The 72089-nt window shown below is 33.0% G+C and overlaps 1 protein-coding gene and 1 pseudogene across 1 annotated transcript; both read right to left on the bottom strand.

Annotated features, from left to right (window-relative positions):
• Window positions 1–28723: 28723 nt before the first annotated feature.
• LOC127083385 (equilibrative nucleotide transporter 3-like) lies at window positions 28724–34879 on the bottom strand (annotated as a pseudogene).
• Window positions 34880–56868: 21989 nt separating this feature from the next.
• Window positions 56869–59988, bottom strand: LOC127086815 (equilibrative nucleotide transporter 3). Its single transcript, XM_051027631.1, has 10 exons — window positions 59796–59988; window positions 59217–59287; window positions 59007–59111; window positions 58696–58851; window positions 58456–58599; window positions 58111–58216; window positions 57806–57978; window positions 57536–57696; window positions 57193–57451; window positions 56869–57117 (listed from the first exon to the last, which is right to left on the bottom strand). The coding sequence occupies exons 2-10, from the start codon at window positions 59247–59249 to the stop codon at window positions 57010–57012; spliced, it is 1245 nt and encodes a 414-aa protein (XP_050883588.1). The 5' UTR covers window positions 59250–59287; window positions 59796–59988; the 3' UTR covers window positions 56869–57009.
• Between the last annotated feature and the right edge of the window lie 12101 nt (window positions 59989–72089).

The raw sequence follows: 72089 nt of genomic DNA, 5'->3' as shown, positions 1-72089 counted from the left end.
CCAACTCCCCAACAATATGTCTTTACTCACAATGGGCGAAGCACACAGAGGAACAGTTGCTAACATCGCAACATATGTAAGTTTTTTCTTTTCTTAACTTTTTATCTTTCATCTACACCAACCCCATTTTATTTTGAACTACCAACTTAGTCAAGTATTATATTATTTCTATTATAGGATGTATCAATTTCCGCCTCCATTCAAGATTTAAGAGGAGTCGCCAATTCAATTGGCGCCTCCTCCTAAAAGTGGGGTAGTTTGGGAATTTTTCTGAAACCTGGGGTATTTTGGGATTTTTTTTGAAAAATTGGGTTATCTCGGTAAAAAACCCAAATAACTCAACATCATTTGTGTCACATCACCCATATTCCTATGTGGCATCTTCTAAAATTCATCTTCACTTTTTAAAATGCAAAATTTCATAGTATTAAAGGTCAAAAGTTCGAATCTTCTATTATAATATATTAAATCTGATGCACACGCTTTTTTGAATCATCATATGTTATATATTTTGATCAATATTATTTTCATAATTATTATAGAACATTAATTCTATTCTTCTTTCCATGATGTTTTGATTATTAAAATTATAGAAAAAAATTGATATATATTTTTAATATAATTTCTCCAAAATAACTAGATTATTTTAATTCTATATTCTTCATATCATATGCCAAAATAATAAATTAAAAAAATAATAATATTCTTGATTTTTCACATCTAAGATATAGAGTTTGCAAATTTTGATATATAGTTTGTCCAAATTTTTATACAGTAATCATAAGGAGTATAATAAAAAATAGAGGTAATCATGCTAAAAATAAAAATTCTCATTTCTCAACTACTATCAACAATAAAATCACTTAAAAATATTTCAATATTATTAATAACAAAATAAGATAATTCCTTTTAGAAAATAATATACAAAACATATTAAATTATTAAATACTTGCAAACTTTGATATATATATATATATATATATATATATATATATATATATATATATATATATATATATATATATATATATATATATATATATATATATATATATATGGGTAATGTTAACTTGTGCCCCAAGGGCACATGTTAAGAAACCCAAAAATAGAAAATTTGTTTTGAAAAAATAAATAAAATTATTAATGATAAGTTTCTAATAAATTCAATACACATTTTTCAAAAATTTGTTTCTATATTCATCTCTTAACTTGTGCCCTTGGGGCACAAGTTAGCATTACCCTATATATATATATAAATATATATATATATATATATATATATATATATATATATATATATATATATATATATATATATATATATGAATTTCATACAATTTATAAAATATCTATTATAATATATTAAATCAAAAGTATGCACTCTTAAAATAAAATAAAAAAGAAAATTTTGATGTATCATTTTAATATAGTGTCTCTAAAATAGTTTAAAATTCTTTCTATTATACATTCTTCATATCATATCAAACAAATAAACTAAGTAGAAATAATATTTTTTTGATTTTTCACAGATAAAGATATAAAGTTTATAGACGGTTTATTTTTATAATAAGAAACATAGCGAGTATAATAAAAAGCAAAGATAGTATTTCCTAAATAATTATTCTCATATTTCAACTAACATCAACAACAATATCACATAAATATTTTTTAATATCATTCATAACAAATTAAAATAATTTTTTTCTTAAAAAAAATAAGTTAGAAAGTCATTAGCAAAAAAAAAACATTGATATTCATCATATAAGTAATATTTGACAATATAGACAAAAGTTTGAGTAGATTTTGAAAATTTTATTTAAAAATAATTGCAAATAAATTCTAAACATTATTTAAGACTAAGAATCAAAACATATCATCAACAACCTAAAATTAAATATCTAAAAGAAAGATAACTACCAACCAAAAAGGCATAAGATTCAAAATTATAAATAAACAACAAAAGATTTCTTATCATTAATAACAAAATAAGATAATTCTTTTTTAGAGAATAACATAAAAACATATTAACATATTAAATACTTGCAAACTTTGATATATATATATATATATATATATATATATATATATATATATATATATATATATATATATATATATATATATATATATATATATATATATATATATATATATATATATATATATATATATATATATATATATATATATATATATATATATATATATATATATATATATATATATATATATATATATATATATATATATATATATATATATATATATATATATATATATATATATATATATATATATATATATATATATTCATATAATTTATAAAATATCTATTATAATATATTAAATCAAAAGTGTGCTTTCTTAAAATGAAAGAAAGGAAATTTTGATGTATTATTTTAATATAGTGTCTCTAAAATAGTTTTTAATTCTTTCTATTCTATATATTAAATCAAAAGTGTGCTTTCTTAAAATGAAAGAAAGGAAATTTTGATTTATTATTTTAATATAGTGTCTCTGAAATAGTTTATAATTATTTCTATTCTACATTTTTTATATCATGTTAAACAAATAAACTAAGTACAAACAACAAATATTTTGATTTTTCACATATAAAGAAAACATTATGACTATAATAAAAAGAAAAGATAGTATTTTATAAATAATTATTCTCATATTTCAACTAATATCAACAACAATATCACATAAATATTTTTTAATATCATTCATAACAAATTAAAATGATTATTTTTCTTGAAACAAATATCTCAGTAAAGTCATTAGCAAATGAAACATTGATATTCATAATATAACTAATATTTGACATAAACTAAGTACAAACATATCTTTTTGAATTATTTAATTTTATAAAATGATATTTTAGATATTATTCAACTTATAAGGATATATTTTTTATTTCAAGTACAATGTAGTTTTTATTTTTAATTAATTGATATCATTTTCTCAATTACAAATTTGATATAAATCATTAAAAATATAAAATTATTGATCATATCTATAAAAATAATTCTTAACATAAATAAAATTCAATAAAAAAATAAATAAAATTAATTTATATCCGCGCATTGCATGGGTCTTAATCTAGTTGATTATTATTTGTCATTTGCAAAGTATCGTAATTGTCCTATGTTCTTTAGGAAAATAGTTGACTCAAGGATGAAACATAGAGTTGCTATATAAGTTTATATTTATGTAACTTAATAATATATTTTATGTAATTTTGTAATCAGTGTGATATATATATATATATATATATATATATATATATATATATATATATATATATATATATATATATATATATATATATATATATATATATATATATATATATATATATATATATATATATATATATATATATATATCGGTGCGTGTGTGCGTGTGCATGTAAAATAAAGAAATAAAGATATGAATGTTATTTTATCAAATATACATATTTTTTCATTTCAATTTCACTCATATCAAATAACTAAACTTCACCACACAAATCACTTTAATTCTTTTTAGAGTTATTTTGCTTTCTTCCTTTTATAATTAGATAATGTAAAAAAAAAATTTGAAACTAAATTGAATGAAATATAAAGCCTTCTTCATATAGATACACTCACAACTTATAAAAACATGCACGTTTATATTTGTTAAATACAAAGTTTATGGTCGTAGTTGTAATTAAAATGTCAAATTTGATATTGCAGAAAATTATGATTGATGAAGCCACAATGGAGGTTGGAGATTACAATATCGGACCTAGATGAATTATTGCTACAAGAAGGATAAGTGTTCCATCATTCAACCTTGAACATGAGGATTTGTAACTCTAAGGCACCACTAATTATAAAATACAATGCTTTGGACTAGAAAATGGCACAATACAACTAACTTAATCTATAGGTTTTATCCAATTACGAGTGTCCACTCAGTTAGCGAATAGGTGCACACACATACTACAATACCTCATTAAAGCAAGGCATCACTTTCATTTCAATCGTTGATTTTCATCCATCAGCATGTCCCGTTATATCCTCATATGACAATTAATACCGTCACCCATGTATCAACATGACTCTGCATCACGCTGAAGTATTATTCAATAAATTTGCAAGTTCTACCTCTCTTATTTTTGGTGACTTGAGTGTTGTAGTGATAACCTTGTAGGTACCCTGCTGTTCGCTCACCAGAGATATCTCCCATAATAACCAAAACCTTTCCACGATGGTCATCATCAAGTTATTACTCATTTATCGTTCCATTATAGTGGCAGAGTTTATAGGAAACATCTTATTCTTACAAACTTCCATAATGTTCTCTTAATATGTTTTGTTGCACAACTGTAATTGCTCTCTATTAGTCATTATAGCATCCATAGTTAGGGGTGGAAAAACGGGTCTAACCCGTCGGACATGCTTGTTTTTCCAACATTTTTCGTGGAGCGAGTCAAGGTTATAAGCTCACATCCTTTAATGTGTACGCCGCCCTGTCCCATTTTTTGCGAACATTTGCCGGAATGGGCTTTTACATATAATTTTGTAAGGCCTAAAAGATTCAATGCCCCCGGGCCCACCCCGTCCCATCATCACTTTTATGCGAGGCAAAGAAAGGTTATAGGCCTGCACCCTTATATATGCATGCCCCACTCCGCCTTGTTTTCTTGGGGGCATTTGTAGGGTGGACCTAAATGGGACGTGCATGTCTGTTTTCCATCCTAGCCGTAATTGTTTATGTTATGTAATAACTCGTATATTATATATCTAGAATAATATCATACAAGTGTTATTATTTGATACTGACACAACATAAGTGCCTAATGGCATCATTATATACACATATCCAACTAAAAACATCAATGGCATATGTTATACAATAGTGCCTAAAATAAAATCTAAGAACTATGTACAATATCTTTATTGTATACAACTTCACAATGGAAGATCATAATAACTGCATCCCTTAAAACATCAGTAGACAGCTTCTCTTGAATTCAACATGCAAGGAATACCTGAAAAATAACAACGATATTGGGGTGAGATAATAATCTCAGTAAGTTCCCCTATCTTATGGGTCCACTCGGCTCTACATGATTTTCTAATTGAATCCTAGCTCAAGTTTTCACTTTATGTTACTTGTGCATCACTCGCACCTTGTAACTAGGAATTGAGAAACTGAAGGATATTCACAATGTATGGAAACATGTCACTTGAGTTCACATAACTCAATAAATCACTATTCGGATTCACGAAACATCAATCCTTGAACGGAATTACGTCTAAGTCAAGCTCGGTCCTTGCATGCTCCTATGATTTGACTTTCACGGTGGATATCGGCTCCTCTATTAGGCTTAATCCTCAGTTCAAGCCACCGTCACCCGTATAGGCCTCTAACCCACTTAGGGTATCTTTCACTGTATGGGTGTCTAACCCACTTAGGTGTCCACCTTTCCCCTATGTCCGCCATGGTTGGGGCTCAAACCCAATTGAGGCACGAATCATTGGTGCCACATTCCCACTTACCACTTTACCTAAGCCTTTAAAGTGGTATGTGCATAATTCATATCCGAATACGTGATTAGGTCTCAACAACAAATAGGACTTTTGGAACAAAGGTTCCTCACCAAAATAAGGATTTTCTGAACAAAGGTTCCTTACCAAAAGAAGGACTTTTGGAACAAAGGTTCCCCGCCAAATAACAACTCAATTCTCATGGTATTCATTAAATACTAGGTATCCGTATCCACCTATTCACATATTATTCCACATATTCCATACAAAGCATATTGATTCGTTATAAGGAGAATACTTGTCTGTGATACACACCTAGGTAGCATTGTGACCAAGCATTACTGTATACCCATTTCCATGACCTAGATTATCTTTCTAAGTTATTAATCAAGTTGTACTCCTAAGGTTTCCTCACTCAACATCATATGTTTTTAATCATTCATGCACACACACACACATAATAACAATACTTAGCATATATCATCATATTAATAAAGTATACACAAAGTAATATAACATGGTACAAGAAACATAGTCAAGCTATTACACTCAATTAATTTATCAATCTATCCTAATCAAGATTTGGGTTAACATTTACTCATTGCACAAGTATTCAACAACAAAATCATTGGCCTAGTGGTAAGGCTTATACCATACCAAGGAGGTCCCGGGTTCAACCCCTGTTGGTGGCATGTTTTCATAGAAAGGTTCATATTCAATAATGGATATTCGTCATGATTCTTACCACTATTCTATGATTATAACAAAACCCTAACTTGTAAACCATAAAGTTTTAACTAGAACTCACCTTAGAAATAGAAATGGAAAGGATTTGGTTTGATGGTTGATGTTTTCCACTTCTTTCTTCAAGTTTTTTTCTTCCTCCAAGTTTCCTCTTCTTTCTTTCTTTCTTTTCTCCCTTCTTATCCTTTTCTCTTCTTTTCTTTCTGATATCTCTCTTTCTCTTCCTTCTTATTCTTATCCCTTACTTTCCTTCTTTCTTTCTATACCACACAAATATATAACATATAATATTAGATAGTAATACAAAATATCTCAATTGATATTTTGTCTTCTAGTACCAATTGACTAACTTTTAATGTTGCCAAAATATCCTCTCTTGTACTTATTAATAATGGTCTTTCTCTTTTATTAATGATTAATCTCTTCAGAGTGCACCGGTTACTCCATTGGTCTCAATTGACAAGATTTATAGCACATAGGAGTTCTAATTGTTCCAACTGACAAGAGATAGAGTACATAGGAACTCAATTGGCCTCAATTGATAACTAATTGAGCATATAAGGGGATATGGGATATTACATTCTCCCCCCCCCTAAATTGAAATTCGCCCCCGGATTTCCTTCACTCAACAAATAAACACTTCTTGCATCAATGTCTTAGACCAACATTTGACTTCTCTTCAATTTCAAACCTCTGACATATTCATTCTTCCAATTTATCTTCCTTGGCAAACTTCTTTCTTGTGTGAACTCTCAATACTTCATGGTCTTAACCATATTCTCATTCCAATATTGGATTAACGTTTAACTTTGCTCCCACTTAATTCATATGATATACCGCTCTAAATCATTTGGTCACTTTCCTTTCGAAAACCCCGACTACCCTTTTTGTACTGAGTCACACAAAACATACCCACGACATCTTATCTTGATTTGGAGAATCAATACTCATTAAATCTTCATAAGAAAACTTATTGATTCCTTGACTACACACAATATTGACTACTCTTCTCTTATTATTCCTTCAACAAATGCGACAAACTTTGGAATCCATCTATTGATAATCTCATCAACTTCACTTGATCTGATAATATATGCTGCAAGCGTTTACTCCTACTGTTTCACTTCTCCCGTACTACTCCAATAAGATAACACCCTTAGCACTAGATTTTATTACTCCCATTCTTATGAGTAACTATCTCTCTGATCCCCGTAATATTGATTGAGCTCTTTCATCCATCACCTTTCACTGCGCTACTCTGATTCCAACAGTGGAACACCTAGGATTCCTAGGCACTACTAGTTAGCTAACATTCTACATATAAGATCACACTTATCCTCTAGAGTGCCTACCACCCAAAATAGTACTAGGACCTCACCGACATCCATTTGTTGACACGCAAAAGTTTAGAATATGACCAACACGCTCCATAAGATAGATATGCAGGAGTCACACGACTACAACCATAAAAGTGTATGACATTAAGATTTATCTGGTGCTCGAAGTAAATAATCCTAATTAGTTTGACAATATACGGTTCTGGTTACTATATTCCATATCAAATCCTCTTATAGGGTTCTGATTCATTCAAGGTTTCTGCTGACACGAGATCTCGACTAATAACAAAATAACACCATTAAGGAACATCAAGTATTAATGAGACACCTCTTCCAAGAAACCTTAAGCAATCTAAAAAGTAACTGTGAGTTTCCATACTACTCACAGAGTCACACAACACTTCACACCTTTGGAAATAATATTGCACTTCCTATCTAGAACCCTTCATCTCAACATCCTGATCCATCTTCAATAATCTTGGCTCATGCTCTTACTAATATACAACCTGAGTTACATGGTTAACTTCAGGCATATATGATCCCCGTTCCTCCTTAGAAGTATCACTCACGAATCCTTCCAATAGGGTAGAGTATCATTGTATACAAAAAAAATACTACTCTCCTAGGGGTCCACATCCGAAGCCATGAATCCAAGAAACTATCGAATGCCATATTATGACTAACCACTTTACACCTTACTAATATGTATGTAAAATACGAAATTAACCTCCTCAAGATCACCACTCGGTAAGTCTCTTCCAGCTTCTCTCCTTATAGTTATTTGTAATAGTGGTACTTCCAAGACTTACTTAAACTAAGCATGGTTGACTAGGTTGGTTCCCCAAACATATGACTTCTATGATATCTTTACAGATGACCAACTATGCACTACACTTTCAAAAATCCCAATTTCCAAACTATCAATCTGACTCATGGTAACTTGTAACTCCATCCTCAAATTTTACATCCACAACGGTAGACCTATGAGATTCAGAATACCCTTAGCACCAACAAGGTATGAATGTTATACTCCATGATCAACCAACCAAACACTACTTAAGAAGATAAATAACAACCAAACTTCCAATAAGCCATTATTACTCTTACAAGTCAAACAAGATGCACTTAAGATTAACCTTAACATTACCACACACTTATGACTGGAATTTTCTTCTAAACCAATACCTGCTACACACTTCATCATATAGGGGTTACTTGTCTAGATGACTTGCTATGGACAATCCTCATTGTCTCCACATAAGCTCTTACAACATAGCTTATTTCACATCCTACACTTAGTCCCCATACTCAAGCTTGGCTTGTCTTTCGTTGTCTATCATAAACTCAACTTCTTAGAAAACAAGACTCATTACTCAACAAAGTGTGTATTACTCCGCATCCATCTCAAGACAAGGAATCTATTACACACACTTGTGACCATAATGCCTCTATCACATACTTCTCTTAATACCAAGGTTTAACTTTTTCCATTATGCTCCTTCCTCTATAAATCTCCACACATGAACAATCATCAACCATACACCTCTATCTTAGCCTCAATAAAATCCTTATGACTCCATAGTCTCCTTATCTAAAGTGCATTCCATTATGATGATTGTAATGCAAGGTTTACACTGCTCCCAAACTCTATGTCTGCTTCTTTTCTACGGTAAGCCCATTAACTCCAATAATAGAACCATTCTACTAGAATTCCTCGAATCCAAATTACTTGATCTTTTCCTCAACAGAAATCTCCTTCAACCAATACTATTAGAGCTTCCGTTGTTATATAATACTTATTCTCTCTTCGACACACATCTCTTTTAACTGATCCTTGGTAACTCAACATTCCATAACAGTTTCTCACTAACACTAAACCTCTGACGAGCTATCCTGAATTTGATATCCCTTCTAAGACCGAATATACTTGATTTATATTCTAACCTTCATTTGGTGCATACCTGTTTCACTTGGAATAGGCAACCATGTCCTTGAGTCTCTCCTTAGACTTCACCATTACCTAAAGCTCCCAATAAAAACTGAACGTCCTTATATCTCAAGCTCCCAACCACTTGAAAGGTACCATTATGAATATACTCCATGAAGTAATATCGTTCTTCCAAAATGTTTTAGTGGCCTTAGAAGGTGAAACACCGATACACTACCTCACTTCCAGACCTTATGACATATGTGCAACATAACCATCCTTCCTCCTTCACTATATGGAATTACTTACAATACTTATTCGATATCAGCGGGCCAATCTTATTCCACTAGTAAATTCACAACTTTATCAAAGCTTTGGCAATTTATCCAATAGAAATCCTCAACTTCTCGACTCCATCTACACTACAGGATTGCTTGAACCATACATTACTCTTCAATTCTACATTACCTGAATCACAACTTCTACTGAAACTTCAACTGAGCTATCCGGTTCTCCTTACTTTCTAACTCTTGGCTTAAGCTTACCCTCAGAGCACAAGTTACACTAACACTTCGGAGTCTTCGTGGTCACTCAATCATGATCCTACCTACCACACACATAGGATTAGGTTGATTAGGCCCAATACTACATACAGTGATATTAAGAATCATGTTGGCTAAACACACATATGAGGCAGGAATAGATTTACTTATGATGTTTCAAGGCTAGGTCGAGAATCAACATGCTCTGATACCAACTGTAATAACCCGTATAATATATATCTAGAATAATATCATACAAGTGTTATTATTTGGTACTGACATAACATAAGTGCCTAATGGCATCATTATATACACATTTCCAACTAAAAACATCAATGGCACATGTTATACAATAGTGCCTAAAAATAAAAATCTAAGAACTATGTACAATATCTTCATTGTACACAACTCCACAGCGGAAGATCACAATAACTGCATCCCTTGAAACACTAGTAGACAACTTCTCTTGAATTCAACCTGCAAGGAATACCTGAAAAATAAGAACGATATTAGGGTGAGATAATAATCTCAGTGAGTTCCCATATCCTATGGATCCACTCGGTTCTAAAAGATTTTCTAATCGAATCCTAAATCAAGTTTTCACCTTTTGTCACTTGTGCATCACTCGCACCTTGTAACTAGGACTTATGAAACTGAAGGATATTCGCAATGTATGGAAACATGTTGAAGGTAGAGAAAAACAAGACAGGGGGTTGAATTTTTTCACTGTAATCAAAAACTTTTGCAACACGACTCACACGAAAGTAAATGCTAATAACACAAGAAATTTATCTTGGTTCTCTTGAAAATCAAAGCTACTCCGGTCCACCCGACCAAGGTGATTTCGCCTTCAATAAGGACTGAATTCAATAATATCAATAGACTGTAAAAACGTCTAAGAGTTTAACAATCTCTTAGTCCTCTCAAGTCTACAGACTTAAACAAGTCACTTGAGGAATATCAACAAATTTATAGAAGTATCGGTGTTTGCCTTAGTGCTTCTAGGTGAGCAGTATAAACACAATTAAGAACACGAAATAATGATCACACTATGAGCAACAACTCTTGTGTGATTACTGAATTTTACAATGAAAGTATATTGAGTATGTCGATCGTATTGTAGATTTCTTGTGTCTTTGAGCAGAAGCTTATAATCTTCGGATATTCTCTTAACTAGTCTTCAGATAGTTGTTTGTTGCATAATCTTCAGATAGATGTTTGTTGAATAGAATTCATATAGATGTTTGTTTAATAGACTTCAGATAAAGTGTCTTCTGATGTTGTCTTGAAGAGTCATCAGATGTAGAGTCTTCAAACATCAGATATCAACTTCGATGTCAGATTATGTATGTGATTCTTTCAGAAGTGTTCTTGTTCAGAGTCAGATATGATTTCTTCATTGCCTGATCAGTTTTTCTGGACTACATTAGATGCCAGATATTGTTTTCCTCAGATTCATTTTTTCCTTAGAAACCTGCACACTTAGAGAAAATTATTAGGGTGCCAAATTGTTTTATTCTTTGTTATCATAAAAACTTAGAGATATATTGCATAACCAAAATCTTGTCCTAACAATCTTCCCCTTTTTGATGATGACAAAAACTTAGACTTTTGATGAAACAATGGTACTTTACAAAGATATAGATTTAAAATGAATCAGAGTCAGATAGATTATGATCCCCTGAGATTTGCAATCTACCCCTAAGTCTGATACTTAGAATTTTTTTAAATATATTTGTATCAGAAAAAGGGTTTCTGGGGTAGAGTTTCTTACCAGGTCTTCTTAGATTGCTTGACTTGTTTTTATTTGTTTCTCAGATACTAATTCAGTCTTCCTTGTTCAGATATATCATGTAAACACTTAGACTTTCCAATTAATTTAGAATGTAAGCAGTGCATTCTGAGAGTTAGATATATTATTTCATCAGAAAGGCTACTACCCATTTCTCCCCCTTTTTGTCAGACTCAAAAAGTTAACAAAAAAACACAAAAGTTTAAACCAGAGAAAGTGAAAACATCATTGATAACTCGGAGAGATACAAAGCAGAAGATTCATAAGAAAGGGGGCCTTAGAGGAAAAATATCTTAGAAAAAATACAAGTAATTAATCATAGAGTGCCTAAGGGTTTGGAGGAGGCATCCGCTGAAGTAGCTGAGCAAGCAGGTTTTGGATGCTGGAGTTTACTTGATGTTACTAGTCAAGTCTCGCTCTCACCAGTTGCTGTTCTTTCTGAAGCTCCTCTAGAGTCTTGAGAACCAGAGGAGCTAAATCATATGTTGATGACTCTCCTCGAGTCAGAGCAACCTCATATGTCTTTGCAACTTCTTCTGTAGCTATGTGAGCAACTTCTTTAGCGTCAACTTTTGCTTTAGCTTCAGCTTCTGCAGCAACAACTTCTTTCTTAGCAGCAGCTTCAACATCATCTCTCTCTTCAGCTTCTTTCCTAGCCCTTTCTTCAGCTTCATGTGCCAGACGTGCCTCCAACCTCTCTTCAACACCTCTGATGTAGTCATTTATGAGTTGTTCAGAAAGTCCCTTGAGCTTGAAAACTTTAGATGTCATCCATCTGAGAAATCCGTTTCAATGAGTCCTTACTTCAGAAGGATTGTTACTTAGCTTGGATTCTTCAGATAATTGTCTGAGTCTCACAGTAGTGTTCTCTGAGAACTTGGCAAAGACCTCATCGACAGTTGGAAATGTGAGGTCAGGTTCAGAGGTTTGAGAGGTGGGTTCAAAGGGGTTATGTGAGGGTTCAAAGGGGTCAGAGATGGGTTCAGAAGAAGGTGGAACGATTTCAAAAGGTTCTGAAAGGGGATACAAAAGGAGGTGGTGTGGCTTGAAGTTGCGCAAGAGTAAGGGAGGTTGGGTTAGGGATGTCTGAATGTTCAGAGTTTGAGGTTAGGTCATAGTGTGGAGGGGAACTGGGGGTAGATGAGAGATGTAATATAGGTTCATTTAGATATATGGCACTAGATACATGGATTGAGGTAGTTGTGAGGTTAAATTTTGGTAATGGAGGTGAGGATGTGTTTGGTTCAGAAGTGTGGGTTTCATAAGGAATGGGAATGGAGATGGTTGGTTCAGAGAGAGAGATGATAAGAGGTGGTTGAGGTAGGGATGAGAGAATTTTCCTAGAACCATAACTTAAGGGAGGTACTGAGATAGGAGACTTACACGGTGCTAAGGAGCTCAGAGGCACAAGTTGCTTCTGGCATGCTGAAGATTATCCCAGCTTCTGAGTCTTCTTATTCTTCTTCTCAAAGGACTATCTCTTCCTCTTCATGAAATTTGGTGGTTTCTCTGGTAACCAGTCCAAGTTGAACCCATAAATGTTTATTCATTGGGCTTCCAAATCTTTGAGATAATGGGCGGTTACCTCTGGGGGGTCAATCTTAGATAAGAGATACATCCCATTGGATATCTTCCTCTGATCCTTCAGAGCTTCCCAGGAGGTGTCCAAAGTGGTTTGACTCTAACCTTGTCTATTAGCCCCATGCTCATCAGATTCTTGGCATTCAGAGGCTTGCCCATGTCCACCGTGACATCTTCCATCATATTGATGGAGATGAGGTGGTCCACCATCCCACTCTCTATCAGAACATCATAAATTAATCTCCCCATATGGATTTAATTTTTGGGATTCATGATGTTTCTGGTATCTCTGAGGGAGTCCCTCAGATACTTGAAGAGTAGGGAGGGAAGGTTCAGCTTCAGCCCTTTATGCAGACAGTACATGATGCACTTCTGGTCCGTATTGATGTAATCAGAGGAGTTGGAAGCTGGATGATGATGGATTGTACCCAGAATGATCTTCAACCAAACTCTCAGATTTTTGTGAAGTTCTTTGTTCTTAGAAGTTCTCCATTCTGGGTTTTGAGAGAAAATGGTAGGGATAACTTCCTGGGACATATACTTTTCCCTAGGGTTGATGTTATAAATCCGTCTTCCCCCTACATTTTCCATGTCCAGAAGCTTGGCTATTGACTTCTCTATGATTACTGTCTTGACTCCTAGAATATAGGTTACGATGCAATGGTCATCGCAATCAGTGAACCTCAAGAATTCTTCAGCAGGAAAGTGTACACTGGACCATAAAGACGTTTGAAGTAGTTTCCCCACCCTTGGTTCTCCAGTTCTTCGGTTAGATTTATGCCATTCCTTTTGAGGTTGTCAAAATCAACCAAAAGTTCACACAAAACTTCCAGTTTTTCAAAAGGGGTGGCAAGATTGATGTGAGGAGGGCGATCAAGAACATGAGGTTCTTGCTATGAAGTTGTTGAAGGCGTAGTATTTTGGGTTGTAACCTATTATGGAGCTTCAAATAGTTGCTCATCAGCACTCATTTGTTGAGAATATTCGAAAACCTATTGTTGTTGAGGATTCATGTTGTAGTTGTTGAAAGAGATGAAGTTACAAGGAGGTTGAGGTTGCAGAGAGAATGAAAGAAAGGGTTTGTGTATGTTGTGAGAGTGAAAAGTGTGAAAGTGAGAATTATGGTAATATATACACAACGTTCAAAACACATGCAAAATGACAGTGTTAGATGAATAAGGGACAAAAGTAATTATGATTGCTGAAAATCTGAGTTGACAAGCGTGGGGAAAATTAAATGCAGTTAATGATGGTTGTCTAATCTCAAAAATATGCACACTGCTTGAGGGGATCTCAACAGTTTGACTCTTGAGTTCTGAGCTAGACAGTTGTCTAGAAGATCCAAAGCCACATGTTTGAGAGACCACATGTTGATGTTTCTGAAGTCAAGAATACCAAAAGGTTTCTAATTCAAAATGTTTCTAATCCATATAACATCTAACTTGTAGAAGTATCAGAACCAGAACGAGATAAACGACACATGTTTAAATTAGAGTCTATTTTAACATTAGATAGGAGAGGCACATGTTCAGATTCATTCTGGGCAATTTGCCATATTTAAATGTTTCAGAATGAAAAGAAATATATCTTCAGCTAAGGGTTTTGTGAAGATGTCACCCCGTTGGTGGTATGTATCTATAAATTTTAAAGTAATCATCCCTTTCTGAACATAGTCTCTGATAAAATGATGTTTAATTTCTATGTGCTTCGCTCTGGAATATAAAATTGGATTCTTACTTAAACATATAGCATCAGTATTGTCACAAAAGATAAGGATGCTACTCTCATAAATCTGAAAGTCCTCAAGCTGAATCTTCACCTAGAGCATCTGAGTGTTGTACAGTGAAGCTAAAATGTATTCTACTTTTGCAGTTGATAGTGCAATGGTTGATTATCTTTTGCCTTCCCATGAGATGAGGTCTCCTCCCAGAAACGGACAGTTCCCATATGTGCTTTTGCATTCCAATCTGTCTTCAGCGTAATCTGCATCACAGTACCCAAAAAGCCTGTACTCTGATGTTTTCTTATACATCAGGCCAAGGTTAGATGTTCCTTTCAAATACCCCAGGATTCTCTTAACAGCAGTTAAGTGAGATTCCCTTGGATATGAATCAAATCTAGCACAAAGACATATGCTGAATAATATATCTGGACACATAGCAGTCAGATAGAGAAGAGAACATATCATACCACGATAGAGTTTCTGACAAACCTTTTGACTCACCTCTTCTTTCTCCAGAATGCATGTAGGATGCATGGAAGTCTATGTTGGTTTGCTTTATGACATGTCAAATTTCTTCAAAATGTATTTTATATATTTGCTTTGATATACATACGTGGCTTCTTATGTTTGGTAGATTTGAATCCCCAGAAAGAAATTTAGTTCTTGCATCAGACTCATTTCAAATTCTGCCTTCATTAACTCAGAAAATTCTTGACAAATAGAGGGGTTAGCAGAAAAAAATATTATGTCATCAACATATATCTGACAAATCATAAGATTGTTTATGAGGTTTTTACAAAAAAGAGTGGAGTCCGCTTTGCCTTTGATAAAGTCATTCTCTAGAAGAAATGAACTAAGTCTTTCATACCAAGCTCTGGGAGCTTGTTTCAGACCATAGAGAGATTTTTTAAGTTTAAAAACATGGTCTAGAAGTTTTGAGTTTTCAAAACAAGGAGGTTGATGGACATACACCTCTTCAGAAATATAACCATTCAGAAACGCGTTTTTGACATCCATCTGATATAATTTAATGGAATAATTTACAGCAAAAGATACAAGAAGATGAATAGATTCTAACCTTGCGACTGGAGCAAAGGTTTCATTGTAGTCAATACCTTCTTGTTGACTATAACCTTGTACCACCAACATGCTTTATTTCTGACCACTTCATCCTTTTCATTTAGTTTGTTTCTGTAAACCCATTTGGTTCCAATCACATGGGTTCCCTTGGGTCTTGGTACAAGATCCCATACATCATTCTTGGCAAACTGATCAAGTTCTTCTTTCATTTCCAGAATCCATTCTTTGTCTTGAAGAGCTTCTTCACAGGATGCTGGCTCTATCAGAGATACTAGTCCAGAAGTGTTTCTTTAGAAACTTTATATGTTGATCTTGTTCTGATAGGTTCATTTTTGTTTCCCAGAACCAGTTCTTCAGAAACATTTTGTCTATTTCTTGATCTTTTCTGATTGATTATGACTTCAGGTGCTTCTGACGTTTCTCTTTCTGCTTTATCAGATTCTTTGGTCTTTTCGTTAGAACCTGCAAGTGTTATCTCCAAATCTACAAAATTCTCAACTAGCTTTGACTTTTTAGAGTCAAGCTTATCATCAAACCTGACATGGATTGATTCTTCCATAATTTGTGTTTCTGTATTATATACTCTATATCCTTTAGAACATTCTGAGTATCCCAACATAATAGACTTTTGTGCCTTATAGTCAAACTTGTTCAAATTATCTTTAGTATTCAGAATAGAACAGGAGCATCCAAAAGGATGAAAATAAGAAATGTTGGGTTTTCTTCCCTTGCACACTTCATAAGGAGTCTTCTCCAGAATAGGTCTGATAGAGATTATATTCTGAATGTAATATGTTGTATTTGTAGCTTCAGCCCAAAAGTGCTTAACCACATTTGTTTTATTGATCATGGTTCTGGCTATTTCTTGGAGAGTCTTATTCTTCCTTTCTACAACTCCATCTTGTTATAGATTTCTAGGACAAGAGAAATCATGGTCTATTCCATTAGAGTCAAAAAGTTCTTCAAAAAGTTTGTTTTCAAATTCGCCACCATGATCATTTCTGACTCTGATGATCTTAGAGCCAAATTCATTTTGCACTTTTAAACAGAAACTAGTGAACATAGAATGTGACTCATTCTTGTGCCTTAAGATTTTTACCCATGTCCAACGACTATAATCATAAAAAATGACAAGTCCATACTTCTTACCATTGACTGACGTTGTCTTAATAGGTCCAAACAGGTTAAAGTGTAAAAGTTCCAAAGGCTTAGAGATTGAAACAACATTTTTGTTTTTGAAAGTTGTTTTAGAAAATTTTCATTTCTGACATGCTTCACAAAGAGCATCTAAAGAAAACTTCAGCTTAGGTAGGCCTTTGACAAACTCAAGTTTATCTAGCTGAGAAATCCTCCTCAAGCTAATATGACTGAAGCGTCTATGCCACACCCATTGCTCTTCATTTACAGACATTAAACATTTTATATTTTGATCTTTTAAATTTGAAATCTTTATTTTGTAAATGTTGTTCTTCCTCTTTCTAGTGAAAAGGATTGTGCCATTTTTCTGATTAACAACTTTGCACGTTTTATATTAAAGATTATATCATAACCGTTATCACTTGATAGACTTATGGATAACAAGTTATGCATTAATCCCTCAACATAAAGGACATCAAAAATAGAGGGAAGAGATCCATTAACAACTATTCCAGATCCTCTGATTCTTCCTTTCTGATTTCATCCAAAGCCTACGAAGCCAACATCTTTAAGTTCCAGATTTTGAAAGATATGCTTTCTTCCCGTCATGTGTCACGAGCATCCAGAGTCCAGGTACCATGATTGGTGTTTTAGCTGTGCTGCACAGGATATCTGCAACATATACTATTTTATCTTTTGGTACCCAGAATTTTTGGGTCCTTTAGGATTAGTTCTTCCAGAGTTTCTGAAAACCTTGGGTTTTCTAGCATTATTAAATTTATGTGTTTGTGCATGTTGTCGCATCCGCGAAAATCAACCGGCGGGCAAAAACCAAAACAAACAGAGCCGCCACCGTGCGTTATTTATCCCAAAGAGGGAAAGGAAACGCTCGAAGTAAACCTGGAAAGGAATGGTCTTACGACCGGAGATTACAGGGTAAGGGAGTCGGTTACGCAAGGGGAAGGTATTAGCACCCCTCACGTCTGTCGTACTCGACGGGATCCACGCTCAAAAGAATAGAAGAAAGGTTGCTAAACACCGCTCAAAAGAATGCACACACAGACTGGAAAGAAACACATGTGGGAGAAGAGGGGAAAGGGCTCGCTAGGATATTGCATCCTATGCCTACGTATCTCATCTGGAATGAGAATCAGAGCTACCGTAATTCGGCTCACGCACGCCGAAACAAAACTCACACAGGAAACCGACTGCCAATTGTTGGGCTTACGTCAGACTCCACACAAACAGGCAAACATGGAAACTGAATGCCAATCGCTGGACTTACATCAGACTCCGAACCAACAAACACACGCAGGAAACCAACTGCCAATCGCTGGACTTACGTCAGACTCCAAGAAAACAAGAGGTTAACCGGACGCTGAGTCGTCAAAAGCAACAAAAAAGTTGAACAAACTAACTAACAGGGAGTCTGGTATTCGAGCCTGCTAGCTGTCAAGCCAACACACTCAAAAAGAAAAAAGGGTGAACACACAGACTAGAAGGGAGTCGGGAACTCGGACCTAATAGCTGTAAAGCAAAACACACGCAAAAAAGGAAAAGGGTGCCCGGAGAGATCTCGTACGATCTCCTGCCTACGTACCTCATCTGGTATGAGGATCAGGGCAACGTAATTCCCCTTAACAGGGGAGAAACTTCTATCCTAACCAGAGACCGGGAAATGACAAACTAGAAGGGAGACTGACTCGAGCCTAATAGTTATCATGTAAATCCACCATGGTCCTAGGTTAAGGTTTCTATCTAACTTGCACAGGCAGCAAGCTATCCTAAACAGCACAGATAGTCAAAAGCACAAAGCAAGCACACACACTATATACAAACAGGGGGCTCACACAAGGCTAGGCTTTAGTCAAGGGGTCATGTCAACCTCAACAAACAAGCCACTATATCGGGGTGATGTTAGCTCTTAACCCTAACATTGAGAGTTAGGGTGAAGCAGATGAAATGGGAAGTGATGGTAAGACCTCACAGCTCTTATCCCCGGCCTGGGAGAGCTTCAGACAAATGAAAATGGGAGTTCAGAAAGTTGGAACTCTTCTCCACATATGACTGACTCAACAAAGATCTTGGGTTAATATCCACAATGCATCAACACAAGGTGTGTGAGCAAAGTGGATGACACACTGAATAGCAGGAGATGGACTACACATCTCTTTTATCTGCCAATTGCCTTATCAAAGGACTTTTCCTGCTTGGCACAAAGATAAACATTCACAAGCATTGCCTCTTAAGGAGGGCTTCAGACAGGTGCCTGCCCAAGTAACAGGACAGGTCTTCCAGACTACATGAAGTCAGAGTGTTATACCTATGTGGTTAAGCAACCAAGCAAAAGCAAGTTCAAAATGAACTTAAGCAACTTATGTACCTGTGGAAACATCACACAAGTCAGTTCAACTGTACAGACAAACAAACAATCATGAATATCACACAGTCAAACCCAATGATCAAAGGCATAAGCCAACAAGTCAAACTCAAATTAGTTAACAACCCTACAAAACACACAATGTTAGTAGTCAAAAGTAAACATCAAAGGCTCAAGTGATAGAGCATCATCACCAATGGAACTTGAATGCTCAACCTGAAATCAAAGCTCAATCATAAGCAACCAACCACTAGGTCAAAGCCTAGGGTTAAAGAGGGAGAAAAAATTTAAAACAGAACATGAAATTCAACATGAATCAACCTCAATCAATTAAGAACATAATCCAAAAAGTCTCATGTCAATATCATTCACCAAATTCATTTCATGAATCAAATATGGCAAGGTATGCACATTGTAACCACATTGCGACATCAGAATGAACAAATGCACAATAATTCAAAAATGATTCAAATAATCTCAACAAAATTCATGGGTAAACAGAACATACAACATGATCATCACACAAAAAATTAGAGTATTTGGACAATATTAGGCATGGTAATCAAATTGCATAAGCCAAGGCAAGAACAATCAAGCACATATGTGACAAAACTTGGCACACCAACTTAGCATAAGCCTAAAACAGAAATGGAACATGGTAAAAACCTCAAACTAAATCCAAAACAACCTTCAACATGTCTAGAATTAGTGTGCAAAATTTCACATTCATTGGATAAAGAACAAGCATTTCATGATCAAATGAAAATCAAGGCAATTCAAAAGTTCACATGTGACCATCCAGAATGAAAAATCTCAATCAAATCAGAAATCAATCCAAAAATTCCACCAAACATCATGAGCAATCACAACATTCATATCAAGCACCATACAAAAAATCAGAACATTTGGAATTCATTTGGCATGGCAAACAAATTAATCAAGTTGGACATCACAAGGTGTGACACAAATTGTCACACCTAACTTAGAAAAATCATAAAACAGAAATGGTGCAAGATAAAAATGCAAACTCAACACCAAAATGTCCAGAAAGATGTCTAGTTTCTACATGTAAAATTTCATGAGCATTGGATGAAAATTGAGCATTTCACAAATGAAGGAGCAAGGCAAGGTCAAGATATGATATGTATACACAAACCCTAGCACAAAAAATAAACCAGCCATGCACAATTTGCAAAATAATATTCATAAAAAACTAGACAAAAAATGTGACACAATTCAAAAAATCCCATATCTTTGGATGATTATTTATTTTGTTATGAATTTTTAAAGATCATGAAAAATTAAAAAAACATGTGAAACAAGTATGGAAAGGCATGGAGAAAAATGAATGAAGCATGTGGAAATGTAGCAAAGCCAGGACTCGAACCCGGTAGGTTTTCAAACAGGAATTGGCGCGCTGCATGGGATTCCCATGCAACCAATCAGAATGCAACCCTAGCGAACCTAAGGCAACGCTTTCCTGTTGCCCAAAACTAAACCAAAACCGTTGCCTAAAACCTGGACTTCATCTTCTTCAACAGAACGCGCGCATGAACAGTGACCTTCATCATCACTCAAGAACATTCGTTCCAGTTTTCAAAATTGAATACACTAATGCCTAGATCTTGCATTGTACATCAACAATCAACCAACATTTCATCAATAAACACACAAACAAACACGAATCGAAGGGAATAAGTTTCATCACCAACACTTTAAACGCATGGATCTCACTCAATTATGCACGAAATCGCTCGATTCAAAGTGCAGAATCATCACCATTAAGAGATCTACAAGAATATATCAACAATTTAGAGAATTAAGGAAGTCGAAAAAGTGACCTCTTGAAGTGCAGCTTTAGAATTTGCTTGATTCAGGCTGTGCAAAGCTCCAATGATGCTCCAGAGTGCTTGTGCAGGTAGTTGGAAGAGAGATTGAGGCTTTATCGCACACGATTCAACCAGAATTTTACATCACCATTAATGAACTCAAGCTTTGAATGTGCTTCAATACTGCACGAATTCTCTTGGATCCAGCTTCAATCTTGCTCCATGATGCTTCCAGATGATAAATTGATCAAGAAAAGTGCAAAATGTTTGAAGAAATTTGAAGAAATTGTGAGAGAAAACTTTGAGAGACTTTTGTGATTCTAGATCTAAGATTGGGAATTGTGAAAAAACAGTTATGATTAAGCTTATATAGGCAATGCTAAACATGATTAATTAAGCTTAAGCCATTTGGTAAATGTAATTAGCAATTATGAGGTGTTTTGGCAAAATTGGGATTTCACCCTATGCATGAAAATGCATGGATGAACAATACGAATTTGGCCTTAATTTTACTCAAAAACTTGTTTTGGAGCCAATGGTGATGGTCACATGTGCAAATGATTTACCAATTTTGAATTTCATTTTTCCCTCCAAAAATTAATTGAATTTTCAAATATTTATGTGAATGTAATGCATGCCATGTAATGCCAAATTTGGAAACTAGAGGTTAAGACAAGAACAATGCAAAAAGAGCCACTTGATTTGGAGTTTTGGTTTGAAAGTTATGCCCATTTGAAGTTCAATGTTCACTTGGCCAAGTTTTGATCATATCTCCTTAACCACACATGAGAAATTGATGATCTTGGACTTTTTGGAAATGGGAGAGAAAGATCTTCAACTTTCATGTTGGACAAAATTTCATTTGAAGCTTTCTTGATGATGTAATCTTGAGTTGAAAACCTTTCCATTTTTGGCAAATTTGAATTACAAGTCACTTTCTATTTTTGGAAAGTTTTGTCCTGACTTTATTTTCTTCAATGTTGATGTTTGAAATGTCAAATGAGACTTGTTTGAACATGAATGAAGTATTTCTACCCACTTCCCACCTCCAAATCCAACAGTTGACTTGTGGTTGACCTTGGCAGTTGATAGATGACTTGGTCATGCACAGATGAATTTGAGCCTCAACCTCTTGATGAAATGGCTCCAAAATGAAACCCTAGCTTATACAAGCTCAATAAAACCATATTATGATCCCCATCTTAACGAATACCTCATCTCCTTAAAAAAACCCTGACTAGCATAATGCAACTGATTAGGGTTGACCAGAGGTCAAAACCCTAATTCCAAGGAATCTGATCAGGAATAATGAACTTCTTGGTGATGATAAGACCATGATGATGGTGATGTACCATTTCAACCAAGATAATACCCAATCTCCTTGAGGAACCAAGAAACCCTAATTGAAGCACAAACCCTCAGATGGCCAGTGATCAATTCATGAGACCCTCAAGCTGGCACCTTTAACCTCTCTTTCTTCTGAGCAAGACTTAGGAGGATGACTTGTTCATTGTTTCCACATGATATGAAAATATGCAATGACTAATGTCCTAAAAATGAAATGCAATATGCTAAGCTAGTCCCAAGAGAGGAGGGCAAATTTTGAGGTGTTACACATGTGTGTAATGATAAGAAAATGGAGATTTAAGTTTGTTTTCTACAGAATGGTTTAGATCATCTTCATCATAGTCATATCCAATTCCTTTTTTCTTATTCTGACTGACACCATACATCATAGAAGCTATTTTGCTTCTTTCAAGTCCGTTGTTCATAAATTTCTGAAAAGCCTTTTCATATTTCTATATGATGGTGACAGAAGTAGGTGGAGCTTTAGAAAGAGTTTCTTCAAGTTTTGAACATTTTTTGGTTGAAAATTCATTTTCTTTTTCAAGGATAAAATTATTTTCTTTAAGTTTCAAAAACTTCTTTCTCAAGCTTATCACACTCTTCAACAGTCTCTTCATGAACCTTTTTCAGGTTCTTGAACTTCTGTCGAAGCTTCTAATACAAGCTCAGAGATTTTGATAAACAGGTTTCCAGATCAGAACTAGAAAAGCCAGAGAATACCTCTTCAGAGTCAGACTCTCTTTTAGATAAACTTCTAGAGGTGATGGCCATGAATGCAACGCTTGCTTGCTTCCCTTCAGATTCAGAGTCGTCCCATGTTTCCATGAGTCCCTTCTTCTTTGCTTTGAAGGAGTTCTTCTTGAATCCTTCCTTTCTGAAGTTGTCCTTCTTGAGATTTGGACATTCATTTTTGTAGTGTCCAGGTTCTTTGCATTCGTAGCAGGTCACTTCCTTGTTGGGTCTGCCTTTGGAGGTTAAATCTGGACGATCTCCCTTCTGACTGGGCCTTCTGAAGTTGTTATTTATTTTTCTCCAGTGTTGTTTGATTCTTTTGGAAAGAAGAGATAACTCCTCTTCATCATTAGAATCTTCATTCTCAGAGTCATCTTCGTCTTCTTCTTCTTCAGCTTGAAAGGCTTTGTTCCTTTCTGGCTTTCTTCTTTCTGATCTGGACTTTAGAGTTACTGATTTACTTTTCTTCTAAGGTTCATCTTCCTCTAGCTTTATCTCATGACTTCTGAGGGAGATGATAAGTTCTTCAAGGCTTATGATGTTTAGATCCTTGGATAACTTTAGAGCAGTAACCATAGGTCTCCACTTCTTGGGAAGACTTCTGATTATCTTTTTGACATGATCTACTGTAGTATATCCTTTGTCCAGAACCTTGAGTCCTGCAACTAAGGTTTGGAACCTTGAGAACAATACTTCAACATCTTCAGCATCTTCCATTCTGAAGGCTTCATACTTCTGGATTAAGGCCAAAGCCTTAGTCTCTTTAACTTAATTATTGCCTTCATGAGTCATCTTGAAGGAATCAAAGATTTCTTTGGTTGTTTCCTTGTTGGGGATCTTCTTGTACTCATTGTAGGAGATTGAGTTCAATAGAATGGTTCTTTCTTTATGGTGATTCTTGAAATCACGCTTCTAATCATCACTTATTTTGCTTCTTGGAATAGAGATACCGATAGCAGAAATTGGTGGTTCGCAACCATTTGTGACAATATCCCATAGATCACTGTCGTAGCCTAGGGAGAAGCTTTCAATTCTGTCCTTCCAATAGTCAAATTTTCTCCATCAAAAATTGGAGGTTTGGTGTTGTAGCTATCTCTTTCATTTGTGTTAGCCATGATGTTTTTCTCACACTAGATCTCTCTACACTGTTAAATGTTTGATTCAAAAATCAATACCATAGCCTAAGCTTTGATACCAATTGAAGGTAGAGAAAAACAAGAAAGGGGGGTTGAATTATTTTTATAGTAATCAAAAACTTTTGCAACACCACTCACACGAAAGTAAATGCTACCAACACAAGAAATTTATCCTGGTTCGCTTGAAAATCAAAGCTACTCTAGTCCACCCGACCAAGGTTATTTCTCCTTCAATAAGGACTTAATCCAATAATCTCAATAGATTACAAAAATGTCTAAGAGTTCAACAATCTCTTAGTCCTCTCTTGTCTACAGACTTAAACAAGTCACTTGAGGAATATCAATAAATTTATAGAAGTACATGTGTTTGCCTTAGTGCTTCTAGGTAAGCAGTATAAACATAATTAAGAACACAGAATAATGATCACACTGTGAGCAACAACTCTTGTGTGATTATTGAATTTTACAATGGAAGTATATTGAGTATGTAGATTGAGATGTATTGTAGAATTCTTGTGTATGCTTTATTTTTCCAGCATGATGATGATGAGGCCTTTATATAGTACTTTGAGATGATACCGTTGGAGGGAAATTAATGGAGATTTCTTGTCAATTATGGGAATTAGTGGTATTAACTTCTTTGTCCTTTCCATAGCGGTCTTGGAACATAATCCATAATTTCCTTATAAAGATTTGTACTATGCTTAGAATACTTCTTGATTAAGTTTATGATTTTGATGAGTCAGATGATTTGTTAAGCATGAATTAGAGTGAGTTGAGTCAAAGTCTTTGAGTAGAAGCTTGTAGTCTTCAGATATTCTCTTAACTAGTCTTCAGATAGTTGTTTGTTGAATAGTCTTTAGATAAATGTTTGTTGAATGGACTTCAGATAGATGTTTGTTGAATAGACTTTAGATAGAGTGTCTTTTGATGTTGTCTTGCAGAGTCATCAGATGTAGAGTCTTCAGACATCAGATATAAACTTCAATGTCAGATTTTGTATGTGATTCTTTCAGAAGCGTTCTTGTTCAGAGTCAGATATGATTTCTTCATTGCCTGATCATCTTTTCTGGACTATGTTAGATGCTAGATATTGTTTTCCTCAGATTCATTTTTCCTTAGAAACCTGCACACTTAGAGAAATTATTAGGGTACCAAATTGTTTCATTCTTTGTTATCATCAAAACTTAGAGATATATTAAAGAACCAAAATCTTGTTCTAACACATGTCACTTGAGTTCACATAACTCAATAAATCATTATTCGGATTCACGAAACATCAATCCTCGAATGGACTTACGTCTAAGCCAGGCTCGGTTCACGTATACTCGTATGATTCGACTTTCACGATGGATATCAGGTCCTCTATGAGGCTTAATCCTCAGTTCAAGCGACCGTCACCCGTATGAGCCTCTAACCTACTTAGGGCATCTTTCACCGTATGGGACTCTAACCCACTTAGGTATCCACCTTTCCCCCATGTCCGCCATGGTTGGGGCTTAAACCCAATTGAGGCACGAATCATTGGTGTCACATCCCCACTTACCACTTTACATAAGCCTTTGAAGTGGTATGTGCACAATTCATATCTGAATACATGATTAGGTCTCAACACCAAATAGGACTTTTGGAACAAAGGTTCCTCACAAAATATCAACTCAATTATCATGGTATTCAATAAATTCTAGGTGTCCATATCCAACTAGTTGGAGTGTCTTCTCTTCAACCTCTATCACTGCAACAACATTTTTCATTTTATCCCTTACAACAACCTCTTCCTCTTCCACCGCTCGAGTATTTTGAAATAGATCTATTGCACAACCTCCAGCAAGTCCAAGCAACACTTGAAATGCATTGTTTGAACACATTTATGACTAGAATCTACAACTTAGAGTACCAATAAAATGTGAACCTACTTAGAGAAAATCTCCTTCACCTAAAAGAGAAAAATCAGAAGATTCTTTCTCAAATTATAACTCAAATAGAAATTCTAAAACACAACCATTCTAGAGCTTCCACGAGGGCCCATCTTGTTGATGCTACATTGCAGCCAATAAGAGCACCTGAGTTTCCAAAAAGACATCACCCTCGACATTATTGTCGTTATTCTCTTTTTCATAATTATGGAGCCATTGGTAGAAGGCACACTCCGCCTGAGAATTGCCTCCATAGGAAGCCACCCTCACATCACTCTAGAAGGGTAAATGGACATGATTCTACTTATCATGCCCCTTCTCATCAAAGAAATAATTCATTCACCGAGAACATTATTGATTGCATGATCCCTAAGTTTGCATGGAAGCCACTGAAGTTGAACAATTACGGAGGAATTATGGTCCTTGATGAGCATATTGAGCATGTATACGCCATGCTTGATCATTACAAGTCCAAGAGTGTTGTGAAGTACAAGTTGTTTGTACTAAATCTCAAGAGAGATTCCATGAAGTGGTACAAGACCGTGAAGGAAGGTTCTATTAACGGATGGAGGAAATTGTGTGATGAGTTAGAATTGTGGCTTACTTCATGCAGACCTAGACCGAAGACGATACAAATCGTTAGTGGAATCTATCACCGGAAGAAGGAGTCCCTTAAAGATTAAATTGATATATTAACGAAGATAGTTGTTGAATTATGAGGAGAAAATGATGGACTAAATTGATGGATCTTTGAAGTTTTGAGGCTAGAAAGTATGTTTTGGAAAAAAACCTTGAATTTTGTGGGAAGCATAAATGACCTCCTCACTCAAACCCATCCAAACATTACAAGGAGAATTCGTTGGCTGAAGATATTAAAAAAGATAAGACCTCATGAAGTGTTAGACTTGAGAAACAAGAGGATAACAAGCATCATAAGTACAGAGATAGAGACAGACACAATGGGATTGCATGCTAGTTTTTATTAATACAACCTATTGAACAATTTAATAGAAATAATTCTAAAAGAATGTAAAAATACAGAGTTCAAGAAGGTAGGATTAAAGTACCCTCATTCTATGAAAGAGTCATCACAAACTAACAATTCTAAATTCTGCATATTCGACAAGAGGCAGAGGCATAACACTAATGAGTGTTTTAATTTGAAGGATGTGATCGAGTTATTGATTAAAAATAACTCCAAAGTAAAGATAATAACAAGAAACGTAAAAAAATCACTCAATAGTCTAGAAAGATGAGCGAGTCACAACAAAGGAAGCGTTATCCCTGATGGGATGAGACACCATCATTAAAAATGATTGATTTTCTTGAAGCCACTAGTAAAGTCAAATACATCAGTGAATAAGAGGAGGGAATTCAAAAAGGGGAAACGAAGATTCATAGCATATTTCACATGTCATGTGTCCAAAGATACCATCAAATGGTACCTTGAAGAGAAAGATCACATAATTGATGGCAGTAGACTAGAAGGCAGACACACAGTCAAATGATAAACTAGAGCGGTCCATTTTGGGGTTCGAGTACAACAAGTATGTGGATGGAATTCCCCATGAAATCTTTCTATTATTGAGTATGACCACCATGGCCAATTTTGATGTGTCAAAAATCCTAATTGATGGAGAAATCTCATGTGACATTACGTATGAAGTTAGGTTTGAAGAAAGAAAATTATCAACTTACACATGATTACTCTACCATTGAGTAATAAACATTTATTTTATTTTTAAATTACCAAGTATCTTTATTTGTTAGAAATATTGCATATACTCCTCCTTGAGGAATTAATCTCTGCAATTGCGCATAGAAGATACTCATTTTATACCAAAAATAAATATTGTACATACCTATCATACCTTTTATGAAAATGATACACGCACATGTCTATTTGTGTTATTTAATCATATCTCTAGAGAGACTAAACTAGTTTTATTTTATTTTTCTTACAAAGATCAAATTGTTTCTTAGTTTGTCCTAACTTAAACTTTACCAACCTTTACCTATCAACCATAACCAATCAAATATCACCCCTGCAAAAATACCACTTGATAGAAACAACACAAACAAGTTCCCCAATGCGTTTTGTTCTGGACCCTACAAAAGTACAACAAATCAAAAAATTAATTTTTAATGTGTCTCATGTTGAATTGAATAATTAATGTGCTTTTACCTTATAACCTTTGGGTGCAGATGTCATAACACAAACTGTGAGGTAACCATTGGATATCCCCAAGAATGATGTAAATGCTATCATCCATCCTTGATCACCATATTTTGCAGTGAAATAAAATGTTGGAACAAGTAAAAAATGACTTAGGGTTGCTACGGTAATCAACTTTCGTGACTCTAATTTCAAGAATTCTAAGAGTGGAATGTATCTTCCTATTAGATCTCCCACATTGTACATTTCAATTAACACGAGTGCATACCTAAAAAATTGAACACATAATTTAGTTGCACGAATAACTACATAGTAACATCTTGAAATAGTGATTTGTCCAACATGGTCTTTTGAGATTCAATTATTATCCGTTCGATTCTTAAAAATAAAAATCAAATTATCAAATTATCAAAAGTTTAGAATCGAAGGAGTAATAAACTTACCAAGATCCTAAACTATGTGCTCCAGTATCTTCAGAAATAAATCCAGGGAAAATAGATAATGTCAGTGCATATATTAGAAACATATCAAGTAAATAATCAATGTTTTCAAATAGCAATTTTTTGTTTTCTTTCCTCTCTTGTGTTTTTGCATAATCCCCATCCTATAAAAAAAGGAAAATTCTAATCACATAAGTTCAATCATAAACAATAAAAAAGTTTGAGACAAATTGGAAACTAGAACCTAATTAGAATATAAGAAAAAAATAGTACTTCTTTAGGTATTGTTTGGATGCCTCCTGCGGCAAGATCAGGTAAAATAGTTTTGCATCCCTCTGATACTGCTTTTGCACGATAGTACTTCACAATTGGCATTTTTGAAAAAACAAACGTATAGAGAAGAACACATAGAAGTTCAAAGAATGTTGATATGACAAAGAATAAAACTGCAATGAATATATATATATATATATATATATATATATATATATATATATATATATATATATATATATATATATATATATATATATATATATATATATATATATATATATATATATATATATATATATATATATATATATATATATATATATATATATATATAAATATAGAGATTTAGGAAAATGATCGTAATTATGTATATTTCAATAACAACAAACAAGAATTAAAACATTGTTAACATAATCTATATATCAAAGGAGAATTTTTTTTTGAACTTACTAGCTCCTTTTTTAAGACCATCTTTAGAATTTTTAAATGTTGCTTTTGTGATTAACCTTAAACCAGATGTTAATGCACCAGATGCTGCCAAACCAGCAACGAAAGACTGTAACAATAAAAATATATTAAATAAATTCATTTTCTAAATGCATATTTAATTATACATGAGAAAATATATTATAATTAAGTGATTGATCACAAGTGGTTAATTAACTTCTGTTAAGAACAGACCGTTCAAGCGAATCTAAATTTAAATTCTACTTGGAATAATATTTAATCTAACTTAATTTATCTTTCTTACAAATGCAACATGTAAGTTGCAGAGAGAACTGTGTAAAACTCTCTCTCTCTAAGTGTCTAGAACACTCTAGGGGTGTATGTAGAACTCTTCTTTGAATCCTATAAATAGGGAGAGCTTATCATTTGTAAATCAGGCTAGTGAAAGCAAGTATCAAGCAACTAGAAGCAAGTTAACAAGCTTGTAAATTATCCTCTCAATAGAAATTATAATTATCGCAAATAGTCTCTCTTTCCAATTCCTCACAAAATCTCAATATGGTATTTTCCTTTTCCACTAAAGTGGCATCAGAGCTTAGGTTTTGATGCTAATTTCCTTTATGGTCATGGAGAACAATGGAACAAAATGAAGGCTCTTCTTAAATCACACAATGTTTGAGATGTTGTTGAAAATGTTTATAAGGAATCACTAGATGATAATTCCTTAACTCAAGTATAAAAAGATGTTTGAAGGATTCAAGAAAGAGAGACAAGAAAGCTCTTTTCTTCATCTATCAGGCATTGGATTAAAATGAGTTTGAGAAAATCTCAAATGCAATGTCTCCTAAGGAGGCATGGGAGAAGCTACAAACATCTTGCAAAGGTAAAGACAATATAAAAACGATGGGTATCCAAACTCTAAGAGGTGAATTTGAATCCTTATATATGAAAGGATCAGAGTCTATTTCTGAATATTTTTCAAGAGTTATCATTATTTCAAATCAATTAAAAATAAATGGTAAAAAGTTAGACAATGTGAAAATTATGGAGAAGATACTCTGCTCATTAGACTTCTAGGATTATTAATAGCTTATGAGGAGAAACACAAAAAGAAGAAAGATATCACGAAAAAATATTCAAGATGAAACTAAAGGAGTTGAAGAAACTCAAAGAAATGAGAGATGCCAACAGAGTTGAGGTGGAAGTCAAGGATGAGGTCGCGGTCGAGGATATCATGGATGAGTTTCAAATTTCAATAATGACATTTATGAGATATGAGAAACCTCAACAAGGTGACATGGAAGAGGATACATAAACACAAGGAGTCATAAATCTCAAAGTCAATGCTAAAATTGTCAGAAGTTTGGCCATTACGCTTCATAATGTATATCTTTCAAGAATAGGTTAGAATAGAATTCCAACTATTTGGAAGGAAAGAATGAGAAGTTTGAAACAGTGTTGCTAGCGTATGTAAATAATGAAGGAAGCTAAGAGAATTCATGGTACCTTGACACTGGTGCAAGCAACCATATGTGTGAAAAAGGGATCATGTTTGTAGAACTTGATGAATCAGTCAATGGAAATGTCTCATTTGGTGATGATTCCAAGGTTCCAATGAAAGGCAAAGGTAATATATTAATTGGTTTATAAGATGGAAGAAATCAATTTATTTCAAATGTTTACTACATTCCAAACATGAAGAACAATATTTTGAGTTTAAGACAACTTCTAGAAAATGGTTATGATATTCACATGAAAGATTTAAGTCTCTCTATGAAAAGATGGAAATAATAATTTGATGAAAAATATTCAAATGTTGAGGAATATGATTTTCTTGTTGAATATCCAAAACAACGTAGCAAAATATCTAAAAGTGTGCTACAATGATGGATCGTGACTTTGAAATCTTTGATTTGGGCACTTAAATTTTGGAGGCTTAAGTTTGATGGTGAGAGATATACCACCAATCAATTGCACAAATCAGTTGTGCCAAAGATGCTTACTGAAAAAACTTTTCAGGAAGATTTTTCCAAAGGAGTCAAGCTCAAGAGCCAAGAAGCCACTTTTGCTTATACACATTAATGTGTGTGGGCCTATCAAGCCAAGTTGGCTAGGAAAAAAATTATTTCCTTCCTTTCATCGATGATTTTTCAAGAAAAGCTTGGGTTTATTTCTTGAAGAAAAATCATAAGTATTTACTAACTTCAAGAAGTTCAAAGTTGTTGTGGAGAAAGAAACTGATTGAGGTATAAAAGCAATGCGAAGAAACTGAGGGGGTGAATTCACTTCAAAGGAGTATCAAGAATTTAGCGAGAAGAATGGAATTATACTTCATCTAATAGTTCCAAGATCCCTTCAACAAAACAATATTATAGAAAGAAAAAATAGAATAATTATTGGCATGGCTCGAAGAATGCTCAAAAGTAAGAAACTTCAAAAAGAACTTCGGGAAGAATTGATGTGTGCAGTATACCTATAAAATCGATATCCAACTAGATGTGCATGGGAAAGGACACTACAAGAAGCATGAAGTGAAAGAAAGCATAGTATATCACGCTTGAGAATGTTTAGAACTGTAGACCATGTTCACATTGTATATGAGAAAAGAACCAAACTTGATGACAAGAGCGATAAATTCATCTTTGTCGGTTATGATCAAAGCTCATAGGGCTACAAGTTGTACAACCCAAACAACACCAAAATTTTAATTAGCCGAGATGTGGTCTTTGATAAGAAGGATAATGGATCTTAGGTACTAAAAAAAGGAATACAATTTCTTTCTAGAATTTGAAGAAGAAACATCTATAGAAGTTCAACAAGAGTCTCGCTCACCAACGCCGTCCAATTTTGAAGACACTACAAGTGAAAAGGGAGTGACACATACACGAAGTCTTCAAGATATTCATGACAACACAACGGTTTTATCACCAAGAAGGGTAGAATATATCCACAAAGAAGTTGGAGGTATGAATAATCCCAAACTATTATGTCTTTTTGCAAATTATGAATCAATAAACTTTAAAGAAACTTTAGAAGATGAGAGATAAAAAAAAATGGACAGAAAATGAAATTCATGAAGAAGAATGATACATGGGAAGTCATTTCGCTTCTGAAAGAGCATAAGAATACGAGCGTGAAGAAAATGTGCTGGTCAATGAAGAATATCAAGGGAAAAGTAAAAAGATATAGGACAAGACTAGCCAAAAATACTATAGTAAAAATATTAACATTGACTATAATAAGGCATTTTACTTCACTCGTTCGTATGAATATCATAAAACTCATAATTTCTCAAACATTTCAACACAAACTAAGAATTCATCTAATAGACAGTGTGCATTTTTGGATGGAGTCCAAAAAGAAGAAAGGTACATAGAGCAACTATTGAGAAACAAGGTAAAATGATACAAAGACAAAATGGTCAAGATAAGAAAGATATTTTATGGGAAAATCAACTTTGGGGGGGGGGGGGGGGGGGGGGGGGGGTGTTGATGTACAAACATTATTTGATCCATTTGACTAATAACGTGTTAGGACCATTTATTAATCTTAGTTGTTTAGTCTAAAGAAAATTCTAGAGAGATATAAAAGTAGATTAATGGAGTTATAATAACAAATGTAAGTAGTATAGAGAAGTCTCCCTCCCTCCCAATAAATAAAGAGAGTTTATCATTTGTAAACCAAACCAATAAAAGCTAGTGAAGGAAAATATCAAGCAACTAGAAGCAACATAACAAACTTGTTTAACTATCTCAAATTGTCTCTCATTCTAATTTCTCACAAAATTTCAATATAATCTTTTCCCTTTCCAACACTATATCTGACCTGAATGAATTCCGGTTGCATGTAGGACAAATCTCCCACCATTCCACCTTGAACATGAGCATCTGCAACTCCAAAAGCACCACTAATTGTACATATACCAATAAAAGCTCCAAATCCTCCTTTACTCGATGTTTCTAAATTCAACTACAACAAATGCATGGAAAAAATTATCAAATCAAAATCATTTTTAAGCATAATTATTCAAAATTAGTTGAACAATATAAATATATAAGACTTACTATTTACACCAACAGTGTGCTTATGAAAAAGAGAGTATATCCAAACAAGTTTCTTAATCTAGTATTAACTCTTGCTTCATTATAAGCAAGTATAGAAAGTGTTCCAACTACAAATGGCTGATATACAAGTGTAAGCACTCTGGAGGGATGATATTTCTGCAAAAAGAAAAGGAAACTAAATTACAACCTACAAAGAGAAACACATAACTGAATGTAAGAAATATTTATAAAAAAAAATATAGAAAATGTTGTTATAATATAGTAACTTAATCATTGTCAATTGGTGTCATTTTTTCATTGGATTCAATTAACAACTTAGTTTTTAATTAGAGTCACCAAGAGGGTCCTTGTAGTGGTCTTTTTAGATTAACCAAAAGTAAATAAATTTACTCTTACTAAAAACATAAATTTGTGCAATTAATCTTTTTGATCTAATAAAAAAAGTACTCTTAATATAGTTTCTCATAATATTTTGTTTTTAAAAAATTAAAATAAATAACACAAATTACCGGAAACAAGTAAATATAGTAATCTTCTATTGTGAGCATACTATTCCAAGGGAAAAGACATCCATTTCCAAGAAGCCAGCAAACCACTATTGCAACATATTTTCCCTATGAATTGTCAATATATAACAAATTAAAAATTAAAATTGAGAAGAGAAAAAACTTAGTTTACATTCTAAATCTAAAGTAATAATAGATCAAAATTAAGCATAAACCTTAAGGCGCGTTTGAGGCTCAATATTGTCCATAGTTTTGTCGTAAACTATTCTTTTCAATCAAACTCTACAAGAAAAGTAGACAACTTCAATTTAAAGTCAGCTTGAATGTATATATATATATATATATATATATGTATATTATATATATATATATATATATATATATATATATTTTGAAAATTGAATATCATTTTTAATGTGAAAATATTACAGTATTATTTTTATAACTGTGTCTCTTAATTGTTACTATTTATATTATTTTCAATATGTTAATAAAATTTATAAATATGAATTATTTTTTAATAGTTTTATTATATTTCTTAATTTATGTATACATTTTTTTAATTAATTCTCATCTCAAAACGGACGAGGATAAATACTTAGACATACACTAGTACACTAGTAGCAATCGGACCAACACCTATGATCTTTTATATATTATTACTACACTATAATAGTGATAACATGCACCTATGATTTTTAATCCTCGTACCATGTGCCGATTAATTAATTCTCACCAATCCCTAAAATAAATGAAATAATGTATTTGTAAAATAATTGAGACCTTAATTAAATTAATATAACTAAAGTGGTTTTTTAAATCTCAAATTCATGTTAAAATTTTATTTTGGATTTTTGAGTAAGATAAAAGGAAATAGAATATAAATCATATTTTTCTATTATATACTACAATTATTCTAAGGTTGTAAACTCGATTAAATACCTAATGTATATATAATATTTTTTTTAAGTTTAATTTTTTAATTTTTATATATATCAAAAAATTAATTACTTTTTAAATAATAATTTTTTATTTATTTATAACATTCTTAATTTATTATATTTATTTTAGTTTTTCTCTATATGTAATTATTATTAAAGGTAATTTTGATAAAAATGTAATTAGTATTACCTTGAATTTTACAAATAATAATTAAAAAGAAATAATATTTTTTCAAAAAAATGACACTTAGGTTTTGTTTGAATCGATGGAATAGGATATAACGAAGAGGAATGAGATGGAGTGAAATAATATTTTATTGTTTGGATTATTTAAAATTCGATGGAGTGGAATAGAATGGAGTAGTATGGATCTATTTCATTCCATCACTTATCATCATATTTTTTCCTCTCTAATTTGGAGGGAATGAACAACTTGTCTTATTCCATCCTAAAATTTCCAAACAATAAAATAGAACATTCATTTCGCTCTGTTTCATTCCGTTTCGTCTCACTCTGCCTCACTCCATTCCGTTTCGTTTATTTTATATGATATCCAAACATAGTCTTAAAAAACAGAACAAGCACTTGACAATACTTAAAAACAATAATGAAAATCAACAAATGAAGTGATTTATAATGGACGGAGTAAGTAGTTCGACTTATATGTATTAATTTAATAAAAATAAATATAATTAATTAATCAAAATCTAATAATTTACAATATTATTTATTTAAATTCATATATTAATATAAACAAATTTTAATATTTTGAAAAGAAACTGTAAGTCAAATAAGGTATTTTTCTCAAGGACAATTATTATGAAACAACTATAAAATTGAGAACATTTAGTTAATAATAATAATAGTTATTATTATTATTATTATTATTATTATTATTATTATTATTATTATTTTATTATTATTATTATTATTATTATTATTATTATTATTATTATTATTATTATTATTATAATTATTATTATTATTATTATTATTATAATTCATATGCATTAATTAAATGACACAGTTAAGTATGCATAGAGTAAAAGCGACAGCTTAATCACTCCACTAGGTCCCCAATCCCATCACTAAGGTCAAAACTAGCTATGTTTATTTTAAAAGTTAAGATGATATTTGTAGTATAATGTATTAGAATTTCTATAAAAAATAATTAATCTGCAATTAGGTCATATTTAAAAATCTAAATAATAAATAAATTCTATTTTTTTTTCAATTTTAAAAAATTGCAAACTTTTGAGTCAGCCTAGTTGATCCGGCCCATTTTTCCGCTCTATACGTGACATTGAACAAGTCGGTTCTAAGGATTTCGGACTTTTTAAAATCACATCGATTTATTTTTTTATAAAAAGAATTCAAAACATATTGTTGGAATATAGTTTTAAGTGATTTATATATTACTCAACCCTAAACGGGTTATCGTTATCTTTATAGAAAAATCTCATAATATTATTATTATAAAGTTATTATTTTAAATAAATGTATCTTTTAATAATATGTTATAGACTAAATTATATTTTGATTTTTCAATTTTAATTAATTAATTCAAACATTTTTGATTTTTTTCTCCCATTTTTTTATAAAAAAAATTGATAAGATATTTGTTTTTTAATTTATATTTTATTATAAAGTTTTACAAGATACATGTTATTTAACAAATAAAAATATAATTATTTTTAAATGTAAAAAATATGTAAAGAGAACCAAAACTATTTATATTTAAAATAAAAAATCAATTCCTTTAATCAAGAACAAAATTATAATCAAACCTATATTATATTTTTAAAATAATTTGACATATTTTAGAAAAGAATACAAGTTTTAAAATTTTCAAAATTATATACAAATATCTAACATAATACAAATTAATAGAATACAAAAAGAGTTGTAAAATATAATATAAAATAATTAAATATTAATTTAATTATATTAATATATAATATTTAATATAAAAAAATGAAATGTAATTTAAAAATAGTTTTAGTAAAATATAAAATTTAATGTGTGATTTTTAAATAACATTATAAAAATTAAAAGCTTAAGAAATAGTCGACTTTTTAGAAAGGAGTTAAAAAAAACTCTTATAAAATTGAAGCTTAAATTTTAGGATCAAACCCTATGTTTTTAGTTATTTGGTTAGTAAGTTAATTTGTTTGTTAAGCTAGTTATTTGGGTTACAAGTAACTTATTATATATAAATACATGTGTAGATAACTCTCAATAACAACAACTCAATACAATATTTTTTTATTCTTTTTCTTTCTCATTCCTTCGTCTCCTAAGTGCATTGGCACTAACAAATTGGAATTTAGAGCTTTTGCTTCGTCTTTCTTGATCGTGTATTCAAGAACTGCATGTTGGTGGTCGTGTTTCCAGGAATCGTGTTTGCTGCAAAGATGAATGGTAGCAATGGTATTCTCAATTCTCTTCCAGTTCTTGATGACACAAATTGGATCCGGTGGAGAAAACAGTTGCAGCCATTATTTGGTTTTCATAAAACCCTAGAATTGGTTACTAATGAGGTTCCTAAACTTTGCTCACAACGTAACCGATACTCAGAGAATCGTTCACAAGGATGTCAATAAGAAATATTGCAAGGCTACGTTATGTAATCAATCTGCAGTGGATGTAGTGAATTTTGATTGAATTTCTCATGTTGAATGGCGAAAAAGGAATGGAATATTCTTGTCAAGTATTATGAAGGGAGTGAGAAGGTTAAAGTAGTCAAGCTACAGGCACTACGAAGGCAATATGAGTTACTACAGATGGGAAAAGATGAAAATATTCCAGGCTATGTCTCGAAGGTGCATGATCTTGTTCATCTCATGAAAGACTGTGATAAAGTCATAATAGATCAAATGATAGTTGAGAAGGTAATGCATATGTTGACCTCTCAGTTTGATCACGTTATCGTAACCGTTTAAGAATCCAACAATCTTGAAATGTTGAAATTGGAATATTTTGTTGGTTTGTTGGACGCACATGACTTAAGGATTGTCTAGAGGAAATGGATTCAATATTCAATACAAGCATTGCAGGCCCAAACATGGAAGAAGCATGGTGGTTCTAGTAAATTCAAAGACAAATGAGAAAATACTCAGAGCAAGAAGTCTTGGATGAACCCTCAAAAGAATATGGTCGATGAAAGGAGAAGAAATCTCATATCAGAAAGATAAGCAGGAGAATAAACGTATGCAATGTTATAACTGTGAAAAGTGGGGTCACTTGGTCAAGAGTTGTTGTACAAGAAACACAAGGGAGTGACAAAAGGCAAGGATGATGAAGGAGAAAATCTTGCACGTCAAGATTCAGATGGTATGGTGCTTATGTTGCAGTTGTAGATGAGCATGTCGACTTCAAGACCCGGTTCCTCGATATAGATTGCTAGAATCACATGATTGGTCGAAGAGTGTGGTTAGAAGATTTCGATGATTAAAAAAAGAGCAAGGTTAGTCTTGCAGATAATAGTGTCGCATCTCGAAAAGTGTGATCCTTCCCGAAGTCGTGGAAAAAATGATTCTAACAGAGTCGCCAATAAGCTTTATTTATTTCGATGAAAGAAAGGGAAGATATCAATAAAACCCTTAAAAAAGAAAATGGTCGTCGCAACCAAATTCGGGTTCGGTAGACAATTTCGTAAGAGGAAGGTATTGACCACCCCCCCCCCCCCCCCCCCCCCCCCCCCCCCCCCCCCCACGTCCGTTGTACTCAACGTGAACCTTTTAGTTAAATTTGCAATTAAGTGTTAGCTTATGTTAATTGTTCTTTGAGTGATAAATGTACAAAAGTCAAAACAAAAGAGGTCGCAATTTTATTATTATTATGGTGTTTGATGAGATTGTGGGTCTCGCTCCTACGTATCCTTGGGGTACAATTAGGAACTCAATGTCAAGTTTCTTTTCTCAAGCAAATAAAACATGACTAACCATTAACTTGTTGGTGTAAGCCCTAAAGACCAATACTTTTCGTACTTGTATCGAATTATTTATTAATAATAAAAGGCTTTTTATTTATTATGTATATTTAATAAAGTTCCTAGAATAGATAGTCTGTTTAATGTATCAAGTGTGACTTAATCATGAGATCCCATTAAACATAAGGATATTATTCTTAAAGTATCCGTAGTCGAGCTTTGTTATGAAGTGGGATAACATTAAAACATTAAGTCTATTATGTATATAGACTGATGATCACATCTCATGGATCATGGATAAGGAGTTATCAAGTCTGAAACATAGGTATGAATATTAGGAGTAATATTTATACTGGATTGACCCGCTATGAGAATACTATATAGAATATTATGCAAAGTGTCATAAGTTATTCTCATGGTGATAATGGTGTATACCACCCTTCGACCTGAAATAACTATAGACCCTAGATGTAGAGTCGAGTGCCTTATTGCTGATCAAACGTTGTCCGTAACTGGATGATCATAAAGACAGTTGATGGGTACTACACGAAGCATGCTGAGGAACATGAGTGACCTAGATGGAATTTGCTCATCTTGTGTAACAGGATAAATGTCTACGGGCTCAATATTGAACTGGACAAGGATGACACAATCTATGCCTTATGTTCAATATAGACAAAAGGGCAAAAGGGTAATTTTACACATAAGTATTATCACAAAAGGATTTGTCAGATCACATGACATTTTTGTGTCTTGGATAGCAGTGATGTGTTGTTAGATACCGCTCACGGTTTATTATGTTAAATACGTGATTTAATATAATTACCAATGCCGCGAAAACCTACAAGGTCACACACAAAAGGACAGATTGATGAGAGATAGAGTAAATAAGGAACACCGTAAGGTACGCTGCAGTTAAGTGAATTGTAGGAAATCGTAAGGTACGGTGCACTTAAGTAGAATACGAAATATGGTAAGGTACCACGCGCTTAAGTGATTTTGGTATATAATAAGTTATGGGCCACATACACTTAAGTGGATTTTTTAGCTTACAACCCACACAAGTGGTTCTATAAATAGAACCCTTGTGCAAAAGCATTTGTGCAGATGAAAATTTTGCTTCTCTCTCTTTCACTCAAAGCCTTCATTCATAGCAGCTAGCACTGATACTGAAGGAATCTGTTTGTGTGGACTGAGTAGGGGCGTTGTCACCATTCAATATTCGTGATCACTCCTTCGATCTGCATCAAGGGTTTCAATCGCCACAAGAGGTAACGATTCTATCACCGATCATGCCCATTCGTAAGGATCACTAAAGGATTTTTTTTTAATTTTCACTGCGTTTTGGATCGCTATTCTCCTTAATTAACAACTTAGACTTTTTTTCATAACAAAATGGAAGGAAAAAACTACCTGGGTGTAAAATTCAGTCATAGTCTCGAGTATTAAACCCAAGTTGTAGAAGCTTGCAAGTCATAAATACTCTACTTCCAACCCAAAAATACATCAAACACATTCAAAAAAAAATTCCTCTTGGCACAAGTCACAAACCCTTTTTCAAACAAAATGTGTTTCGTCTCGAGACGATGCAAAACAACAATCGTCTGAGTTGAGATAAGTTACGTTTTCCCGTGAATATTGATATGTAAAAATTCATTCAATGTGATACAAATGTCTGCTCCTCGCCTATTTTGGGTAGCAAGAAATGTTTTTCAGTCGATTGAGACAAAATAGCTTTCGCTAAAATCGACAAACAAATAAGCATTTTTTATCCATAATTACACAACCTTGAGTTCTCCATCGCACTCGGAGATACGTAGGAGCGACATTCAATGTCTTGTCAGGCACCCTAATAAAAACTAAACCTTTTAGTCCTATTATTTTTCCTTTCTTAATAACTCGATATACATAACATTTTCAAAGCTAACACTAACATGCACAACTAACTAAATGGTTTATGCTGAGTACAACAGACGTGAGGGGTGCTAATACCTTCTCCTTGTGTAATCGACTCCCGAATTCGATTTGGCTGTGACGACCATATCTCAGTCGTTCTTTTAGGGGTTTTATTGATATTTTTCCTTTTCCTCTGTAGGAATAAATAAAGTTATATGGTAACTCTGTTAGTCCATCCCGCGATCATGCGATTGGGCTTCACGAGCTTCGTGTTCTCATTTTCCGAGGTACGACATTGTGGATTCATATTCTGATTAGCTAGTGAAAGCTTCACGCAGACCACTAATATTTCATGGGGATTTATGAGTTAGAAATGTCTTGACCATTGATTTATAAATTGATGTCAAAGATTCATTACTTAATTTTTCATCAAATTGAACAAAAAATTTCCCCTCGGTTGCTAGCTCAACCGAGGCAATAAGTCATAAATAAAAAATAGAATAAAATATGTTACTTCTCCCCTTGGTTTCCAGCTCTACCAAGGTAATAGGTCATAAAAAAAATTTAAAAATTTAAAAGATGATAAAATATAGTTATTGAGATTCGAAGGTGTGACCTATAAATACTATACCCTTCGGTTGTCAGTTCAATCGAGGTAATAGGTAATAAAAAAAATTTAAAAATTTAAAAATGCTAAAATATAGTTGTTGAGATTCGAATGCATGTCCCTTGAATACTTTTTCACTCGATTGTCAACCCGACCGAGGGAATAGGTGATAGTTTTTTAAACAAATTTAAAATGTGACGCGTCTATTATTTACACCTTGGTTTTTTATTGGCTGAAGTGAATGCTTTGTCATATAATGTATTATTTGTAGTAGTCGTTATATTGTGATTTATGTTTGTTGTGTTGATAATGGTATTCCTTGTGCAACTTTCATATTGAATTAGAAAATAATAATCTAAAAAATTAATATTTTAAGAACAACTTACACGAATAATTGTTTTTTGAGCTTTCTGCAACCCATTATCCATATCTCACTCTTTAATAATTAGAATTTGATTTGATACTTCTAGCTCTTTAATCAACACTTCCTTCACTACAAGTTCATTCTACAAAGCATCAAATTTGTAGATTAGATTGTCGTTGAAGCCAGAGTGCCCGCTGGTCAAGCAGAAGTTGAGGAGAACTCATCCTGATATGGCAGTGAAGATCAAAGAGGAAGTGCAAAAACAGATTGATGTTGGTTTTCTTGTTACCGCTAAGTATCCGCAGTGGGTGGCCAATATTGTGCCTGTTCCGAAGAAGGATAGAAAAGTCCGCATGTGTGTTGATTATTCATATTCATGATGATGATGACGACGATGATGATATGATGATGATGAATTTCTCAATAAATTTGATACTTTGCAGAATGAACTAGTAGAGAGGAAAGTTTTGATTGAGGAATTAGAAGTATTCAAGCAAATTATAATTGTTAAAGAGTGAGTTGTAGATAATGAGTTGCAGGAAGCTCGAAAAAATATTAATTAGTGTAAGGTTTTTTTATAAATATAACTTAATTTTTCATATTAATATTTTCTAAATTAAACTTAAAAGTTATATGTTTAGTGATGGGTTGGTGAAACAAGCATCCCAGATAAATTATAATAAACAAAAATGTATACATCACCTCAGTTAGAATTTACAACTGTGGTGAAATGTTGTGCGCTATTTATTTCACTATGGTTGGAACTTACAACTGTGGTTAAATGTATAAATGACCTAAAATGCAGGTGTTATGAATCGAACACATGACAATTTCACCTTTTATTATGACTGATACTAACAATCGTGGTGAAATGTTGCGCACTATTTTGTTTTTATCATGACTACTAGCCCGAGGTTGAAAAGTGACACTTGGTACCACACCTTTTGTTACCACAGACCTCGAACCATGATAAAATCGTTCTCCCAACTGTGATAAAAAGTTGTTTTTATAGTAGTGGTTTCCCAATGTAGTTGTAATGTTATGGTAAATTTGATTGTTTAAGTGTGAGGTTGTGTAGGTAGAGATGTTACTAGCATGAGTGAAAATAGGGGTAGTGGATGAAACAAAAGATATAATAGTCAATCCATAACCATAAGATTTGGAGATATGAAAGATATACCTAGAGAATATGCAATTGTTTGAGCAGTGACTAATTGTTGCACTCCACTTTGAACTATCAATTTTGTGAGGAGAGTCATAAAAGATTCATTGCTTCAATTCCAAATTTGCTGATGATTATTTATTCATGTGTTGATATTCCCCAATTTCACTTCCAAATTTTAACTAACAACTTGAAATCTCTCATCAATTGGAGAAGTGTAATTGAGTATTGAATGTTTTAGGGACTGTTTTTGGGACAATTTGTTAATTTAAGGACTGTTTTTTAATATTGGGCAAGGACTTGTAATTTCAATTTAGGATTTGTTTTAGAATGAAATGGACTTGTAATTGAGTATTGAGTACTTTAGGAACTGATTTTTCATTTTGGGGATGTTTTTTAGTATTGAATATGAACTTGTAATTTTAATTTAGGTACTGTTTTATTATGAGATTGATATGTAATTGAGTATTAAGTATTGTAGGGATTGTTTTAGGGATTTTTTTTCAATTTATGGACGATCTTTTAGTATTGAGTCCTAGACTTGTAATTCAATTTATGGATTGTTTTTGTTAATTTTACTGAGTACTAAGTATTTAATATCTCATGTGATTTATTATGAAATAGAATTGGAATTTTTGTTGATTTATTTAAATTGTTTGCAGCAGAAAAGTGAATAGTAAAAAAAATTTAGTGGTCATCCCAAAAATTTTACTCTAGCTCCGCGACTACTTTCAAATATAGGATCGTGAGGATCTCCTCATTCCTTCTAGTTCAGTTGAGAAGTATCTCATTCTAACGATTAAATATGTTTTATTATTTGAAGATTTAAAGCATACTTCACTTAATATTAATTAATTATGTGACAAATATAATGTATTAACATTCGATTCGTTTATACGCAAGGTTGTAAAATTTGAAAACAAATAAACCCTTTTTGAGTTATTGAAGTGAAAGTACTTATATTATTAATTTTAATAAATGACCTTGAAATTATGTATGTCTAATAAGTAAAGAGGGTGATTCGTGGCTATGACATATGAGAAGAATATATATTGACATAGAACATTTAAACAAATTGGTTTGCAAAGAATTAGTAATATGTCTAACAAACTTTTGTTTTAAAAAGAATCAGTTGTGTGATATATGCCAAACAGGAAAACAAGTAATTACCTTCTTTAAATCTAAAATATTATTTTGATAAATATGCTTTTAGAACTTTTACATCTAGAACTTTTTCCCATCAAGAACCATGAGTTTTGTGGTAATTACTATACACTTGTGGTAGTAGATGACTATTTTTATCATACATGGACACTATCTCTTTCTCACAAAAAGGACAAGTTTGTTGTTTTTCAAAAATTAGCCTTAGTTATGCAAAATTAAAAAGGGTTTAAACAATGCATTTATCCGAAGTGATCACGAAGGTGAATTTCAAAATATAGAATTTGAGCATTTTTGTATTGAGACTGATATATATCATACTTTTTCTTCTACACAAAATCCCCAGAAAATGGGGTAGTGGAACGGAAAAAAAATAGATCTCTTAAAGAGCTATCACGGACGATGCTCAACGAAGCCAACCTTCCTCAATATTTATGAGTTGATGCACTAAGAATTACTTGCTATGAATAAAATCTTGATAAGGTCAACTCTAAAGATTACACCCTGTGAAATATTTAAAAGGAATCAGATATTTCTCACCTCCATTTCTTCGATTACAAATATTGTGTCCTTTATAACGGGATGGATAACCTTGTTGAATTTGACGCTACACCTTATACATATCTCTTTCCAAGATATCTTTAGATATTATTTCAATACAACTAACATTTTTTTAACTAAGTTCCAATGATTGAGAAATCTTAATCCCGACAAGGCGGCGATAAGGTTATGAAACATAACAAAATCATTGTTGTGATGATGTCAGCCCAAACGCCTTGAAAACTACAAATCCCATAAAATATGAAAAGAACCAGAGACCAGAAGAAAGTCACACCACCACCAAATAATAATTTAAAACAAATCCTTGCAAATTTTTGAGATCAAAACAAAAAATTTCATCCTATTGAATAATTTTGAAATAGTCTGTCAAAGAAGACCATCTCAAATCTGCATGGCGGTGTCAGAGGTAGAATGGAGAAAAAATCCAACTTAGAAAAAAGGTGATGCAGAGGAAGGAGCTCATCACAACACCAAGAAGGAAGGCTATATGGTGATAGATAAAGTATGGATTTGGGAAGAGAAAGAAAGGGTGACATCTAGGTTGAAGAAGGGGAGAGAGTTTCAACGCTCTCTGTTTGTCAAATCAGTGTATTCATTGTAGTCTTAATTATAATTCATAATAAATTATTATAGTATAAATTTATTTATCATATTTACAAAAAGATATTCTTAACACAATTAAAATTCAATAGAAAAATTAATAAAACTATTTTACAATCGTTCATCGCGCGGATCTTTATCTAACAATAATTCGAAATGCAATATTTTATTGTTTAGGCCTATATTTAATCGTCTGCTAAGTGTCGCAACCTAAAAAATATAGAGATGCGAAAAAAACAACCGGCGAGAAAAGAAATGACAGAAGAGTCGCCACCGTGCGTTATTTATCCCAAAGGAGGGAAAGGAAACGCTCGAAGTAAACCTGGAGAAAAGAAAAGGAAAAGACAAGGTCTCACAACCAAATCTTGGGTTCGGGAGTCGATTATGAGAAGGGAAGGTATTAACACCCCTACGCATCCGTAGTACTCTACGGGATCCACTCTTGTTGTTCTTGTCTAAAGGGTGTGTGTTTATCTAATGTACTATTTACTAAAAGAAAGGCCAAAAGAAAATGACTCGCACGGATGTCGCATCCACTGCATACGTATCTCATCTGAGTATGAGAATCAGAGTCTTCGTAGCTCGGCTACCTATGGGTGAAAGAGATATGTGCTCGCTAAGACATCGCGTCTTATGCCTACGTATCTCATCTGGAATGAGAATCAGAGCAAAACGTAGTTCAGCTAACTACGGGAATAAGGGTCTCGATTGCAACTAGGGCAAGAGAAAGGGAAGGTCTCGATCGCAACGAGGGCGAGAGAAAAGAATCGCAACGAGGGCGAAAACAAACAAGTATTAGTTGTTAGTTGTTAGTCAAACTCGGCAAGACATCGCATCTTGTGCCTACGTATCTCATCTGAACATGAGAATCAGAGTTGCCGTAGTTTGGCTACATAGGGATTGCCATCTGAACATGGACTTACAAAGGAGGACACCAGATGTGTCAAAGGAGAGTGGGAAATGTGTTCACGTCCTAGCAGCAGGTGTCGCAACTCGCTGAATCGAGTCTTAGGCAGTTACCTCATTACAATAGAACGGAATGACATGCCATAGGATCGGAGACGCACAAAAGGTCTAAAAAATGAGGAAGCTATGCCCTAGAGTTGTCATGCAATGTGGACCTAAGTGTTAGGATTTACAAATGGGAACATCTACCTAATGTTAGCATGCAAAGAATAAGGGAATTCTATCTATGTTATCATACAAAAGAATAAGGGAATTCTACCTATGTTATCATACAAAGGAATGAGGGAGTACTACCTATGTTATCATACAAAGGGTTCTACCTAATAGGTGCTACCTAAACGGAACAAGAATCGACGAATGGAGCGGGGAAAGGATAAGGGTAGATGGTGATGCCTGAAGCAATCGACTTACGGGTGGTAGATGGTGATGCATGAAGCAATCAACTTACAAGAGAAATGGCGATGCATGAAGCAATCGACTTACAAAAGAATGGATGAATACGTGCTGGTTCTGTTAAGTTTTGAAAATGATTACTCGACGTTGGATCGAGGTTTTGATCTTGTTTTGAAATGGTTATCGGGTGTTCGTTTTAGTTCTTGTATTAACAAATGAATAAAGAATGAAAGAATAAACATATACACTTCATGGGAGAGGGGTACATTTGTTATGAATGGGGTTGTTCATGGCAATCAAACAAATAAGAATAAATGCCTCATACATCATACAAGTAGGCCACAGTTAATCAAACAGATAAGATAAGCAATCAAGTATATGATCAAATCAAATAATCAAAGAATGATATAATGAATCATTAAACAATGTATGGAAAGTATAAACATGTTAAGCAATCAAACAATAGAAGCATGGATGAAAGAAACAAGTATAAAAAATATCAGATGAATCAGACAGATGCAACTATGCACACAAAGGATCAATGAATAATTTAATCGGGAAATGATGCAAGGATCAAATAAAATCAAGATGAAAGGCCTCTAATATGTGGCATGTGAGATGAACAAGGGAGGATCAAAAGATCCCTTCAATTGCCATAAGCAATCCCTAAGTCAAACATCAATCATGGAAAAGTCAACTGAAAAGTCAAGTCAACTTGAAAATTATTAAATAAATAGTAAATTAATGAAGAAAATTATGAAAAATTAAACTAAGTAAGGTGGGGTCAGGACATCATCATCCCCCAAAAATATTTCAAAAATAATGAAAATTAGTTATTGAATTAATTGAATCAAAACAAAGGTCAAACCAAAAGTCAAACAACAAGACTAGGTTAGAAATAAATCAAGAATAAATAGTAAAAAATGGGAAATAAAATTCCAATAAAAGGTCAAGTTGACCATGAGACATTGGTCAACCCTCATCCCAAAAATCAGAAGTTAAAAATAATTCTAAGTCATGAAAATAAAATAAATGAAAAAATGTATGCTTAAAAGACCCACTTGAAATAAATGATTAAAATAAAATATTAACATTAAATAAAATATGAAAATAAAAATTAAATAAATTAAATAAAACATTAAGGAAAGTAAAAAATATTTTTTGGTATTTTTATGAATAAATAAAATATTTTTATTAATTAAAAAGCAAAACAGAAAAATAAAATAAGAATTAAAAAAAGAATGAAAATAAATGAATGAATGTGATAATGGGCCATGAGGGGGTGTGGACAGCGAGTGATGCACACTAGGCCCGGTCCAGGAAGCAGAATCCCAGCGTGACAAAATAAAAAAAAGGAAGGTAACGTTTTATTGAACAGTTACGTAACCATGCATCAATCGATCATGTATTTTTTAAAGCACTACATGACAAAAACGGAGCGGACGGTCAGGATTAGAGATCAGGCGCGCGATCTGATGGTCTTACAGCGCGCCACGCATGTCATTCTCATGCAACATGAAAAAACCTATGAGCCATGCATAAAACACGAAAATGCGAACAAATTTTTTCCCAACTTCCAGCCAACATATCTCATAATGTGGTGCTCCAAATGAGATGATGTAAAAACCAAAGTTCAAGTTCGAAATGAGTAGAACACAATGGTATCTTGTTTTATGAAAAATAGTGACTTTAACATAAAGAAAAGCGAACAACAATGAGGGGCTCATGCACATGGATACAACAAAAATTCAATGTTACAAAACTCCAACTTAAAGCAATGCCTCGTGGTGAGGGCTTCATGGACAAGCATGGCACAATAACAACATGAAAAATAAGCATGGAACAAGCATGACATAAATGAAAAATAACATGAAGTATGGATGATAAGCATGAAATGAACATGGAAAATATGATGAGCAAGCATAACATGAGCATGGAAGAGAGTGATAACATGTTTACCTAGTGGATGCAAGGTCCACTGCCCCTTGGTGTGGAGGAAATGGAAAGAGAAGAGATGCTCTTTTGATGCTTGTGCTTGAGGAACTTGTGAAATGGAAATGGAACTTTTGCTTGCCTTGCCTCCTTTGAAAATACAGCAGCCACCACTCTTCAAGTTAGGGTTTTGAAGTCTTAAATATGTAGGGTTTGAAGTGTGTAAATGGGCTTGAAAGTGTTTGGCTTTGATTCATGCAAAATGATGCAAAAATGAGGTGTGAAAAGAAATGGATAAATGTGGCAAAACTTAAGTGAGTGAACATAAAGAAAATGACCAAATGAGGTAAAAAGTGTGTTGGTTGGTTTTGTGGTCTGATTTGGTTTGGCTTGTGCAACACAAAAATAGTCCAACAGGGTGACTTTAAGGCTTTGTATCTTGATGAATACATGTCCAAATCGCAAGGCAATGCAAACAGTAGAAAGAGGGCATGGAGCTTAACATTTTTCATGTTGAACACAAGTTGAAATGATGAGTGGAAAGAGGTGAAAAATGGCCATAAGTTCAGGTTCTATAGCTGCAAAATGGTTGGGCCAGTTTGGCCTAAATGTTGTCAAAAAATTCAGTCTATGATACCAACTTTAGATGAGTGCATCTCCCAAACCAATGATCCAAATGGGATGATTCCAAAAAGGTGTGAAAGAGGACATGGAAATGTACAACTGTCATGAAGAAAGTATTTTCAAAAGATGCCTTGAAGTGCAAGAAATCTGGCCCATAAGTCTTGACAAATCTTGAAGATTTTGGACTTAGAAATTTTCTAAGTGTCCTAAAATAATGTCTTACTTTGACCAAGCATAACTTTCTCAATTTTAATCAAATGAAACAAACTTTATATCTCTAAAAATCTTGGAACAAGAGGAACAACTTTCATGTTGGAGAAAGTTTTAAATGGAGCTTGCATCTTGGTGGATAATGGGCTTAAAGTGGGTGTAAAAACCATAAAAACTTGCCCTAAATGGAAAGTCAACTATTTCCAAATTTAGTAACTTTTCAAACTCCTGATTAAATGATGAATCCATGATCCAACCTTGATTAAATTTCACATGTAGGCTACCTTAGGCACGAAGTTTGAGATTCCACTTTCAAAATGTCAGGAGTTGACTTTTCTGGCCCCACAGTTGACTTTTCCCAAACTGTCTGATTCCCGATTCCATTGATCAATTGAAGCACCTCTGGCTCAAATAAAGAGCTGATTTTTTTGTATGTAGACCCTTGTGGACATATGGAGGGCCATGGAAAAGAGTTTCACCCAAGGAATCATAAATAAACCGATTTTATACAAAACCCTAGTTTCAGGGCAAAAGTGACTAGGAACTGATTGCACTAATTGTCAATGGATCTTTGTGAGATAATTGTGATTCTTCCTAGGACAAGATGCCTCTCCAATCATGACATGAATGAGCCCCCTTTACTTCCAACCAAACCTTGCCTGTTGCAGATAGCCATGAAACCCTGATTTCTGATTAAATCCAGATGCACACTCTGAGAGCTCTAAATCTTTCACTGATGAACTGTAGACCACCATAAGATACATGGACCACCTTGAGATCATTGAGACTTGTACATGTGGAGAATGAGGTCCAATTCTCAGTCTTTCTTTGTGTGGGCTTCTTCTGTTAAGGAGTGATCAATAAAACCCTGATTTCCCAAGTCACTGATGCAGTATGCGATGAGTATGACCTAGTATGATGCTAATGCAGTGTGAAACAAAATCCCATGCTTCCATAAAAATGAAGGGTAAATTTTGGGGTATTACACTAAGTTAACATAACACCAACATTCTTATTGACCGACCTCAGATAGGTATGACTTCTACATAAGCCTACTTACGATTGCTTAACATATCGCTAAATTTGCCCTAAGGCACAAATTAATATACTAACTTGACAACTAACATTTAATTTTCTTGTAATTTACTTTAATGCAATTTAAATTCTTCAACTTATTCATTCCTTGTCATTTACATTCATGCAAATTGTTTATGCTTCAATTATTTTCTCTTTGCTCACTCGGGCCTATGTTTATGCTTCAGTTATTTTCATTTTTTGCTCACTTGATCCATTATATTTTGTGCTTGTGATATATTTGTGCTTGTGATATTTTTGTGCTTGTGATCATATTTTGTTTGTGGTCTTAGGACCTTAAAACACTTAATAAAAACAAAAACACTAAAAAACACATTGGTGGACTGTTGGATCTTTGTCTGTGACTTGATTTGGACCTATGGACTTAGAGTAGGCAGCATTCTTGAGCTATGCAAGAAAAACTTGGCCAATGTCATTCATCTGACACAAGCTTGAGAGACTCCCTTGGGTTTATCTAATACACTCTTTCTCTTTGTCCAAATTTTTATTTTGATCTTATTGTTATTATTTGATGTTTTCTCTTTGAGTATGTTTCAAGGAATTTTTCATCTAATACATATAAAAGGACATTGAAGATTTATTGCTTTGGAGTGCTAGCTTGGATGATTGATTATATTTATTTGATACCATTGGGTTTCTTATTAATTGCTTGGATGATTATGGCTTTGTTGTTTTCTTGATAATCTAAAGGAAATGAGTTTCTATCTGACAATATTGTCTTGTGGATGCTTTCCATGGATTAGATCTTTTCAACTCAGAACTCTTAATCTTGTATAGGATAGCCTCTTCATCTCCACCTCATTCTTCTTTAATTTCAAAATCTCCCTCTCATTTTCCAAACTTCTTTGCTTGTTGTTTTTTAACTTAGACTTGTTTTAATGAGTAGAAACCTTGGCCTTATGCCATTGATTTTCAAACTACTTTCTTAATCAAACTTATAAGAAGACTTAATCATATTAACTTTATTTTCAAAAAGACCAAAAAGAATTAATAACCTCATCTAATCATTTTGGCCACTTGGTGCTTTTTTCCTTTTAAACTTTTCAAAAAGAAAGCATTTAGATTTGAGTTATCCTTAGTTGAGATGTAATTCTCCAATTTCATGATATGTTGAGTGTAAGACTTTCCATTTACTAGGGGTTAGAGGCATACTTGTTAATTTAATCCAAGTTGAAGCCATCCCTCTTAAATGTGGTAAATCCCTTATTATCGATGGATGTTTGGTTGGGTATTCTCCCATTGATAACAAAAGATCTTTAAGCTTTTGTTAAAATCAATTTCCCCATCTTTGAAATTTTTACCACGAACTACGAGGTTTTGATCCCTCATTTATGTTGGTACGTAGGCATAAGACCAAAAGTCTTATCAAACACAAAAAATGTAAATAATGAATTCTTTTCTCATCCCATCATTCTATTTTAAAACAAACATATTTTCAACCAAAACAAGTACACACAAAAAGGGCTCCCTAGGAGTACCTAGGACACTTTGGGTGCTAATACCTTCCCTTTGTGTAACCAACCCCCTTACTTGTAACCTATGACATTTTATTAGTTTTGATTTGAAAAAATTCTTATCTTTGGGATTTGTTCGTACTTTCTCCCATTTCCTTTGTAAATAATAAAAACGCGGTGAAGACTCTGTTTTTATTGACGTTGAGTTAACAATAACTCAGTGGTCATGAATTTACCGCTACAATGATGACGATGATGATGATGATGATGATGATGATGAATTTCTCAACAAATTTGATACTTTACAGAATGAATTAGTAGAGAGAAAAGTGTTGATTGAGGAATTAAAAGTATTCAAACAAATTGTAACTGTTAAATAGTGAGTTGTAGATAATGAGTTGCAAAAAACTCAAAAAAATATTAATTAGTGTAAGTTTTTTTTATAAATATAACTTAATGTTTCATATTAATATTTTCTAAATAAAACTAAAAGGTTATATGTTTAGTGATAGGTTGGTGAAACAAGCATCCCACATAAGTTATAATAAACTAAAATATACATATCACCTCAATTAGAATCTACAACTTGTTGGTGTAAGCCCTAGAGACTAATACTTTTCGTACTTGTATCGAATTATTTATTAATAATAAAAGGCTTTTCTTTATTATGTATATTTAATAAAGTCTCTAGAATAGATAGTCTGTTTAATGTATCAAGTATGACTTAATCATGAGCTCCCATTAAACATAAGGACATTATTCTTAAAGTATCCGTAGTCGAGCTTTGTTGTGAAGTGGGATAACATTAAAGCATTAAGACTATTATGTATATAGACCGATGATCACATCTCATGGATCATGGATAAGGAGTTATCAAGTCTTAAATATAGGTATGAATATTAGGAGTAATATTTATACTGGATTGATCCGCTATGAGAATACTATATAGAATGTTATGCAAAGTGTCTTAAGTTATTCTCATGGTGATAGTGGTGTATACCATCCTTCGACCTGAAGCCACTATGGAACCTAGATGTAGAGTCCAGTGCCTTATTGCTGATCAAACGTTGTCCGTAACTGGATGGCCATAAAGACAGTTGATGGGTACTCCACGAAGCATGCTGAGGGATATGAGTGACCTAGATGGAATTTGCCCATCCCGCGTAACATGATAAATGTCTAAGGGCCCAATATTGAACTGGACAAGGATGACACGGTCTATGCATTGTGTTCAATATAGACATAAGGGCAAAAGGGTAATTTTATACATAAGTATTATCACAAAAGGATTTGTCAGATCACGTGACATTTTCGTGCCTTGGGTAACAATGATGTGTTACTAGATACCGCTCACTGTTTATTATGTTAAATACGTGATTTAATATAATTGCCAATGTCGCGAGAACCTACAGGGTCACACACAAAAGGATGGATTGATGAGAGATAGAGTAAATAAGAAACACTGTTAGATACGGTGCACTTAAGTGATTTTTAGAACATCGTAAGGTAAGATGCACTTAAGTAGAATACGAAATATGGTAAGGTACCACACGCTTAAGTAATTTTGGTATATCATAAGATATGGGCCACATACACTTATGTGGGATTTTTATCTTACAGCCCACACAAGTGGTTCTATAAATAGAACCCTTGTGCAGAAGTATTTGTTCAGCTGAAAATTTCATTTCTCTCTCTCTCTCTCTCTCACTCAAAGCCTTCATTCGTAGCAGCTAGCAGTGAGACTGAAGGATTCCGTTCGTGTGGATTGAGTAGAGGCGTTGTCACCATTTAATATTCGTGATCACTCCTTCGATCTGCATCAAGGGTTTCAATCACCACAAGAGGTAACAATTCTATCATTGATCATGCCCATTCGTAAGGATCACTAAAGGAGAAAATTTTAATTTCCGCTGCGTTTTAGATCGCTATTCTCCTTCACAATTGTGGTAGAATATTATGCGTTATCTCTTTCACTATGATTGGAACATACAATTGTGGTTAAATGTATAAATTACCCAAAATGCAGGTGTTGGAAATCGAACCCATGACGATTCCACCTTTTACTACGACTGATACTAACAATTGTGGCAAAATATTGCGCATTATTTTGTTTTTATCACGACTACTAGCCCGTGATGGAAAAACAACACTTACTACCACACCTTTCGTTATCACAAACCTCGAACCATGATAAAATCCTTCTCCCAACCATGGTAAAAAAATTGTTTTTGTAGTAGCGGTTTCCCAATATAGTTGTAATGTTAGGGTAAATTTGTTTTTTTAAGTGTGAGGTTGTGTGGGTAGAGATGTGACTAGCATGAATGAAGATATGGGTAGTGGAAGAAACAAAAGATGTAATAGCCAACCCATAACCATAAGGTTCGGAGATATGGGAGATATACATGCAGAATATGCAATTGTGTGAGCAGTAGCTAATTGCCGCACTCCACTTTTAACTATCAATTTTGTGAGGAGAGTCATAACAAATTCATGGCTTGAATCCATAATTTCTTGATGATTATCCATTCATGTGTGGATATTCCCCAATTTCATTTCCAAATTTTAAGTAACAATTTGAAATCTCTCATCAATTGGGAAAGTGCAATTGAGTATTGATTGTTTCGAGGACTGTTTTTGGGACAATTTGTCAATTTAGGGACTGTTTTTTAATATTGGGTAAGGACTTGTAATTTCAATGTAGGGTTTGTTTTATTATAAAATGGAGTTGTAATTGTGTATTAAGTACTTTAGGAACTGATTTTTCATTTAGGGGTTGTTTTTTAGTATTGAATATGAATTTGTAGTTTCAATTTAGGTACTAATTTATTATGAAATTGATATGTAATTGAGTATTAGGTATTCTAGGGACTGTTTTAGGGAATGTTTTTTTTGGTAGTATTGAGTATGGACTTATTATTTCAATTTATGGATTTTTTTTTGTTAATTTCACTGATCACTGAGTATTTAATATTTCATGTGATTTATTACGAAATGGACCTGTGTATCCTGCTACATCACACTTTTACTTTAAAATACTATTATGATTTAACAATATAAAATATTTGGATTGGATGTCAGTATAATACTTCTTTACACTGACAGTGCACTACCTTTAATCTCTTATTTAAATGGTTGTGCAGTAGAGAAGTGAGGTGTAAAAAAAAAATTAGTGGTCGCTGCATTTTTTTACTCTAGCTCTGCCACTACTTTCAAATATAGGATTGTGAGGGTCTCCCGAGTCCTTCTAGTTCAATTGTGAAGTATCTCATTCTAATGATTAAATATGCTTTTATTATTTGAAGATTTAAAGCACACTTCACTTAATATTAATCAATTATTTGACAAATATGTTTATACGAAAGATGTAAAACTTGAAAACAAACAAACCCTTTTTATGAATTATATTGAAGTGAAAGTACCTATATTGTTAATTTTAATAAGTGACCTTATTATGTATGTCTAATAAGGAAAGAGGGTGAATTATGACCATGATATAGGAGAAGAATATATATTGACATGCATCATTTAAATAAATTGGTTTCCAAAGAATTAATAATATTTCTAACAAACTTTTGTTTTAAAAAGAATCAGTGATGTGATATATGTCAAAAGGGAAAACAAGTAATTAACTACTTTACTTGAAATGTTATTTTGATAAATATGTCTTTAGAACTTTTACATCTAGAATTTTTTTCTCCATCCAAAAACATGAGTTTTGTGATAATTCCTATACACTTGTGAGAGTAGATGACTAATTTTACCATACATGGACACTATTTCTTTCGCACAAAAAGGACAAATTTGTTGTTTTTCAAAAATTAGTTATGGTTATCCAAAACTAGAAAAGATTTAAACATTGCATTTATCTGAAGTGATAAGATGAATTTCAAAATATGGAATTTGAGCATTTTTGTATTGAGAGTGATATATATCGTATTTTTTCTTCTACACGAAATCCATAAAAAATGGAATAGTGAAACGTTAAAAAAATATAGATCTTCTAAAGAGCTATAACGAACGATGCTCAACAAAGCCAACCTTTCTCAATATTTATGAATTGATGTACTAAAAATTATTTGCTATGAATAAATCTTTGATAAAGTCAATTCTAAAGATTACACCATGTGAAATATTTAAAAAGAATCTGATATTTTTCACTTTCATTTCTTCGACTACAAATATTTTGTCCTTTATAACGGGGTGATAACCTTGTTGAATTTGAGGGTAAAGTTTATACATCTCTCTTTCTTAAATACCTTTAGATATTATTTGAATGCAACTAACATTTTTTTAACTAAGTTAATATCACTCTTAATGTTGAAAATTAAATTCACTAACAATACGAATAATAAATGACTTATTTAAATATTGCATGAATCAGATACTAATATGACCTCGTATTTCACTTTTTGAAACTAAAATAGAGGACTATCCTATTATAAGTATATCATTGAGCAACAAACACTTTTCTTACTCATATCTTACCAACCTTTACCTATCAACCACAACCAGTCTAATGTCACCCCTGCAAAAATACCACATAATAGAAACAACACCAATAGATTCCCCAATGCATTTTGTTCTGGACCCTAAAAAAATATAATAGGTCAAAATATGAAATTTGAACATGCCTCAACTTGAATAAACATTTGATATACTCTCACCTTGTAACCTTTTGGTGCAGATGTGATAACACAAACAGTGAGGTAACCATTGGATAACCCCAAGAATGATGTCAACATTATCATCCATCCTTGTTCACCATACTTAGCAGTGAAATAAAATGCCGGAACAAGTAAAAAACGACATAGAATCGCTACCGTGATCAACTTTCGTGACTCCAATTTCAAGAATTCTAAGAGTGGAATGTATCTTCCTATTAGATCCCACACATTATACATTGCAACTAACACAAGCGCGTACCTACAAAATTGGACCAATAATTGTTTCTTGGATATAAAATCGTAAAATTTAAAAAAATTAAAATACACTAAGTGGCGAACATACCAAGTTCCCAAACTATGTGCTCCGGTATCTTCGAAAAGAAACCCAGGAAAAATAGATAGTGTCAATGCATATATTAGGAACATGTCAAGTAAATAATCAAAGTTTTCGATTAACAATTGCTTGTTTCCTTTCCTCTCTTGTGTTTTTGTACGATCCTCATCCTAAAATAATTGAGAAATTCTTGTCACATAAAAGTGAACGATAAACAATAGAAAAATTTGTGACACAATTGAAAGAGCAAATAATAAAAACAGAAAAAAGAAATATTACTTCTTTAGATATTGTTTGGATGCCACTAGCGGCAAGATCTGGTAAAACAGTTTTGCATCCTTCTGAGGCTGCTTTTGTTCGGTAGTACTTCACAATTGGTATTTTTGGAAAAACAAATGCATAGAGAAGAACACATAGAAGTTCAAAGAATGTTGATATGGCAAAAAATAGAACTGCAATGACAATATATATAGCATGGTGAATGAGAGAAATGGTCATAATTATGTATAATTCAATAGAAAAGTCAAACTGAAACATCATTAACAAAATCTGTATAACAATAGAGAAAGAAAAGTTGAACTTACTGGCTCCTTTTCTAAGACCGCCCTTAGAATTGTTAAATGTTGCTTTTGTTATTAATCTTAAACCAGATGTTAATACACCGGATGCAGCCAAACCAGCCAGAAAAGACTGTAACAATAAAATTATACGAATTGAAATCATTTTCTATAGGCGTGTCGCGATGTCTAATAAATGTCAGACCGACACTTGTATGACATTCGTAGGATACATGTCGAAAAAGTCAAATAAGTGTCGAAAAATTAAACAAATATTCTCAATTTTTTTTCTTGAGTTCGATATATTTTGAATCAGTGTTCGATATCTATATGACACTCATACAATATTCGGTAGCAATTATAGTTGCAAACCTGAACGAATTCGGGTTGCATGTAAGACAAATCTCCCACCATTCCACCTTGAACATGAGCATCTGCAATTCCAAAGGCACCACTAATTGCACATATACCAATAAATGTTCCAAGTCCTCCTTTACCTGATGTTGCTAAATTCAGCTACAACAAATTCATTGAAAAAATTACCAAATCAAAATCATCTTTAAATAAAAAGTGTTTAGAATTAATTCAACAATATGAATATATAGAACTTACTATTAACACCAACAAAGTAGCTACAAAAAATAGGGTATATCCAAACAAGTTTCTTAATCTAGTATTAACTTTTGCCTCATTATAAGAAAGGATAAAAAGTGTTCCAACTGCAAATGGTTGGTATACAAGTGTAAACACCCTCGATGGATGATATTTCTGCACACAAAAATATTAAATTAGAAGAAAAGAAAATGTTATAGTAAAAAAATTCACACTTAATAAAAATATGATTTCTGCAATTAATCGTTTTTATCCAATAAAAAGTATTCTCATAAGAATTGTGTTTTACAAAATTAAAATAAATAATTTACCGGAAACAAGTGCATATAATAATCTTCAATTGTGAGCATACTATTCCAAGAGAAAAGACATCCATTGCCAAGAAGCCAACAAACCACTATAGCCACATATTTTCCCTATGAATTCCCAATAACAAATTAAAAATCAAATTAAGAAGAACAAAAAAAACTCAATTTACATTCTAAAGATAAAATACTAGTGGATCAAATTCAAGCATAAACCTTAAGACGTGTTGAAGGCTCAATGTTGACCATAGCTCTATGGTGGATTATTATTCTCTTCAATCAAACTTCTAAAAAATGGAGACAATCTCAATTCAAAAAAAAGCTTCAATGTGTACATATAACTCCAAATAAGTCAACTATTGTCAATTATATATTAAAATATACTTAATAATACACTCAAATATAATAATATGGAAATCAATAAGTGGAATTTATAGATTAGAGAGTTTATGGTAAATGGTTTAGTAGGGATAATAATTCAATAGAAATGACTTGTAAGTCAATGCATGTGTTTCTTATAGGACAATCTCTATGAAACAGCTCTGAATTCGACACTATTATAATAATAATAATAATAATAATTCATATGCATCAATTAAACGATATTTTAATATTAGAGATGGTGATTCACGGTAAGTACTTAGACTTGTATTTGGAAAAGTGAATTCGAATTCTTTCAAAAATAGTTGAAAATCAAGAATAGTTGTAAATCACATAAACGAATATAGAACAAACACTTTAGGAAGACAATAATCATTAATATGTATTAAAGAAAAAGATGGAGAAGGAGCTTACTATTTTAGTAGAGGCAAATTGAAGGATCCAGAAAAGTGCTGAGAAAGAGAAACATGAAGTGCAAGAAGAAAGAGTGAAGAATCTTTGTAATATATATAAAGTATGATTTAGATGTGATTAAATGATACTATATTATTAATTGGATATTTCAAAATGTGAATTCAACGTTACGGTGGAAACGGCCATAGTTACTTCAAGATAATGTCGGCTGGTGTACATCTATTTAAAGATATTATTTTATGAAGTTTAATTCTTTTGATTTTTCTGTATATGCATATCATTTTGGTCTCTTATTTTAAATTTAAAAATATAGTTTTCAATTTGAACTCTTATTTTAAATTTAAAAGGTTTTACCTTATACCCCTACATTTATCATTTCACCCCTATATTTTATAAAAAATACCAATTTTATCCTTATATATTTTTAATTAATTTATTATTTTATTTTTTAAATATTTTTAAAATTTTATTTTTGTGTACCGGAAGACTTTGCAAAAGAGTTCCGATAGTCATTTTTCAAGTATTTTTTAAATATTTTTTTATGTATCGGAAGACTTTGCAAAAGAGTTCCGATAGTCAATTTTTGTGTACGGGAAGACTTTGCAAAAGAGTTCCGGTAGTCATTTTTCAAATATATTTTTTGTGTATCGGAAGACTTTGGAAAAGAGTTCCGGTAGTCAAATTTTATGTACCGGAAGACTTTACATAAGAGTTCCGGTAGTCTTTTTCAAATATTTTTTTATCATTTTTTTGTGTACCGGAACACTTTGCAAAAGAGTTCCGGTAGTCATTTTTCAAATATATTTTTTGTGTACCGGAAGACTTTGGAAAAGAGTTCCGGTAGTCAAATTTTATGTACCGGAAGACTTTACATAAGAGTTCCGGTAGTCTTTTTCAAATATTTTTTTATCATTTTTTTGTGTACCGGAACACTTTGCAAAAGAGTTCCGGTAGTCAATTTTTGTAAACCGGAAGACTTTGCGAAAGAGTTCCGGTACTCATTTTTCAAACATTTTTTGACTTTTTTTTTTGTATACCGGAAGACTTTGTAAAAGAGTTCCGGTAGTCAATTTTTGTGTACCGGAACTCTTTTGTAAAGTCTTCCGGTACATAAAAAAATTAAAAAAATACGTGAAAAATAACTACCGGAATTCTTTTACAAAATCTTCCGGTATGTAAAATAAAATTTAAAAAATATTTAAATATTTAAATAATAAAATAATAAATTATTTAAAAATATATAAGGATAAAATTGATATTTTTTATAAAATATAGGGGTATAAGGATAAATGTAGACGTATAAGGTAAAATTTTCTTCATATATATCTGCCTTTTTGTTTGGGCCAAATACCTATTAGGCCTAACTAAACTGTTAAAACAAATATTGTGTTTATTGTTTGTGATTTGTGCTTCTATCTTTTCTTTATTTACTTTTTTTCTCCAACATATCAGTTTTTAAATTTTTTCTATCACCATTCTTAAATGATATAACATGGTTTGATTTTATTCTGGAGCTTTGGACTTTATATCTATCAAGCAAGTCAAGTTTGATTATAGAGTTATGATATGTGTCATTATTGGTAATCCTTGAGATATAGGGTCCGTTTATTTTATTTCTTTAAAATAATTTTTATAGTATAATATTTTTTTACGTAAAAATTTTTTATAAATTTTTTTATAAAAATTTTAAATGAAAATTTGGTTTTAATAGTTATTCTTAAAATGGTATTTCATCATTTTATTGAAGAAAAAAATTGATATCAAAATTTTAAAAAATCACTTAATTTTGAAGCTATTTCAATTAGTTTTTTATAAAAATTATTTTTGAAATAGAACCTTTTAAAAAAACTGTGATTTTGACTATACTTTGATTTTCAATAATGTAGGTTTATGTCATAGTATATCAAAATTAGTTTTTTAATTTATAAAAAACAAATTTAAAAAAACTTGTAATATTTTGAAAAACATTTTTGTAAAATCCATTTTCAAAAATACAAAGAAAAAAAATCATTTTCTTAAAGCTAAAACAAACTGGTCCATAAATAGATGCAGGTTTTGGAAGATCGAATTTAGAAATCAAAATATTATAAGTATGAATATTATTTTTGATGAGATCCCTATAAGGATGAAGTGCAAAGACTTAGAAGTAAAATAATCAGAAATGAAGGTAGAGAAGACTATGTTTGAGGCGGAGGTTCCTACTAGTGAAATTCGAGATGAGGATGAAGTTAAGGCTCCCTCTTGCAGTTATAGAGAAATGACATGTATGGAAACATTTGAAAGCAAATAAGTTCATAAATTATTGAAGGCGTTAAATGATGAAATGTATTCATTGAAGAAGAACTATACTTAAGAACATATGAAATGGTTGGATGCAAGTGGATATTCAAGAACAATGAAGGTATTATGACAATTGAAGAACAAAAGAGTAAATCAATACTTTTAGAAAAGGTTTTTATTCTGAGAGAATTTATTACCATAAAATATTTTCACATATGGTAAAATATTGATTTATAAGGGTACTTATCGCTATTGTAAATCAATATAATCTTGAGCTGGATCAAATTGATGTTAAAAGAACGTTGTTACACGAAGACCATAAATATACAATTTACATGGAGCAACCTAAATCATTTTTAGAGACCAACTCTAAGACGTGTCTCTTTAAGAAACTTGCATGAGTTGAAGCAAGGTCCTAAGAAATGGTATCTTCAGTTTGTAAAATTTCTTCTAAAACATGGTTTTGTGAAAAATGGTTATGATAATTGTGTGTACATAATGAAGAAGAATGATGAATTCATTCTCTACTCGCTTCTATATGTTAATGCTATCTTTTTGGACAAATCTAACAAGAAAGATATAGATAACCTTAAGGGGAGATTGAATTCAGAAATTTCTAAAGGACTGAATTATACTCATCACAATGTAGTTACTTGATGTAAGTGATGGAAATATTTGGAATACTTGATGCTAAAACCATTAATGCTCATTTGGATCATCATTATAATATTGCGGTTATGCAATATCCTCAAATCGAAGATGCAAAGAATATAATGGAAAGTATTACCTATGAAAGTGGAGGTGGAAAAATCATGTATGACATGGTTTTTAGAACAAACTTAACATATTCCATTAGCATACACTACTACAAAAACACATTTTATCTTGGGCGTGAATGAGATTTTACCGCGGTTACACAGACGAGGTAACGAAGGGAAACACGAAAACTTGTCACTTTATTAGTTTCTGAATAATCAAGAGGATAGTTTAAATGGTGTTTGATTTGATCCCCAAAAACAACATTTTTTTTATTTTCAAAACTATGTAGCGTGTGCCACATACCTCTCACATTTTTGTTAATAATCGAGAGAAAAATATCAGCATTTACGTCTATTTGATATAATAATCGAGGGGTATAACCTATTTTTTTTATCATTTATAATATGTTTTAAATATCATTTTGACTAGCCTATATCATTTTTTAAACAGAAACTACAAATTTTGTGACATAATCAAATCATTTTATTTTATAAGAATATAAACACATAATACCAAATTTACATTGTTTACAAAACCAAATGTACACGTATCCAAAATGGTACACCAAGAGAACCTATACATATTTGAAAACATGTTCATATAATGCTTACAATACCTATAATGACATTTAGAATACACAAAACCTCTAGTAAGAGAACCTATACCTATTTAAACTTATATTTCTTTGAACCTACCTATAATGACAAAGCCTCTATACAGTGCTTACAACAATCAAGAAAAACTAGTATTGTTGAGATTCATAATAAGATAGGAAGGCACTGACCTAATGCGATCGGAGGTCATCTATATCCTTTTGTGAGAATGGTGTTTCGTTGCTAAACGGCTATAATTTAAGCAAAATTTAAATTATGATAACCTAACAACAACAACAACAACAATAACAACATTAACTTAAAAAATATAAATAAGTTATATGTATATGGATAAAGTTAATATCTTAACCTATGAATTCATAATGCCTCTGCAGACAATATCTAACACATGTCTTATAACATTGTATCCACACGAAAAGCTATCGAGTTGTTTTCATGACTACAAATATTTTTTATTTAGTTACTAATTAATACACACAAAGCACAAGTAATACATTAGCAAAAATAAAAGAATATCAAAGCACAAGTAATACTTACTTTTGGAAAATTGAACCTTGACTTTCTACCTTGTAGATTACGTTTCACAAAATTATATCCCTCCATAGCTCTCTACATGTCGGTAAAAATTAAACATGAATAAAATCTATTCAAAATTAAAGGTAAAATTTGAGTATTACAAATAATTTTGCTTATCTGATCAAAACGTGATGCATCTTTTCAGTAAGTTTATTGTGTAATGAACATAACATAACTATAATATTTTACTTCAGACATATTATAACTAGTTTAAAATGTGAACGGCGTAAACATTCAGAATAATTAATAATATATAAATTTTAAGAAAATAAAAATTAATATATACTTAATGCAAAAGTCAAATCTTTATGTTAAAGTATGAGAACAATGAATATACATTGAAATCATAGTAAAAGTTATACTTATGAGCACCACAATTGTAGTAGGTTATGTCCAGCCAATCACCTGCCTTCAAAAATTTTAAACACAACTCTTAGGAAGTATATAAGCTTGTTCTGGTTTATGTTTTAATGTAAACTCGCAGATGTCTAGAATCTCCTATATCATCCTTGATAGTCTCTGAGTGTTATCTAGTTGAGGCTGTGTGGTTTCAATATTGCGTTATGAGACAGAACAACCATCTTTCGTTCTTGAACCACCCATAACAACTTTCTTAACGAATTTCTCAAGTATGTCCAACTGATCTGAAATTGAGTGGTTGAGTACATCCATTGATTTTAATTGATGCATCATAAAAACAATTGAAATACAATACAAAAATTAAAATACACAAACAATAACAACAACATATAAACAAACTTTTTAACTTATACTTATACCTCAATCACATTGTGGGTACACTTCTCCTGCACTTCCTCAAACAATTTCTCTCATCCTCCTCAACCAACCTCTCTCGCTCCTTTTGTTCCCTCTCCCTCACCTCCTGCAAGATCCTCTTCTACTCCTCCTGTAACATCATCTCCTACTCCTTTAGACGCCTCATCTTACGTTCCTTCTAAGTCAACTTCTCTATCGCCTTCTAAGTCCACTTCTCCTACTCTTGTTCTAATACCTCCCCCAACTTTCCAACAAATATCTCATCAACTTCTCTCTGAAGGTTTACTTCGTTAATTGATTGTGATGGTCCAAAATGTAACTTTAAGTCGACGCCTCTTCTAAGATCACAGACACGTCTAACATGCTCCTCGATTCCAATCTATTCTACCAAAATGTCATGACGATCTCATGAAACGAAGATACTAATTTTGGATTGTTAAACTAGTACATCTTACTGAAGGAGAAGGGCGATCCAAAACGCAGCAGAAATTAAAATTTCTCCTTTAGTGATCCTTACGAATGGGCATGATTAGTGATAGAATAGTTACCTCTTGTGACGATTGAAACCTTTGATGCAGATCTACGGAGCGATCACGAACGTTGAACGATGACAACGCCTCTACTCAGTCCACACGAACGGATTCCTTCAATCTCAGTGCTAGCTGCTATGAATGAAGGTTTTGAGTGAGTGAGTGTGTGTGTGTGTGTGTGTGTATGTGTGTGTGTGTGTGTGTGTGTGTGTGTGTGTGTGTGTGTGAGAGAGAGAGAGAGAGAGAGAGAGAGAGAGAGAGAGAGAAGAGAGAGAGAGAGAGAGAGAGAGAGAGAGAGAGAAAGAGAGAAAGAGAGAGAGAGAGAGAGAGAGGGGGGAGAGAGAGAGAGAGAGAGAAAACGAAAATGCAACCGCAATTAATGCTTCTGCACAAGGGTTCTATTTATAGAACCACTTGTGTGGGCTTCAAGCTAAAAAGCCCACTTAAGTGTAAGTGGCCCATATTTTATAATATACCCAAAATCACTTAAGCGCATGGTACCTTACCATATTTCATATTCTACTTAAGTACATCGTACCTTACGATGTTCTACAATTCACTTAAGTGCACCGTACCTTACGGTGTTCCTTAGTTACTCTATCTCTCATCAATCCGTCCTTTGTGTGTGACCCTGTAGGTTTTCACGGCATTGACAATTATATTAAATCACGTATTTAACATGATAAACAGTGAGCGGTATCTAGCAACACATCACTGCTACCCAAGATACGAAAATGTCATGTGATCTGACAAATCCTTCTGTGATAATACTTATGTGTATAATTACCCTTTTGCCCTTATGTCTATATTGAACACAAGGCATATACCGTGTCATCCTTATCCAGTTCAATGTTGGGCCCATAGACATTTATCTTGTTACGCAGGATGGGTAAATTCCATCTAGGTCACTCATGTCCCTTAGCATGCTTCGTGGAGTACCCATCAACTGTCTTTATGGTTATCCAGTTACGGACAACGTTTGATTAACAATAAAGCACTCGACTCTACATCTAGGGTCCATAGTGGTTTCAGGTCGAAGGGTGGTATGCACCATTTATCACCATGAGAATAACTTATGACACTTTGCATAACATTCTATATAGTATTCTCATAGCGGGTCAATCTAGTATAAATATTACTCTTAATATTCATACCTATATTTAAGACTTGATAACTCCTTATTCATGATCCATGAGATTGATCATCAGTCTATACACATAATAGTCTTAATGCTTTAATGTTATCCCACTTCATAATAAAGCTCGACTACAGATACTTTAAGAATAATGTCCTTATGTTTAATGTGATCTCATGATCAAGTCACACTTGATACATTAAACGGACTAGCTATTCTAGGGACTTTATTAAACAAACGTAATAAAGAAAAAGCCTTTTATTATTAATAAATAATTTTATACAAGTACCAAAAGTATTGGCCTCTAGGGCTTACACCAACAATCTCCCATTACCGCTAGAGCCAATCAGGCATATCCCTAATGCCTATAGATCTAGTATGGCCATCATGCTTCTGCTTTGCAAGAGGCTTTGTCAGTGGGTCAACAATATTGTCAAGTGTATATACTCTGCATATTTTCACATCTCCTCTATCTATTATCTCTCGAATGAGATGATAACGCTTAAGTATGTGTTTGGATCGTTGGTGGGATCTAGGCTCCTTAGCTTGTGCGATAGCATCATTGTTGTCACAATAGAGATCAATGGGATCCACAATGCTAGGAAATATGCCAAGTTCACTAATGAACTTTTTGATCCAAACAGCTTCCTTTGTTGCGCTTGAGGCAGCAATATACTCGGCCTCGGTTGTAAAATCAGCAACTGTATCTTGCTTTGAACTTTTCCAGCTCACAGCGCCACCGTTTAAGCAAAACACATAACCAGATTGCGATCTAAAGTCATCCCTATCTGTCTGAAGTTAGCATCGGTGTATCCAATTACAACCAGCTCTTCCTGACCTCCATATATCAAGAATGAGTCCTTAGTCTTTCTCAAATACTTAAGGATATTCTTGACAGCTACCCAATGAGCATCACCAGGGTTAAATTGGTACCTACTCGTTGCACTTAAAACATACGAGACATCTGGTCGAGTACATAACATGGCATACATGATAGATCCTATTGTAGATGCCTATGGAGTCTTATTCATGCGATCCCTTTCTTCCTTAGATGAAGGGGATTATGTTTTTGATAGACACATGCCATGTTGCATAGGTATGAATCCTTTCTTGGAATCATGCATATTAAAGCGTCTCAACACTTTGTCTATGTACGTACTCTGACTTAGGCCAAGCAGTTTTTGTGATCTATCTCTATAGATTCTGATTCCTAATATATAGGCTGCTTCACCTAGGTCCTTCATAGAAAAGCATTTCCCCAACCAAGACTTTACTTGTAGTAGGGTAGGGATATCGTTTCCAATGAGTAATATGTCATCTACATATAATACTAGGAAAACGATCATGCTCCCACTAACCTTCTTGTAGACACAAGGCTCATCATCGTTCTTGATGAATCCATATTGTTTTACTGTTTCATCAAAACGAAGATTCCAGCTTCTGGAAGCTTGCTTCAATCCATAGATTGATCTTTGTAACTTACATATCTTTTGGGCTTCTTCTGGTATGTCAAATCCTTCAGGGTGTGTCATGTACACATCCTCAAAAAGATTCCCATTAAGGAAAGCAGTTTTGACATCCATCTGCCATATTTCATAATCATGATATGCAGCGATAGCAAATAAAATCCAAATAGATTTAAGCATTGCAACTGGTGAAAAGGTTTCATCATAGTCAACCCCATGAATTTGTTTATATTCTTTTGCAACCAGTCTTGCCTTATAGGTATGTACCTTACCATCCATGTCAGTCTTCTTTTTGAATACCCACTTGCATCCTATAGGGTTAACTCCTACAGGAGGCTTTACCAAGGTCCAAACTTGGTTTGTGTACATGGAATCCATTTCAGATTTCATGGCTTCTAGCCACTTCTCAGACTCGGGACCAGTTATGGCCTCTTGGTAGGTCACAGGCTCATCTTGATCCATGAGTAATACATCACCTTGATCAGTTATGAGATATCCATATCTCTCAGGTAGGTGACGTATCATGCCTGACCTACGCTGGTCTTGTTCTACTTGAGCAGGTTGCTCTTCCACAACTACTTGTGTTTCGTGCTCTAATTCCTCCATAGGTGTATCAATGCTTTGTGATTCTTGAATTTCTTCAAGATCTACTTTCCTCCCACTGATTCCTTTGTAAATTGTAGGACCCCAATTTTGTCCCTAAGATCCCTCATGGCATCATAGCATTGCATTGCATAGCCTCAAGGATCATAAGCATCTTAGTTCCCCTTGCCTTTGGGTGGGACTCCTTGTGAGTGGTTTGAGATCACCAAGAATGCTTGAATTGTATATCATTTTCTTTTCTCATTTTATTTACTAACCAAAAGCACAAAAATATGTCACTAACATCTTTTGTTTGTAGCTTGAGCAATCACAAGGCCAAAAGCTTCAAGGAGGTCATTGGTACAAAGACATGGCCAAGAGGAGATGGAAGCAAGCATGGTAATGGTTCCCAAAGCTCTCATCCATCAAATATGCCTCCCTAGCATCTAAATTCATCATTTTTTATCAAAGCAAGTCAAAGGATTTGAGGTTTGTCCTTCAAAGAAGCCCTAAGTCATCTGTGCACCATAATGCCTTGCTCATGAAGCAACCTCAACCCATGGTCAAATACAATCAAGGGAAGTTCTTTAATTCATCATTTCATGCATATTAGAACTTATTTGAGTGTCCTCAATCATCAATTTATCAAGGTATGAGTCATGAACTTGAGAAGTTGATCAGTCAATTCATCTGACTATTTTGAAATGCACTGAGACCTAACGTTTGATGTGTTGGTCAAATGGAGATGGTTCCAAAAGAAAAAATGTTCTTAAGAACAATATGAACAACTTTAATGTTCATAAAAAATGATTTGAAGCTTGGAAGACCATCTGCCTTTCCAAAACATTATAGGTCATTTTGACTGAAACCCTAATTGTGGGTCAATTCCCCAAGGACATAACTCATTAATATTTTATGATTTTGATGTGGGATCAAATGCATTAGAAAGCTTAAGATGTCTACTTAAAATGTTATGTTTAACAAAATTTCAAAATCTCAAAGGAAATACATGTGATAATGCAAGACATTATAGGTCCTTTTGGGTCAAATGCATTAAAAGTCAAAAAAGTCCAACTTCAAGTGCCCATAACTCTTTCATCAAAACTCCAAATGATGCAAACTTTGAGTCCATTTTGATTGTCTTGAAAATATCTACAACTTTTATGTTGGAGGTTGTTTTATTTGGAGCTTGCATCATCAAAACAGAAGGGCTTGAAAGTTGGCCAATTTTAGAAACCTTGCCTTGACATGTTTTGCACATCACACTTTAAAATCAAATTTCATAAATTTCCACACTCCAAATGAATTTTTTCCCAACATAACAATTGTTCCTTACATCAAGACCTTTCCAACCATTACTCACATGACCATGTTTGGATTTGGCATGTGGTAGTTTCGAAGAGGAGAAGTTTTAGGCATGATTATGCATAACATGTTGAAGGTCATCACACAAGCCAATTCACTCCAAGCTACACGTCTAAACCATCTCATATTCACTTCAGATTGCATTTGCACCAAGTTTTGGGCCTCACATGTGCCTGTACAGGCCCATGCATGGAGGATCCAATTCACATGCACACGAGTTTGATCATGCATTCCATCAGCTCTTGCTATAAATACACTTGCTTGCTTCACTTGAAATTCAACCTGAAGGCGCCTGAAGCTCTATTGAATTGAATCCCCACCCTCACACCAAAGGAACTCTCTCTTTTCTCCAAAAATTTCAGATCTAGAATTCAGTTTCCTCGACTGTCTTCTTAGATCTAAAAGTTCCTAGACCTCTTCACCTTGATCCATTGAACTTCTGTTTTGATAAAGCAAGCAAGGTTTCAAGCTCAAATCACCAGAACTCAAACTTGAACTTCAACTGGTATTTGCTTCGATTCTCTTCATCCCTTGGCCTATTGGTTGTGATTTTGTGTTGGCTGAAGTCCTCTCAATAGAGGCATCATGTTTATGCTTTTAATTTTTGCAATACATTGAGTTCATGATGAACACCAGAATTTTCCACTTCTGATTTCTCAAATTATAGAGATCTAGAAGGAAAATGGATGGTATAGAGATAATGTACATCATCTTAGCTTTCTATTGATGTATAGATCGCACGTTTTGGTTGCCTTTTTATTTTCTGCAACTTGGCCGGAATCTGGGAAGCTCACTGGAGAAGACAGTGGCTCTGGTGGCTTCATCATGTCCAGTTTAAATCCTGGCCCTTGGATCTATTTTCCAGATGCAATCAGGAGCGTCCATTGTTATGACTTTATTAAATGCATTGTGTGACGCGTTTGACTTAAGTCTTTGGTACGCGCGCGCTTCAGGAGCATCAGATTGGCCACGTCAATTAATGAATGTGATCCAACACTCCCTGATTTTTGCTATTTTCGAATTACTGATTTTTATATTCTTTATTTCCTTTTATTTCAAAAATTCATATCTCTCTCATTTTTAATCCAAAAATTATGGGACCAATTGCATTATTTCCCAAATAAATTCTAGTTTCTATTTCTGATTTTTAATATTTTTTATTTTATCATTTGCTATTTTTTAGTAATTTTCTCTTTTCTGGTTATTTTTAATTCATTTTAAATAGTTTTTGATATTCAAAAAATACAAAAATATTTTCCTAACCTATTTGAATGATGATGGATCTATGAAAAATATTCTCATCAATTTTTGAATTGATTTGAGATTTATTTGAGATTTTAATTCAATCAGGTTATTTTTATTCATTTTTAATTGATTAAAAATAGTTTCTGACTTTTAAAAATGCTGAAATTTTTTGTCAAACTTTGTTTGACCTTGTTGAACTTAGGATAAATCACTTGGACCTTTCAAGGTTGATTTGAAGTGATTTTGAAGTTTGACCTTTCTTTAATATTTTAATTCAATTTTATTTTGAATATTAAAAAATGCCAAAAATATTCTATTCATTTCTTGACCTCCAATCTTCATCTCACTTCTGTTTTTGATTGTTTGACCTTGACTTTCAATGTTATTGGTCAACATATGAGGATTGGTACATGATATTTTACTTGGTGCATTTATATTTCTTTACTTTTGCCATTTCCATTCTTCATCATTCATCTCCTTCTTCTTCTTCTTCTTCTTTTCTTTTTATCAATGGGTTGAAGGTTGATAAGTTAGCATTGATTATAGAGATTTAACATTCCTTGATTCAAATCTAATTCATCTTGATCAATTGATCAAGTGAATGACTTTGCATTAAGGATATGTTGTCTTTTAAATCATGCAAATGGCTTAAACCAATACAAGATCAATTCTCTTCTTCTTTTTGGCATGGCAAGTTGTTGGGACTTGGTTCAATAATCAAGACTCCTAACTTGTGTTTGTTGCCTACATTATTATTGACCGGCCTCAGATAGTTGTGACTTCTACATAAGTCCAATTACGATTGCTTAACATAGCGCTAAATTTGTCTTATGGCAGACTAACTACTAACACTAACTATTGACAATTAACATTTACTTTATGCAATTTACTTTAATGCAATTTACTATTCTTGCACATATTATTCATTTGCTTTTTTCCTTTGCTCATTGGAGCATATGTTTATG

The sequence above is a fragment of the Lathyrus oleraceus genome, chromosome 5 (genome assembly GCF_024323335.1).
Source record: "Lathyrus oleraceus cultivar Zhongwan6 chromosome 5, CAAS_Psat_ZW6_1.0, whole genome shotgun sequence".
Classification (NCBI taxonomy): Eukaryota; Viridiplantae; Streptophyta; class Magnoliopsida; order Fabales; family Fabaceae; genus Lathyrus; species Lathyrus oleraceus.
The sequence above is the reverse complement of the archived record's forward strand: the minus strand, read 5'-3'. Positions and strand labels throughout refer to the sequence as shown.

Coding starts and splice junctions, on each gene's coding strand:
- LOC127086815 (XM_051027631.1), bottom strand. CDS start 59,249: ATGGTCAACATTGAGCCTTCAACACGTCTTAAG. Junction 58,600..58,695: donor CTACTTTGTTGGTGTTAATA/GTAAGTTCTATA, acceptor AATTTGTTGTAG/CTGAATTTAGCAACATCAGG. Junction 57,118..57,192: donor CTGCACCAAAAGGTTACAAG/GTGAGAGTATAT, acceptor ATATTTTTTTAG/GGTCCAGAACAAAATGCATT.